The sequence below is a fragment of the Saccopteryx leptura genome, chromosome X, assembly GCF_036850995.1.
Source record: "Saccopteryx leptura isolate mSacLep1 chromosome X, mSacLep1_pri_phased_curated, whole genome shotgun sequence".
Lineage (NCBI taxonomy): Eukaryota > Metazoa > Chordata > Mammalia > Chiroptera > Emballonuridae > Saccopteryx > Saccopteryx leptura.
Genome location: NC_089516.1, coordinates 719,342 through 777,265, shown reverse-complemented (window position 1 = coordinate 777,265; position 57,924 = coordinate 719,342). Strand labels below are relative to the sequence as shown.

At 50.7% G+C, this 57,924-nt stretch overlaps 2 protein-coding genes across 18 annotated transcripts in view; both read right to left on the bottom strand.

Moving 5' to 3' along the window:
* Window positions 1-4,174: 4,174 nt before the first annotated feature.
* Window positions 4,175-45,775, bottom strand: GYG2 (glycogenin 2). Of its 2 annotated transcripts, XM_066357124.1 has the most exons (11): window positions 45,591-45,775; window positions 44,991-45,128; window positions 40,290-40,431; window positions 32,537-32,711; window positions 29,701-29,863; window positions 27,319-27,445; window positions 26,319-26,541; window positions 23,520-23,732; window positions 10,471-10,575; window positions 9,186-9,293; window positions 4,175-7,420 (listed from the first exon to the last, which is right to left on the bottom strand). In XM_066357124.1, exons 2-11 carry the CDS (start codon window positions 44,995-44,997, stop codon window positions 7,259-7,261), a joined length of 1,425 nt encoding a protein of 474 aa, XP_066213221.1. In that variant the 5' UTR covers window positions 44,998-45,128; window positions 45,591-45,775; the 3' UTR covers window positions 4,175-7,258. The 2 variants fall into 2 exon arrangements, with proteins under 2 accessions (XP_066213221.1, XP_066213222.1); XM_066357125.1 differs by lacking the exons at window positions 40,290-40,431; window positions 44,991-45,128; window positions 45,591-45,775 and adding an exon at window positions 35,442-35,543.
* Window positions 45,776-55,307: 9,532 nt separating this feature from the next.
* XG (Xg glycoprotein (Xg blood group)) overlaps window positions 55,308-57,924 on the bottom strand; it is a 56,629-nt gene continuing 54,012 nt past the window's right edge. For 9 of the 16 annotated variants that reach the window (XM_066357700.1, XM_066357697.1, XM_066357698.1 and 6 more), the window contains one exon: window positions 56,476-56,635. In XM_066357700.1, coding sequence (XP_066213797.1) covers window positions 56,619-56,635 — 17 coding nt within the window. In that variant the 3' untranslated portion in view covers window positions 56,476-56,618. Of the gene's footprint in view, window positions 56,636-57,924 lie in introns of all 16 variants that reach the window. The other 7 variants (XM_066357689.1, XM_066357690.1, XM_066357684.1 and 4 more) reach the window with 2 other exon arrangements.

The following is a 57,924-nucleotide window of genomic DNA, read 5'->3' as shown; positions in this document are numbered from 1 at the left end:
TAATATTTCTTTGTGCGTGTATATGTGTGCCAAGGACAGGACTCCCTCTTTTTTCACAGCTTATTAATATTCCTTTGTATATATATATGCACTAATGGCAGAATTCTCTTTTTCATGGTCGAGTAATATCCCTTTGTAGACATGTACTAATGGTAGGGACTGAGTAATATTCCTTTGTATATATGCACTAATGGCAGAGTTCTCTTTTTCATGGCTTAGTAATATTCCTTTGTATATGTGCACTAATGGCAGAGTTCTCTTTTTCATGGCTTAGTAATATTCCTTTGTATATGTGCACTAATGGCAGAGTTCTATTTTTCATGGCTTAGTAATATTCCTTTGTATATATGCAAATGGCAGAGTTCTCTTTTTCATGGCTTAGTAATATTCCTTTGTATATGTGCACTAATGGCAGAGTTCTCTTTTCATGGCTTAGTAATATTCCTTTGTATATGTGCACTAATGGCAGAGTTCTCTTTTTCATGGCTTAGTAATATTCCTTTGTATATATGCACTGGTGGCAGAGTTCTCTTTTTCATGGCTTAGTAATATTCCTTTGTATATATGCACTGGTGGCAGAATTCTCTTTTTCATGGCTGAGTAATATTCCTTTGTAGACATGTACTAATGGTAGGGACTGAGTAATATTCCTTTGTATATGTGCACTAATGGTAGGGTTTCCTTTTTCATGATTGAGTAATATTCCTTTGTATATGTGCACGAATGGCAGAGATCTCTTTTTCATGGCTTAGTAATATTCCTTTGTATATGTGCACTAATGGCAGAGTTCTCTTTTTCATGGCTTAGTAATATTCCTTTGTATATGTGCACTAATGGCAGAATTCTCTTTTTCATGGCTGAGTAATATTCCTATGTGCATGTGTATGTGTGCGCCAAGGGCAGGATTCCCACTCTTTTTTCATGGCCGAGTAATTTTCCTTTGTAGATATGTACTGATAGGTTTCCTTTTTCATGGTCGAGTAATATTCCTTTGTAGACATGTACTAATGGTATGGGCTGAGTAATATTCCTTTGTATATATGTACTAATGGTAGGGTTTCCTTTTTCGTGACCGAGTAATATTCCTTTGTATATATGTTCTAATGGCAGAATTCTCTTTTTCATGGCTGAGTAATATTCCTTTGTATATATATACCACCTCTTCTTTATTTGTCCATCCGTGGACAGAAAGAGCTACTTCCCAGGAGCTCCGCTATCAATTCCGGTTGGCTCTTGTTTCTTCAGTCTACCCACCCACCCCCACCGCCACCCACAACTAACCCACTCAAACGGAAGGAACCCGCTCGAATGAAACCATACCTAAGCCGTCAGCTCAACGACAGATTCCAATGTCTCAGTTCTTAGAGACCAGGTAACCAAGTCACATTGCGCTGAATCAGGCCAGGAGACCGCTGTGAAGAAGGGGTTCCTGGATAGAGACGGATTGGGGGGCAAAAACCCCAGCCAGGACAATAGCTCCCCACCACTTAGACAATTCTTAACATCTCTAAACGATAGTTTACACAGAGAAGTAAACTTGTGCAACCTTCAAATGCGAAGGAGGACTCTAAATACTTTAAAGTTCTACTTTGGGTGAATTTAAATCTATTTTTAAATTATTTTTAAATATATTGTAAATAGAATTCTTTCAATGACAGCTGACATTCAATATCATTTTGTATTAGTTTCAGGTAGACTGCTTAGTGGTTACACAATCCTACACTTTTATAAAGTGATCTCTGGATATCCCCTGTAATAATTCATATTATTACAATATTGTTGACTATGTTCTCTATGCTCTACTTTGGCGATTCAACTTTTGGGGAATATATTCAAAGAAACCCAAAACATGAATTTTCTAAAGACTGTAGGCATCCCCCATGTTCATTGCAGCATAATTTACGATAGCCAAGCTCTGGACACAGTCCAATTAATTGCCTATCGATAGACAAGTGGATAAAAAAAAAAAATCCGTGGTCCCTTTAACCCAATGGAATATTAATCAGCCACAACAACAAATTCCATCTGACCATTTGCAGGAGCACGGATGGACCCACCCTGCAGGGTGTCCTGCCCTGTGAAACAAGTCGGTCAGAGAAAGACAAATATTATGGGATCTCACTTATACGTGGAATCTAAAGAGTGCTATAAACAAACAACAAAAAAATAAAGTTAGGCCCTGGCCGGTTGGCTCAGCGGTAGAGCGTCGGCCTGGCGTGCAGGGGACCCGGGTTCGATTCCCAGCCAGGGCACATAGGAGAAGCGCCCATTTGCTTCTCCACCCCCACCCCCTCCTTCCTCTCTGTCTCTCTCTTCCCCTCCCACAGCCAAGGCTCCATTGGAGCAAAGATGGCCTGGGCGCTGGGGATAGCTCCTTGGCCTCTGCCCCAGGCGCTAGAGTGGCTCTGGTCACAGCAGAGCGACGCCCCGGAGGGGCAGAGCATCGCCCCCTGGTGGGCAGAGCGTCGCCCCTGGTGGGCGTGCCGGGTGGATCCTGGTCGGGCGCATGCGGGAGTCTGTCTGACTGTCTCTCCCCGTTTCCAGCTTCAGAAAAGAAAAAAAAAATGAAGTTAAATGTTATTAAATGCATTATTTTCTAGCTCACTAAGGGGCTTGTAACCAACCTGACTCCTGGGACTGTCTTTATAATTTATTTTTTTTCCCCTTGAGGATTTGACCACGTGGTTCACTTGCTCATTCTCTGCTCATAATCTTGGTTAGCCATTGCTCAATCTTGGAGCTATTTTGATCATTCCACTCATCCCTTTTTTTTTTATTTTGCTACTAAACTTAAAAGAAAATGTGTTTCATCTGCCAAGTTCACACACCGGGGGTGCTTGGACTGGCACCAACATGTTTCGACGGGTGTTCTCTCTGCCAAGAAATAGTCCAATTTTGTTTCTCAGGACGGTGGAGGGAGCTGGGACGGAAGCCATCCGGTGTTTAACGTGAGGCGCTGTCCTGATCTGTCCACACAGAGATCCGTCAGATCGGAATAGATAATCGCTTTGCCAGCAGCAACTCCTTCTGCCTCAGCTTGTCTCAAATTCCACACAGGCCCTGGCCGGTTGGCTCAGTGGTAGAGCGTCGGCCTGGCGTGCAGGGGTCCCGGGTTCGATTCCCAGCCAGGGCACACAGGAGAAGCGCCCATCTGCTTCTCCACCCTTCCCCGTCTCCTTCCTCTCTGTCTCTCTCTTCCCCTCCCACAGCCAAGGCTCCATTGGAGCAAAGATGGCCCGGGCGCTGAGGATGGCTCCATGGCCTCTGCCTCAGGTGCTAGAATGGCCCTGGTTGCAACAGAGCAACACCCCAGATGGGCGGAGCATCACCTCCTGGTGGGCATGTTGGGTGGATCCCGGTTGGGCGCATGCGGGAGTCTGTCTGACTGCCTCCCCGTTTCCAGCTTCAGAAAAATACAAAATAAATTCCACACAGATACGCAGCCACCCCGACACTGTCCGTGTGCCTTCCTTCACGAACCAGATGGTGGCGCCGGTGGGCTGTGACTCAGCAACTCGGAGAGGCAGAACTATTAAGCTGTGTCCACCTTAACCCACCTGGCCATGTCAATAAACCTCAATAAACCATGCTTCTGCTCCCCATGTTATTTCTGTCTGCCCCCAAAGAATCACATAGTCCTAGGACAATAAATTTTTTTCTTTTAATTCTCTTTCTGTCCCACAACGTAAATGATAGTATAGGTCCAATCCCAGCTCTCGAGGATTGAACTTGTATGATTCTGGAATCCCGACATTAGGCAGGGCAGGTGTGGACACTGGTGTTCTTCAGTACAGTGTCATACCTCTGACGGATGTTAGAAGTCATCAAGATGTTCTTGAACTTCGCATGGACTGTTTTTAGAACATGTCACAGTGCTTATCAGATAGAGAGAAGTCAGTAAACATGGCATGGATGGATAGATGGATGGATGGATGGATGGATGGATGGATGGATGGATGGACGGACGGATGAATGGATTGATGGATGGTTGGATGGACGGACAGATGGATGGATGAAGGGATGGATGAATGGATAGATGAGTGGATGGATAGGTGAATAGATGGATGGATGGATGAAGGGATGGATGAATGGATAGATGGGTGGATGGATGGTGGATGGATGGATGGTGGATTTATGGATGGATGGATGGATGGTGGATTTATGGATGGATGGATGGATGGATGGACGGATGAATGGATTGATGGATGGTTGGATGGACGGACAGATGGATGGATGAAGGGATGGATGAATGGATAGATGAGTGGATGGATAGGTGAATAGATGGATGGATGGATGAAGGGATGGATGAATGGATAGATGGGTGGATAGATAGGTGAATAGATGGATGGAAAAATGAAGAATAAATAGATGATGTGTGGATGGATGATGTGTGGATGGATGGGCGGGATGAATAGGTGAGTGGATGGAAGGATGGATGGATGGATGATGAATGGATGATGGCTGGCTGGGAGGATAGATGGGCAGATGGATGGATGGATGGATGGTGGGTAGATGGATGGAAGGATGGATGGATGATGGATGGATGGGTGGGTGGATGATGGATGGATGGGTGGATGGATGGATGGATGGATGGATGGAGAGATCGATGGGTGGATGGATGGATGGATGGATGGACGGAGGGATGGATGGATTATTGATGGATGATGGATGGATGGATGATAGACAGATGGTTGGATGGTGACATGAAGTGAATGCTAACCAAAGGGCAGCTTCCCTGGACCCACGCACTTTACCGTTACCAGCAATTTGGGAAAACCTGTTTGCTAAAACAGAAACTTCTTACAGAGCAGAGACAGGCAGCCCCATTCCTCCCGTCTGTGAAACACAGCTGTTCCTGATTGCTCAGAGCGCATGCAAGCGCACACCACACCGGGAGGCGGGGCACACTGTCCTCATCACATTTTAATTAGAAGGCGTCCACGTCCACCCACAGCCAGCAGAATCACTAGGACACAGAACTGACACCCTTGCTGAATGTATTCCACAAGCCAGTGAACCGGCGCCCGTGGACATGGGATCTGTCCTCGGGAGAAGCTACATGGGGCTCATCGGCACACCTTCCCTCTCTAGGATGCCTGACTCGGACTCCTGTTTTCCATACCCCAGCACCATAGAGCAGATACCAGCATCCTTTCCCTGGGAGAAACCTACGGCATTATTCTCCTGGTTGGTCAGCACCGTACCCAACCCACCAAAGGCTAGGACCCTCTCTGGCTCTTTGCCGTGAACCCTTGTAGCAACGTATAGACGGCACGAAGCCAGACTCCAGAGCGTTCAGCACCCGGACGTAAGGAGAAAGCATCGCTTCATCCCTAACTCACACCTCGCACAAGCTAACACTACAACGAACGCTGTATGGCCAGCGTTGGCAAAGACTGTTTTTAGAACATGTCACAGTGCTTATCAGATAGAGAAAAGTCAGTAAACATGGGATGGATGGATGGATGGATGGATGGATGAATGATTGGATGGATGGATAGATTGATGGGTGGATGGATAGATGGATGGATGGACGAATGAAGAATGAATGGATGATGGATGGATGGATGGATGGATGATTGGATGGATGATTGGATGGATGGATGGATAGATTGATGGGTGGATGGATAAATGAATGGATGGATGGATGGATGAATGAAGAATGAATGGATGCATGGATGAGGGGTGGATGGGTGGAAGGAGAGATGGATGGGTGCATGGGTGCATGGACAAGCAGATGAATAGGTGAATGGATGGAAGGATGGATGGATGGATAGATTGATGGGTGGATGGATAGATGAATAGATGATGGATGGACAAATGAAGAATGAATGGATGCATGGATGAGGGGTGGATGGATGGAAGGAGAGATGGATGGGTGCATGGGTGCATGGACGGGCAGATGAATAGGTGAATGGATGGAAGGGTGGATGGATGCATGATGAATAGATGATGGATGGATGGATGGATGAATGAATGGATGAGTGGGTGGGTGCATGGATGGATGGGCAGATGGATGAATGGATGAATGGTGGGTCGGTGGGTGGATGGATAGATGGGCAGATGGATGTAACACACCCTGTTAGCCAAGGTAAACAGCGTCGGGGAATGAGCAGGTAGCCAAACGCACCCACTGAATTTAAACATCACCCTCGGACCTTCTCCCAAACGCGCGTCTACTTTACAGCACGGGCACGATGAATAAACTGTTCAGATGTTTAAAAAAAAACAACAACAAAACCATTTCCTTCTGTTCCACGCAGCACGGTCTGTGTTTCATCGTCCCTGTGGTGTCCAGAGAATTGTAACGTCGTGAGACGTGCCAACATCCGGCGTGAATTCACAAAATGAAGACACTTCTGAAGACGGGGCTTCCCGGCTCCGGGATAAAGTGCCCAGTCTCATAAAACTGAGAACCCCCCCCCTCCCCAAGAAAGAGCTGAGTTGAAGGGGGTTCTGGAGCACGGGGCACTCGATACGTTATTGGGAACTGAGGTAGTGAGATTTGCCTCCAAGTAACGTCTCCTCTGTAACCGTGAGCGAGTTTTCAGCACACTACAGAGTCAACAAACCTACAAGTTCTCCTGAAACCAGTAACTTAACCCCATTCAGAAGAGGTCACACATCCCAACGCCGGCTAGAATCTCTGTTTCAAATATCCCTGGACTCGAGTGTGACGTCCGGGGCAGCCTGAGGTTCCTGCAGTCGGGTTACACGGAACGGAAACGGACGCGCTTTCGCGAAGTCCCAACGACGAGACTCCACGCTCAAGGCGTCCACGTGCTTCCCGAAGAGAAGGTGCGTTCATATTTGAGGATCTTCAAGGTACTTGAATATATCTTAAGGTTGTTATTTGCTTAAGGACAGAATAAGTTCGGCGGTGACGTTAAACCTCGCGTAGGGCAGGCACTGTAGCTCCCATCTAAGGCAGCGTGGCAAAACCCCATGGCCTGGCCATTGTTGATGCTCTCCCAGAAGTCTCTTCCTCACCCCTTTGCCGAGAAAGGTGAGGAGACCTGTCCTGCCAAGGCAGCCGGGAAGATGGGGAGGGAAGCTTGGATCGGCAGGGGGCTTCGACCTGGGCTTCTTGGGGGTCTGTGTTATTTGTGTGAGAGGCACTCAAGTCGGTCGACCATAAATAACCTTAAATAGAGGCACATGGTTGGGACAGATTTTCCCTCCGGAAAGGTTCAGAGGGGACGTCTCTACGGCGGAACACCATGGAGCCATGCTCCGTGCTCCACTCCCACCTGGTTCACTACTGCAGAAAGCGGTCCAGCTTCTCCTGGATGCGGGCGAAGGCATCCTTCCCCATGTAGTCGATGTGGCCCTCCTCCCACTTCCGCCTCTCCTCCTCCGGGCTGGGCTCCCTGACCTTCTCTGCGATGGAGATCCTGGACGCGGAGACAGCCAGGTCCACCTGGGAAAGACAAAGAAACGGGAGGTGATGTCCGCTGCTCAGTGCTGCCTGCGGATCTCGGTTCTCGGCCACCTTTCTTCCCAACACACGGTGAGCTTTCATTTATCAAGAACAGAGTCTGACCTGTGGTGGCGCAGTGGATAAAGCGTTGACCTGGAAATGCTGAGGTCGCTGGTTCAAAACCCTGGGCTTGCCTGGTCAAGGCACATATGGGAGTTGATGCTTCCAGCTCCTCCCCCCTTCTCCCTCTCTGTCTCTCTCTCTCTCTCTCTCCCTCTCTAAAAATGAATAAATAAATAAAAAAATTAAAATAAAAAAGAACAGACCGTGAAAGAGATAAATTTTACTTCAGTTCAGAACGACTGTTCTTGTAAGAAGATGTCTTTTGCCTAAATATCTTTGAAGCGTTATAAAATATAAGTGCATGCGTGTTCACGTTTTCTTTTTCTTTCGCGACAGAGAGGGAGAGAGAGAGAGAGAGAGAGACATAGGAAGGGAAAGAGATGAGAAGCATCAATTCTTCATTGTGGCTACTTAGTTGTTCATTGATTGATTTCTCATATGTGCCTTGACCGGGGGGCTACAGCAGATCGAATGATCCTTTGCTCAAGCCAGCGACCTTAGGCTCAAGCCATTGACCTTTGGGATTAAGCCAGTGACCACGAGGTCATGACTATGATTTCATGCTCAAGCCAGCAACCCCATGACCCAGCTGGTGACCTTGGGGTTTTGAAATTGGGTCCTCAGGTCTCCACATGCTGTGTCACGGGGAGGATGTTGAGAGCCCCATGCTAACATGATAGTTTCTGTGTCTCTCATGGTTCCACACCACAGCTCTCGGGAGTATTTATATAGAACAGGGGTCCCCAAACTACAGCCCGTGGGCTGCATGCGGCCCCCTGAAGCCATTTATCCAGCCCCCGCTGCACTTCCGGAAGGGGCACCTCTTTCATTGGTGGTCAGTGAGAGGAGCATAGTTCCCATTGAAATACTGGTCAGTTTGTTGATTTAAATTTACTTGTTCTTTATTTTAAATATTGTATTTGTTCCCGTTTTGGTTTTTTTTTGCTTTAAAATAAGATATGTGCAGTGTGCATAAGGATTTGTTCATAGTTTATTTTTTATAGTCCGGCCCTCCAATGGTCTGAGGGACAGTGAACTGGCCCCCTGTGTAAAAAGTTTGGGGACCCCTGATATAGAAGGCCTGCTCTCTGCTTTTACTGACACACGTTGGATTCAAACACACCCATCCTGTCACTCAAGGAAGTTTCAACACTGAAAATTCCTTTTCCAAGATGGTTCTGCACTCAACCTCTCCGGGGGCCCTTAGATGTGCGGTCAGGGAGTTCCTAGGCATTGAAATGTTACACTGAGCCCGTTGGCTCAGTGGATAGAGCATTGGCCTGGCACGCGGACGTCCTGGGTTTGATCCCCGGTCAGTACAAGATTCCTCTGCAAGAGACCCGTCCCCCGCCCCCCCAATTCTCTGACGAGTCGTTTTTCACAGCGGTTAGCCGGGAAACCGTTTCCGTGCTCGCTCTATGGGAAGCCGCAGAGCGTCTCAACGTCCACTAAACTTTGCAAGACGGGTCTGAAAGAAAGGAAGGGCATGGCAGTGAAGGACAGGAGCGAAGAGGGGACTGGCCACCCAGGGGAACGCCAGAGGGGGAGGCAGAAAGAGAGTTCAACAAAGCCTGGCAGAATTCGAGGTAACAGCAGGTGTCTGTGAGCAGCGAGCCCGACAAGGAAATGATGGGGTGACCACCTGCAGTGCATCCCGAGGGCTGGGGTCCCCGGGGACGTCCACAGGGGGGTCCTGGCTCCGTTCCACGGGTCCGCCCGGTGGGTCACCTCCTGTCTGGTCCACCGCCTCCTACAAACACAACCGTGAGTTGTTGTTAGTCTGGCGTGGGCTTCCGAGGGCTGTAGCCTTCACGGCCACCACACAAGAATCTTTCTTTCTTCCCGGCGACAATAAGATAAGACGGAGGGGTCGTGCTCTGCGACTTTTTCCTGCAAAGACCACCACGCCGGCTGCGATCCCAGCGTTTCCAGAACTGCCCAGCGTTCCCGACGGAAGATGAGATGCTTCCGGTTCGCACGCCTCGGGTCAACGGTGTCCCGTCAGAGACGGGGCTCACTCGGCTTGTAGGGGACGTTTTACCAAGATGGGCTGGCGGGGACGGTAAGAAAGCCCATCTGCGTTCATGCTTACATGGGCTCAGACTTATGGGGCATCTTACTAAGGAGAGTCCGTTCCGGTTCAACCCGCTGGTGACACATCGTGACCAAAGCCCGCGTTCGGGGAGGTAGATTTAGGAAAAAAACGAAAGGAGAATTTATCTCCCTTCAGTACTGATGTTAACAAGGGCTGGGTGGTCAGACTGACTTATTATTATTATTACTAATATTATTATTTTGTGTGACAGAGAGAGAGAGAGAGTCAGAGAGAGGGACAGACAGGGACAGACAGACAGGAACAGAGAGAGATGAGAAGCATCAATTCTTTGTTGCGACACCTTAGTTGTTCATTGATTGCTTTCTCATATGTGCCTTGACCGTGGGGCTACAGCAGACCGAGTAACCCCTTGGTCAAGCCAGCGACCTTGGGTCCAAGCTAGTGAGCCTTGCTCAAACCAGATGAGCCCGTGCTCAAGCTGGTGACCTCGGAGTCTCAAACCTGGGTTCTCCGCATCCCAGTCCAACGCTCTATCCACTGCGCCACCGCCTGGTCAGGCTGTTATTATTTTTTTAATTAAGGGAGTTGTATGTGCCGTAATGATGTGGTCTGTTGTCTTTTGTAATTTTGCCCAAAGCGAGGCCAAAGAGAGAGACCAAATGACCAAGAGGAAACCGTCACGGTGGAGGATGTCATCATCCAAACGGACAACCGGGTACAAACAGACCAATCCCACCCCCATCTTCCCCGGGACATCAGGAGAGGCCGTGGGACGCATCCGAAAGATGCCGCGGCACGTTCTTGGGCGGTCAGTGGGCACATGACCAGTGCGAGAGACGGCCGGGCACTAAGAGTGTACAAGGAGGTATACCGAGGCCGTCGGGGTCCCTGTGACGTCTGCGGACAGGGCGTAAGGTGGTGAAACCGGGTCCCACGGCATCCCAGCAGACGTCTCGGTTCTGGGCCGACCTATCAGCTGTTATAAAAATAATAACAACAACAACGTCAAAGGCAGGTTAGCGCCCACCTTCATGCGAATGAACCCAGCTTCACGGGAGACACCCCCACCTATGCCTTCCGCCCCCGCGGGGAGCATCGGGGTGGACGACGAAGACCTTTAACGCAGAGGCTGCATCTGGGGCCCATGCCGGACGCCATGGGCTGATCGCCTCGGCATCTACGTGGGAGCGTGATGAGTGGATTCTCACCACCCGCGGCCCCGAGGAGACACAGCGTGACTCAACCGCCGGGCGGCCACTTCCGACCGCAATTCCCCACGGGTCTGGTGAGAGGCCAGGTCTCCCCAACCGATCTGAACTGGGTTTCCACAAAGACGTGATACCGTACGTACGGGGAAGACCTCCCACAGCTACAGTGTGTCTGTAAAGTCATGGTGCACTTTTGACCGGTCACAGGAAAGCAACAAAAGACGATAGAAATGTGAAATCTGCACCCAATAAAAGAAAAACCCTCCCAGTTTCATACCTATTCAGTGCAGTTTGATGTGGGCTCACGCACAGATTTTTTAGGGCTCCTTACGTAGCTATCCCGTATAGCCTCTACAGACTCATCACTGACTGATGGATAACCTACCAGAACGGGGTCTCTCCACCAAACTGCCAGTTTCCCTCAACTGATTATCCCACCGAGTCATGTTATTCCTCTGTGGCGGTGCTTCATTGTAAATGTGCCGAAATTCACGTGCACTTTGGTCACAGATTCGAATTTAGCGAGCCACAGAACACACTAAACTGTCCTCTGTACCGTCCACATCTCGACTGGCATGGCCGTGGGCTGCTCCGCTGTATACACGGTGTTACGTCACCATCTGCGCATGCGCACATGCTGCCTCATCATCCTACAGAAACTGGGAGGGTTTTCCTTTGATTTGGCGCAGATTTCACATTTTATCATCTTCTGTTGCTTTCCTGTGTCCGGTCAAAAGTGCACCATGACTTTACGGACACTCTGTATTCTCAATGGTCCCCCAAGTGGGACATATCTGAGACCAAGCCAGACGCATAGGAAACAACAGGTTGGGGACCAGGGCTGGCTTCAGCAGGGAACCCTGATTCTCTCTCTCTCTCAAAGAGGCACCATTGGAAAGGGCTGCCTGAGAAGAAGGGGGACCCAGACCCCGAGAGGGTCCCGGGTCCTGGATGACGGCACCAACGTTGGCAGGAACACGAGTTAGGCTTTGAGCCGTGCGGCAGCTGTGTAGACGTGTAGACTATCTACCCTTGATGACAGGCTATCTACCCTTGGTAAAAGTCAGGGCTGGAGTCGATAAATGTCTACACCAGCGGTCGGCAAACTCATCGGTCAACAGAGCCAAACATCAACAGTACGACGATAGAAATTTCCTTTGAGAGCCAAATGTTTTCAACTTAAACTCTACAGCAGGGGTCCCCAAACTACGGCCCACGGGCCGCATGCAGCCCCCTGAGGCCATGTATCCGGCCCCCGCCGCACTTCCGGAAGGGACACCTCTTTCATTGGTGGTCAGTGAGAGGAGCATAGTTCCCATTGAAATACTGGTCAGTTTGTTGATTTAAATTTACTTGTTCTTTATTTTAAATATTGTATTTGTTCCCGTTTTGTTTTTTTACTTCAAAATAAGATATGTGCAGTGTGCATAGGGATTTGTTCATGGTTTGTTTTTTTTTTATAGTCTGGCCCTCCAACGGTCTGAGGGACAGTGAAGTGGCCCCTGTGTAAAAAGTTTGGGGACCCCTGTTCTGCAGGGAGGTACATTCCTTATCGAGGTAGCACCCGCACGTGGTGTTTTGTGGAAGAGCCGCCCTCAAGGGGCCATAGAGCCGCACGTGGCTCACGAGCCGCGGTTTGCTGACCACTGCTCTACACCATCCAATGAAGAGCTCAGTGGGCGTCCATCAGCAGGGTCTGGGGAGCATAGACTCGTTGTCCGTGATCACTGTCGAAATCGTGTGGGTGGCCTGGGGGCTCGCATCCACGCACACCTGAGTCTCTGTTCTGGCAATGCCGACCCCCGGGTCACGGGCTCAGAAACTTCGAGGGTGTTGGCCTGAGGTGGAGACTGGTACGCCGTCCCCAGCTCCCACACTCTCTGATCCCGGCAGCTGCACTGGGAGAAAGTGCAGCTGACCCCCGTGTTGACTGAGGCATGGCTGCAGGCAGTGGACAGCCCGTCCCAGAGAGCGAGGCGTGAAGACTAGAGGGTCACGTCTACACAGTACGGACTGCACCCTCGCGCAGCTTCCTGTCCGAGGACAGAGCCGCCAGTGCCCACAAGGACACGCCGTGAGAGGGAAGATTGCGGAGAGCCCAGTCCGGCTTTACGTGGGTCACGTTGAGCTTGTCGGGGAGCGGGAAGGCGTAACGTCCGAAATAAAGTTTGAGGAGTAGCAGACTGCCAACGTCTGGACACAGGGTGAGAAAATGAATACACTGAGAGAGGAAAAAAAATGGAGCAGCGTGTGCACAGATCCTGAGGCCGACAGACAGGAAGACATTACAAAACCAAGATAGGCCCTGGCCGGTTGGCTCAGCGGTAGAGCGTCGGCCTGGCGTGCAGGGGACCCGGGTTCGATTCCCAGCCAGGGCACATAGAAGAAGTGCCCATTTGCTTCTCCATGACCCCTCCTTCCTCTCTGTCTCTCTCTTCCCCTCCCGCAGCCGAGGCTCCATTGGAGCAAAGATGGCCCGGGCGCTGGGGATGGCTCCTTGGCCTCTGCCCCAGGTGCTAGAGTGGCTCTGGTCGTGGCAGAGCAACGCCCCGGAGGGGCAGAGCATCGCCCCCTGGTGGGCAGAGCGTCGCCCCTGGTGGGCGTGCCGGGTGGATCCCGGTCGGGTGCATGCGGGAGTCTGTCTGACTGCCTCTCCCCGTTTCCAGCTTCAGAAAAATACAAAAAAAAATAACAAGATAAATTCTTCTGGAAAAACTAGATAGCCCCCAAAGTCATGACTGGCGAGATCCAGCGGAAAGAAATCTTCAAAACGGACAGGAGGAGAGAGTGATCGTGAAATCGCTCTGTTTTCTTTTTAATACGGCATTTTTTCTTTCTAGGTCGTACCCTGGAGAGGGCGCACGGAACTACGAACTCTTTCTCTCGGGTCTCAACGACGTTAGCAAAACCCGAAAAGAACAGGAGTGTGTCAAGAAAGGCGATAATGTCGTTACCCCCAGACATGGAAGAGCAGGATACGACAGCCCCTTCGAATGAGGGCGTCGTCCCTGGTTCGTTAATGATACATGCAAGCTTGTTGTCATTCCTTATAATCCTCACGACCACCCTGTGAGAGGGGGAAGAGATTCATCGCTCCTGTACCTGCTCAGAGGTTTTATGTCCCGATGGAGATTTGAACTCACAGCTTTCCATCTGCCGCAGCCTGCATCCTCAGTGCATCTCAGGTGTTCACCATCTACCAAGCACTCAAACAACTTCGTAGGTGCTGATGGTGGGTAGGGAGCGGACACTGAGTACATTGGCCAATTTTCATAAAAATGCAACTTGCATAAAAACCATCGCGGGGGCTGGCACCGGGTCGTTCTAGACTTGTAGTCAGAAAACACACGAGGCAGAGAGGGGGAGGCTGGAGAAGGACCCCACGGGCTCTGAGACGCGACGTGTTTAATCCTCACGGGCGGAGCGCGGACGCGGCAGCCAGGGGCTTAGGAAACAGGAAGCGCTCCGTAAAGGTGCAGCTGATGAGGGTGACGGAAAATGTCCTGTCTGTCACCTTGACTGGCCTCAACAAACAACGCGCCCATCGAGTCCGTGCGGGAGGTCACGAGACTCTTATCACTCGCGGCAAAGGAAGGGTTTAACTCAGAATTGGTCACTGGATAAAAATATAAATAAATAAATAAATAAAATAAAGGGCCTTTGCTGGCTGGCTCAGCGGGAGACCATCGGCCGGCATATGGAAGTCCCGAGTTTGATTCCCGGCCAGGGCACAGAGGAGAAGCGCTCATCTGCTTCTCCACCGTTCCTCCTCTCCTTTCTCTCTATCTCTCTCTTCCCCTCCCGCAGCCAAGGCTCCAAGGGAGCAAAGTTGGCCCCAGGTGCTGAGGACGGCTCCATGGCCTCCGCCTCAGGTGCTAAGAAGAGCTTGGTTGCTGAGCAACGCCCCAGATGGGCAGAGCACCGAGCATCGCCCCCTGGTGGGCACACCGGGTGGATCCCGGTCAGGCGCATGCAGGAGTCTGTCTCTGCCTCCCTGCTTCTCACTTCAAAAAAAATAGAAACAATCAAACAAAAAAAAGCAACAATGAAATAACAATACGAGTTCTGAGCTTTGAACACAGGTTCTAATATTACAAACGTCATCTAAGGAGGACGAGAAGTTTAGTCCAAACATGAGCCTGCACGAGACCAGCTGGCTTACATTTCTGTTTCTGTTTTTTTGTTGTTTTTTTTTTTAAATAAACATTAAGCTGGGTAATACAAACAGAACAATGGATAGTAAATACACCGCTTGTCCTTACAAGCACAGAGAGTTCCGAGACAAGACCTTAAGAATCGCCCGGCACAATGTTCAGACGTTTGGGATCGTTCTTGGCAGCCCCACGGGTTTTTGCAACCTCAGTTTATTTTTATCTTCAGAGAATAAAGGTTCCATTGATTCCTCTCCTCCCCTCCCCTCCCCCGACTCAGCTGCTGCTCCAAGTTAGGGTCACCTTGGAAAATAATAAAAAAAAAGCTCAGGAATTGGACACAATTCAGAGGATTCTTGGCGCGAAAGAGAGAGAGAAAGAGAGACACTTTGGGGCCAAAAAAAAACCCCAAAACAAAACAAAACAAAACAAAAAAACCCCTCATGCTGGAAACAGCAACGCCAAGCTGGAAATATCACCAAAGCTGATTGCTCGGGGCCAGAAAATAAAATAAGGCACAGAGACTCGAACGCACAGCCCGAGGAGAGGGATACGTTTAACCAATTCCAAAGGGCACCACGGGCTAGAATCTGGGGCCAGTTATTACGGCCGGACGTGCAGGAAACAAAACCCCAAATGGAATCTTTCCATCGTCGGAGAGAGCGACGGAGGCTCCGTCCAAAAACGCCTAAGGAGGCTGGACCACGTTCATACCCAGAAAATATAAAAAAAAAATATGCCTTGGTCATCAATATACCTGGTGTCTGATTTCACCTGGAGGTCATGGGAACATGACCGGGCGTTTCCCCACCAGGACAGGAGCGAGGAGCCCGGGAATGGTGACGAGACTTTCCGGAAGGACCTTCCAGGCACCCAGCAACACGCTGTCATTTGGGGACTCCCCGCCCAGCCAGGGCCACAAATAGCCCGCCCCTCACAGACGCAGGAAGCCCCATTCCACCCCAACTCGACCTCTGACGGGCAAACCACCTCTCCGAGAACCTCCTTCCAGATACAAGCAAAGAAATAATAATGATAATGATGATGATGATAACAAAAATAATCATAATATAATAATAATAATAAACGCTGTCTGCACAATGCTCACGTGATTCAGACTTTCAAATGCTCTCTGCCCCATGCTGGGGTTTCCTCTCTGGCCGGAGAAAGTGCAAAGAGCACTTTTTAAAAGAATTTTCTGGGACTGTGTCAAGTGAAGAATGAAGATTGGAATCTCCAGCTAGGTATTGTAAAAAAGAAAAAATAAGAAGAATAATCAAAGTAAGGGAAATGACAGATCCATAGACACTGGACTAGAAAATATATACATATAAGGTCTACCAGAAAGTTCTGTCTGTTTTTGGAATAAAGCAAAATACAAATTTCTCTTACCATCAATAAACTTTATTAAATAATATAATTGCCATTATTATTCATGATTTCTTGCCAGCGTGAGGGCAATTTGTATATCCCATTTTTGAAAAATGTTTTATCTTTTGATGCGAAAAATTGAACCAGTGCTTGTTTGATATCGTCTTTATTTTTTAATTTTTTGCCCTTCAAAATTTTGTAAGGACAAAACAAGTGATAGTCGGAGGGTGCTAAGTCCGGGGAATATGGTGGATGCGACAGACATGCTTCTGTAGCATTTCTTCCTTGTTGAAATTTGTAAAAGTTACAGTGGCGTCAATGAACTTTATCAGTAGCCATGGGTACACTATGGCTTCATACATAAGACTAACATGAGTCAACTTTGTTTTAGTTAATTTGCTACATCAGTATGTATACATTAAGTGATACAAATAGAGAGGCACACATGCACCAAATAAACATGTGCTTATGTGTCAAAACTTGTGATAGAAACGGACAGAACTTTCTGGTAGACCTTATATGTATATAACTACATAATCAATCCAAAGGAAGATGAGAAAAGAGAGCAAGTTTCCTAAAACGGGTGACAAGGAAGAGTCAACCAAGAGAGAGATGTTAAGCGTGACCACACCAGTCATAATATAAAAGGTTCACAAATGAGCCACGTGAAAATGCAAAGAACCCCCCCCCCCCAGTTCTAAGCAAGCTTCCTATCCAGTAGCACCTTAACCCTAAGAACACAGAGAGGTCGGTAGAAAAAATAAAATAGAGAGAAGAAGATACACTGTATAAATATTCACCCAAGCAAAGCTTTTAAGGCAATCGCAGCCTCGAGTAGAAACGCTTTTGTGACAATGAGCTCAACCTGCAAAGACAGACAGAGCATCCCTCAACCTGTCCGGCCAACCCCTTTATTGAGGTATATAATTAAACGGAACGTCCCCAAACCGTGCCGTGTAGGCTCCCGTGACATGGGCGCACGGCCCTGTGAAGCCACCGCCCTTTAAGAGAAACTCTCTCTGTCACGGTGGATGATGTTACATTGCCTATAATTTCGTATAACCAGAATGCCCCCCCGGCGTGGGCGAGCTTTGGGGCGCTCTCACGTGCTCGACAGAACTGCCTCACGTTCCGGACCCATCTGGGTCTCCCCAAACGAACCCACAAAGAGATACGTCATGTCCTCTTTGGACCAATCCTGCCCTCCAGGGATACACCGTATGAATACTTTGGGAGATATTATTCATTTTACACTATGTTGCTAAGGGTGGCCGCAGGTACCCGTGGATCCAGCAACCCCCAAAATACGGATAATGCCTCCAACACACAGGGTGGATAAAGGCACATAAGGTTTTCCGGGGTGGCGTCCTCGGTCCCGCGCCATCCGTGAGAATAAACGGACTAACGGGTCCATTCACCAGGATGTGGGGATTGTACAAACGTGGCAAAAGCATTTCTACCCGAGGCTGTGATTGCCTGAAAGCTTTGCTTGGGTGAATATTTATACAGTGTATCTTCTTCTCTCTGTTTTTTTTTCTTCTACCAACCTCTCTTGTGTTCTTAGGGTTAAGGTGCTACTTGATAGGATGCTTGCTTAGAACTGGGGGGTTTTCTCTGCCTTTTCACGCCGCTTGTTTGTGAACCTTTTATACAATGACCGGTGTGGTCACGCTTAACATCTCTCTCTTGGGTGACTCTTTCTTGTCACCCCTTTTAAAGAACTTGCTCTCTTTTCTCATCTTCCTTTGGATTGATTGTGTAGATATATATATATATAGATAGATAGATAGATATCTATCTATCTATATATATATATACTAGAGGATTTTGTCTATAAGGAACTCAGAAACAGAGAACTGAGCAACACCCGTCAAATCCACCACCGTTTCCTGGTGACGGGCGCGGGCACTAAAATCGCTTCCGAGGTGGCTTTCTGCGTCTTCACTGTGGCTATTTAATTTTTTCACCCCACCCCCCTGCACTCTGAAGCTCCATGAAGATGTCCACACATTACCTGTGCCCTCTTTTTGACATCTGTGATTCTCAAAAAAAAAAAACCAAAACAGTGATTGGGGGAAAATACAGTGAAGAATAAATAAAATAAGACAGAGGTGAATCACAGTAAAAAAAAAAAAAAAAAAGAAAGAAAAAGAAACGAGAAACAACAAAACAAAAAAGCTATAACTTCCTAACAACAAAAGAACTGTGAACACTCCCCCCTCCCTCACGGGGTTAAAAAAAACAACAGCTGAGGGTAAAAAAACAACAACAAAAAAACACCAGAGACAATAATTCAACCAACGGCCAGTAGGTGGCACTGAGGTCCCACAATTAATTTCCACAACGTCCTCAGGTTGCGAGAATGAAAACTAGATCACAGACACTTGAATCCATGTGAACACAATACATTCAAATTCTAATTAAAAAGAAAGAAAGAAAAAATAAGCAGATCACAGACACTGTTTCAATGTCACGACTTCCTCCCTTCCAGAGAGCCACGCTCACCATAAACCAGGGATCGGGAACCTATGGCTCGCAAGCTAGATGTGGCTCTTTCGATGGCTGCATCTGGCTTGCAGACAAATCTTTAATAATAATAAAAAAAATAACGTTAAAAATATAAGACATTCTCATGTATTACAACCCATTCGTTTCCTACCGCTCACGTTCATGGTTGCGGGTGGCTGGAGCCAATCACAGCTGTCCTCTGGGACAACACCACGTTTTTATTGGATGATGCGTCAAGTACACGGGTCGTTGTATGGCTCTAACAGAATGACATTTTAAAATATGTGGCGTTTGTGGCTCTCAGGCAAAAAAGGTTCCCAACCCCTGCCATAAACCATCCAAACAACAGACATTTTTAATTTGGAAAGTCCGGCGCCCCAAACGCATTGGTCACAGGTTGGAGGTGTGCTCTTTCTCTCTCTCTCTCTCTCTCTCTCTCGAGTTGGGGGTGCAGAGGGCGTGGGGTGCGGGAACAGAATGGTGGGCGAACCGGGCAGGGCAAAACACTTTTTCTTCTCATCATCGTGGCTGCACGTGTCCTTGTCCAGGTTTTAAATATCTGTCATGCGGGCTGTGGATGCTTGGCGTCTGTTTTGACGCCGCTCCACGGCTTGGGGGGTCTCCTCCTGCCTTCCCCTGCGGCCGGGGTCTATTTCCTTCCCAATGAACTACTTTGTATTTTGCAAGTAAAGCCCTCCAAGTCCTCTGCCCCCCACTCCCCACCCTCCCCCTGACCCATGCATTCCGGTGAAGTCCCAGATATACACTTGGGCAGAAAGCCGGAAGCTCAGCTGGGTGTGGGAGGCCTCAGTGTCCCCTTCTCACTGTCGGACACACAGACACATTCCTCCTCCCCCCCCCCCCCGTTGTCCTGCTGTGATGCAACATTGTAGCAGACACATCGAAGCAGTCTGCTTCCTCTCCTGCAACGACACACAGACACATCCCCCCCAGTTCAGCTGTGATGCAACATTGTAGCAGACACCTCGAAGCAGTCTGCTTCCTCTCCTCCAAGGACACACAGACACATCCCCCCCAGTTCTGCTGTGATGTAACATTGTAGCAGACACATCAAAGCAGTCTGCTTCCTCTCCTGCAAGGACACACAGACACCCCCCCCCCCAGTTCTGCTGTGATGCAACATTGTAGCAGAAACATCGAAGCAGTCTGCTTCCTCTCCTGTAAGGACACACAGACACACCCCCCCCCCAGTTCTGCTGTGATGCAACATTGTAGCAGACACATCGAAGCAGTCTGCTTCCTCTCCTGCAAGGACACACAGACACATCCCCCCCGTTCTGCTGTGATGCAACATTGTAGCAGAAACATCGAAGCAGTCTGCTTCCTCTCCTGTAAGGACACACAGACACACCCCCCCCCAGTTCTGCTGTGATGCAACATTGTAGCAGACACATCAAAGCAGTCTGCTTCCTCTCCTGCAAGGACACACAGACACACCCCCCCCAGTTCTGCTGTGATGCAACATTGTAGCAGACACATCAAAGCAGTCTGCTTCCTCTCCTGCAAGGACACATAGACACATCCCCCCCCCCAGTTCTGCTGTGATGCAACATTGTAGCAGACACGACAAAGCAGTCTGCTTCCTCTCCTGCAAGGACACACAGACACATCCCCCCTGCTGTCCTGCTGTGATGCAACATTGTAGCAGACACGACTAAGCAGTCTGCTTCCTCTCCTGCAAGGACACACAGACACATCCCCCCCAGTTCTGCTGTGATGTAACACTGTAGCAGACATATCAAAGCAGTCTGCTTCCTCTCCTGCAAGGACACACAGACACACCCCCCCCCCAGTTCTGCTGTGATGCAACATTGTAGCAGACACATCGAAGCAGTCTGCTTCCTCTCCTGCAAGGACACACAGACACATCCCCCCCAGTTCTGCTGTGATGTAACACTGTAGCAGACACCTCGAAGCAGTCTGCTTCCTCTCCTGCAAGGACACACAGACACAGTTCTGCTGTGATGCAACATTGTAGCAGACACATCCAAGCAGTCTGCTTCCTCTCCTGCAAGGACACACAGACACACCCCCCCCCCAGTTCTGCTGTGATGTAACACTGTAGCAGACATATCAAAGCAGTCTGCTTCCTCTCCTGCAAGGACACACAGACACACCCCCCCCCAGTTCTGCTGTGATGCAACATTGTAGCAGACACGACAAAGCAGTCTGCTTCCTCTCCTGCAAGGACACACAGACACATCCCCCCCCCAGTTCTGCTGTGATGCAACATTGTAGCAGACACATCGAAGCAGTCTGCTTCCTCTCCTGCAAGGACACACAGACACAGTTCTGCTGTGATGCAACATTGTAGCAGACACATCCAAGCAGTCTGCTTCCTCTCCTGCAAGGACACACAGACACACCCCCCCCCCCCAGTTCTGCTGTGATGCAACATTGTAGCAGACACATCAAAGCAGTCTGCTTCCTCTCCTGCAAGGACACATAGACACATCCCCCCCCCCCCCCAGTTCTGCTGTGATGCAACATTGTAGCAGACACGACAAAGCAGTCTGCTTCCTCTCCTGCAAGGACACACAGACACATCCCCCCCCCCCCAGTTCTGCTGTGATGCAACAATGTAGCAGACACGACAAGCAGTCTGCTTCTTCTCCTGCAAGGACACACAGACACATCCTCCCCCCAGTTCTGCTGTGATGCAACATTGTAGCAGACACATCGAAGCAGTCTGCTTCTTCTCCTGCAAGGACACACAGACACACCCCCCCCCCCCAGTTCTGCTGTGATGCAACATTGTAGCAGACACATCGAAGCAGTCTGCTTCCTCTCCTGCAAGGACACACACACATCCAACATTGTAGCGGACACATCCAAGCAGTCGCGCTCTGGATGGCTCATGCCCGTAAGACGGGGTCCTCCCTGGGACACCCCGACACTCGTGGACGGGTCACCTGTGTCCCGAAAGAATTTTCTGAGTGACGTGCATGGAACTGAACAGCCCGCTCAGCATTCTCGGTGTTCTTGTCCGTCTGGACTCAACACCTCTCGGGTTTTGTTTTTTTTTCTTTAAGACAAGAGGCTCATACTGATTCTGCACGTGTGTTCACAAGTCGTGAACACGCACGAGACGATCCCGACAGAACGGATGTGAGGCGCGCCCGGGAAAAGCGAATGTCTTCACTGCGTGACCCTGCGGGGAGGCGGCCAGGAGGTGATCCGTTCCCTCTGACAGCTGCAGCGACCTTTCGCTCCAACGGAAACACCGGCCGGCCGTGATCCCACCTCTCTCCCCGAAAGCGGAGAGTCTGTGCACCGGGGTGCATCTCAGAAACGGGAGATTGCAGAAAAACAGTGCCTCACGGAGAAGTTCTGTCGGGGTTTTTTTTTTTCTTTTTATTTCTGCCAATGAAGCTGCATCTCCGCCTCCCGGAGGACACAATCCCGCAGCGTGAGCAGACGCGACTGACCGGCGAACCTTCACGTACGCCCAGTGCCGGCCTGGCGAGACCGCTCAGGAACCTGCAACTTCTGGGGCTCCTCCCCCCCGCCCCCCGACAATGAGATCAGACCAGACATCTGTCCAACGCCGTGGAGGGGTTTCCTGTCACGAGTAACCTCCACCTGGACGCCCTGACCCATCGCCGTAGAGCAGGGGACCCCAAACTACGGCCCGCGGGCCGCATGCGGCCCCCTGAGGCCATTTATCCGGCTCCCACCGCACTTCCGGAAGGGGCACCTCTTTCATTGGTGGTCAGTGAGAGGAGCACATTGACCATCTCATTAGCCAAAAGCAGCCCATAGTGCCCATTGAAATACTGGTCAGTTTGTTGATTTAAATTGTTCTTTATTTTAAATATTGTATTTGTTCCCGTTTTGTTTTTTTTTTTACTTTAAAATAAGATATGTGCAGTGTGCATAGGGATTTGTTCATAGTTGTTTTATTTTTTATAGTCCGGCCCTCCAACGGTCTGAGGGACAGTGAACTGGCCCCCTGTGTAAAAAGTTTGGGGACCCCTGCCGTAGAGGAACCGTGACCGTGGGCGCAAGTCAGGAGTCCCGCTGGGCTAGCCAACGTCCAGAGGTCAGCCAAGCGCGGTTCCTGCAAGTCACCTGTTCCCTGCCTTGTCCCGAGTTCCCCAGACCGACCGCCCCTCACCTTCAAAGTCAAGAACGCGGAGCCTGCTGTCTCCTTCTCCGAAAATCGCACGACCCTCCAATCTCCCTCTGCTCCCCAGGGACGGGGTTCCCTGTGAGGACGCTGACCCCACCCGGACACTGAACACACCGGTCTGGAAACCCTTTCACAACCTGTTTCTCCATGACAGCTGACCGGACGAGAGGATGCGGACTGCAGCCGGACGTACAACAGAGGGACCAGGGCCGGGTGTGCCCGATGGAGCGGTCACCCCATCCTCCCTCCTCCCCGGACTGAACCCTCCCCCCCGCCAAGCCGGTCACCCCGGAAGGTGGCGTTTCCCTGGGGTCGTGGCTGGCTGGCTCTGGGATGCCCGTAACAGGACCTACTGTGGACGCTTCATTGCACGATGATCTCCAGGAGTGCAGGACCCCGAGTAACAGAGCGGACTGGACACGAGCCCCTCCCCTGCCCACCGCCCCAGGAAGGAGCCTATCTGCTCTGCCCCACGGGGGGACCCAGCATCTAATTTCCCACCACCCCTGTGCGGCGTGCGGGTACTTACGTCCTCTGAACGGCTTCTGTCAGGGGACGGTGGGCTCTCATTCACGACCACGGTCGGCTCCGAAGGGTGCTCGGCAGACCCGGGCTGGCTGGAGCCCGCCGCCGCCGCCAAATTTGCACACGGCCCCAGGGTATGGGGCGCTGAATCTGCACACCGCCCTTCCGCAGGAGGTGCTGAATTTGCACACGGCCCCTCAACGCCACGGAGACAAGCCTGCCCCTCCAAAAAGCAGACACATTCAGTAAGTTCTCCTTCCTTCTTTTCCATCTTTCCGAGGACCTATCCCATCCCCCATGTGGTCAGCGCACCCCAACCCTGCCGCCCGCATTTATTTATTTATTTATTTATTTATTTATTTATTTATTTTTTCTTTCTTTCTGTAGTTGGAAAGAGGGAGGCAGTCAGACAGACTCCCGCATGCGCCCGACCGGGATCCACCCGGCATGCCCACCAGGGGGCAATGCTCTGCCCATCTGGGGTGTCGCTCTGTTGTAACCAGAGCCATTCTAGCGCCTGGGGCAGAGGCCATGGAGCCATCCCCAGTGCCTGGGCCATCTTTGCTCCAAAGGAGCCTTGGCTGCGGGAGGGGAAGAGAGAGACAGAGAGGAAGGAGAGGGGGAGGGGTGGAGAAGCAGATGGGCGCTTCTCCTGTGTGCCCTGGACGGGAATCGAACCCGGGACTTCCGCACGCTAGGCCGACGGTCTACCACTGAGCCAACCGGCCAGGGCCCTATCCGCATTTATTAAATGCCCAAGGAACGCCCCACGTCCTTGTGAGGCTGGCCCCTGAGACCCACATGGAGCAGAGAAACGTCCTGAGCGGCACCCCTGCACGCAGCCGGGTGCCCTGCAAATAGGAGCGTGAGGTCCTACACCCCATGGACGCCGGTGACAAGAAGCAACGTCACCTGGGATACAACCGGCGGTCCCTGAGAAGGAATGCCCAGACACCTGAGCCCAGGGAAGACACCGGAGTCCCCAACGGCTCTCCGACGGCCCTTTCTGCAAACCACTGGCTTCTAACTCTCACGTGTGCGCCCGCCCTGCGCCCCGCAGAAAACACAAATACGAAGAAACTCCTCTCTGCTCCTGTCAGAGGGTCAGAGAGACCTCGAGTCCCTCCTGAAAAACCCACCCTCTGGTCCACAAAACAAAACGCACAGTCGACAGGAAACCAGGAATTCTCCGCGATTTCCCAGGTCACGCATCTGCGTATACTGTGACTCACTTTTACTGGTACACATGCTGGTTTAAAAAGCGTCAAGAAATGGTTCGTCAACACCTCAGTTCAGCTAAGAAAAAAAGGTCTTTTCTGAAGGTAGATGCACCCATGTTAATTTGACAGCAGACACTTCATGATGTTTTCATTTTGTTTTTTAAAAAAAATCAAGGGCCGCCTGACCAGGCGGTGGTGCAGTGGACAGAGTGTCGGACTGGGATGCGGAGGACCCAGGTTGGAAACCCCAAGGTCGCCGGCTTGAGCGCGGGCTCATCTGGTTTGAGCAAAGCTCACCAGCTTGGACCCAAGGTCGCTGGCTTGAGCAAGGGGTCATTCGGTCTGCTGAAGGCCCTCGGTCAAGGCACATATGAGAAAGCAATCAATGAACAACTAAGGTGTCGCAACAGAAAACTAATGATTGATGCTTCTCATCTCTCTCCATTCCTGTCTGTCTGTCCCTGTCTATCCCTCTCTCTGACTCTCTCTGTCTCTGAAAAAAAAAAAAATCAAGGGTCCCAGCCATGTAGCTCAGTGGGTTACAGCATCGTCCTACTGCACCAAGGTTGTGAGTTTGATCCCCGGTCAGGGCACATACGAGAATCAACCAGTGAGCGCATAAATATTAAAAAAAAATAATAATTAAATCAAATGAGTGTCAATCAACCATTTTTAACAATCCTTTTCAGAAGGTTCCTGCTGATTGCAATTCTGGTCCAAGATGTCAAGGGGAAGATGTTCCTTCAACGACACGATCATCAGTTATCTTTAGCTCCTTATCAAAGAGGCTTTTTCTTTCCCTGATGAAGGAGGCTAATTTAAATAATTGATTTTTTTTGCATAATTGATGGGTCCGTCCTCGACATTAGAGAAGCATTTCTGCTCATTAGAGTCACTATTTTCAGCCAAAAAAAAAAAAAAAAAAGGTCATGTCTCTCTCTATTATCTTTCGCAAGGAATAATAGTATGGGAGACAGAAGGGGCGTATTTGAAAGAAATGTACTCCATGTTTTGCACAGAGAGAGTATCTCCATAGTCAACTCTTGCTTGATTTATTTAAACATTTTCTTTTTTGTATTTTTCTTAAGTTGGAAACGGGGAGGCAGTCAGACAGACTCCCGCATACGCCCGACCGGGATCCACCCGGCATGCCCAACAGGAGGCGATGCTCTGCCCATCTGGGGCGTTGCTCTGTTGCAACCAGAGCCATTCTAGCGCCTGAGGCAGAGGCCACAAAGCCATCCTCAGCGCCCGGGCCAACTTTGCTCCAATGAAGCCTCAGCTGCGGGAGGGGAAGAGAGAGACAGAGAGGAAGGAGAGGGGGAGGGGTGGAGAAGCAGATGGGCGCTTCTCCTGTGTGCCCTGGCCGGGAATCGAACCCGGGACTCCCGCACGCCAGGCCGAGGCTCTACCACTGAGCCAACCGGCCAGGCCAGGGCCTTTAAACATATTTTTTAAATTAAATTATAGTTGGCAGACGATATATATTAATTTTAGGTGTACAACAACCTAGCGGTGTGACGTGCAGTGTGGTCACCGCCAGATGTTCAGCCACCGTCCGACGGGGGAGAGCGCCCACTTACCGCATGCCTGGGAGATGGGGGTCCCTCCTCGTCCCGGATGGTCCCGTAGAGCGGCAGGACGCTGTGCCGGTACATGTCCCACCAGAGGTTGAGAAAGGACAGCTGGTGGTGGCGGCCCGGCCCCGGGCCGTCGTCCAAAACGGAGCCACTGTTGGTGTTGTACTGGTAATGCCAAGGCTTGGTGGAGCCCGCAAAGTGCACCACCTTTGCGCCGGCGCCGAATCTGAAGAGGAAAGAGAGGGTCTTCCGTGTGGGCGTGTCCCCGACCCACACGGGGAGCTGAGTGACAGCCGCGAGGCACGCCCCCCTCCTGCCCCCCACGTCTCATCGGTCATTGGCCACGGTGGAGCGAGCATGACCTCGGACTTGTAGTCCTTTTGCTCAAATGTCACTTTAGATGTTTTCTCGTGTCTGTGTCTCCCTTCCGCACGGGGCGTTATCACACCCGGTCGTGCGAGCAAAGTCGCCCCGGATGCTTATAAAAGACGTGAGAGGAAAAAGAAACAGACGTCACATTTTAGAACTTTTTTTTTTCTAACATTTTTTTCTTCGTAGACACTCGGGAGAGTTGCAGAGAATCCCCAAGGGGTTCCTTGGACAACCCTTCGAGAATCGCTATCATCGTGATAAGCCTATAACTTAATTTTCTTTTGTTAAAGGAGAGGAGGGGAGACAGAGAGAGACTCCCGCATGCGGCCCTGAACCGGGATCCACCTCTCAACCCTCGTCTGGGGCCGATGCTCAAATCAACCAAGCTATTCTCAGAGCCTGAGGCCCACGCTCAGACCAACCGAGCCACTGGCTGTGGGAGGGAGACAGAGAAAGGAGAAGAGGAAGGCTGGAAAAACAGATGGGCGCTTCTCCTGTGTGCCCTGACTGGGGATCGAACCCAGGACTTCCAACACGCCGGGCCAATGCTCTATCCACTGAGCCAACCGGCCAGGGCCATGCCTATCATTTTTGGCCGTAAGCCACAGCAAGAGGAACCGTGCACACTCACCGTTTGAAGGCCGGGCTGTACGTGTACATGGCGCTGCTGCTCAGGTTATAGGTGAACGGCAAGTGTTTGTGGATGTCCGCCGTGGGCCAGCCGCTGAAGAAGGTGTTCAGTAAGCCCTGATCGGCCCCTGCGGGGTGAGCGGATGCCCAGGGATGTCACCACAGGATGGCTCAGGACGCCAGCAGGACATGCGTGCTGTCCAAAGGCCACTCAAGGTCACGGACGACATCTCTGCTCCTCCTACAGCACTATCTTAAAAGTCTGACCCTTCCTCCATAGAATTAATTTTTATGAGCGACCACGGGCGAATACCGTGAGCGAGTGACCGTTTACGGCAGTGGTGGTCAACCTGGTCCCTCCTGCCCACTAGAGGGCGCTCCAGCTTTCATGGTGGGCGGTAGTGGAGCAACCAAAGTAGAAATAAAAGGATAGATTGAACGATAGTAAGTTGTTTTATAAAGATTGAGTCTGCCAAACTTAGCAAAAATCCAACATAAAGTACTTGGTGAGTAATTATGAGTCTTTGCTTTGACTTGCTGTCACTCTGCTTTATACATTGTATAAAGTAAAGTGACTTCCCTACTTTATAAATCACCATGACTGTGGAACCGGTGGGCAGTGAGAAAATGTTACTACTCACAGAGATACAAAAGTGGGCGGTAGGTATAAAAAGGTTGAATACCCCTGGTTTACCGGGATGCCATGAACTATTTTTCACCAAGACTGCTTAGGGTATTTCCACCAACGTATACATGAATACCATAAACACCATTCCATGCCTTTTAAAAGTTTGTATTCTCCCCCAAATTCTCTGCCGATAACCCAAACAATTAATCATAAGATGACGTCTCGTCTGCAAAATCCCCCGTGCTGACCCTAGTGAATTCTGTCTTGTAGGGTTACTGCTTTCCCCCCCCCTCAACATTCTTGCAAGTTTGTTACCTCCTTGTTCAAATCTAGAGACAATTCTTCCTCGAAAATCTAATAGATATATTTTTTTTAAGTTACAAAAACTCTAGGAGTTGTCTACCCGTTAACGACTGTTCATTCAAATACTGGGCTCCCAGTCAGCTCAATTTAATTTTTTTTTTTTTGTATTTTTCTGAAGTTGGAAACGGGGAGGCAGTCAGACAGACTCCCGCATGTGCCCGACCGGGATCCACCTGGCATGCCCACCAGGGGGCGATGCTCTGCCCATCTGGGGCGTCGCTCTGTTGCAACCAGAGCCATTCTAGCGCCTGAGGCAGAGGCCATGGAGCCATCCTCAGTGCCTGGGCCAACTTTGCTCCAATGGAGCCTTGGCTGTGGGAGGGGAAGAGAGAGACAAAGAGGAAGGAGAGGGAGAAGGATGAAGAAGCAGATGGGCATCTCTACTGTGTGCCCTGGCCGGGAATCAAACCCGGGACTCCTGCACACCAGGCCAATGCTCTACCACTAAACCAGCTGGCCAGGGTCAAATAAAGTTGTATTTATAAATGAGCTGCACATGCTTGGGGAGCTCTCGTCCACGGCTGTGTTCCCCGTGCAAAGGCCGAGTTAAATATTGGCAACCGAGCTCGCCACAAAAGACGCATGATCTGGGAGTTTCGTGGGAGGACTGCCCACCTGTTCTGCATGGTCACGACTGGGTGACGCCGTTTCCACAGAGGCAAGAGGCAAGATATTGTCCACGGAGGTGTCTCTTGCGTCCCCGCTTAGGACACCTTCTCCATTTCTTTCGGTCCCTGCACTGGCTGTCTCTTTTTGTTTTTAAAATTTTACTTATTGATTTTTTTTTTTTTTTTAGAGAGAGGAGAGAGAGTGGGGAAGGCAGAGGAGGAGAGGGAGGAACAGAGAGCATCAGCTCCTAGATGTTTCTCAGATGCACCAAGGACCGGACAAGTTTGGGGCTCTGAACCGGTGACCTCAGCATTGGGCTGTGTCTTTTTTTTTTCCCCTTTCCCCTTTACAGAGAAAGAGTCAGAGAGAGGGACAGATAGGGGACAGACAGACAGGAATGGAGAGAGATGAGAAGCATCAATCATCAGTTTTTTGTTGTGTCACCTTAGTTGTTCATTGATTGCTCTCTCATATGTGCCTTGACCGTGGGGCTACAGCAGACCGAGTGACCCCTTGCTCGAGCCAGTGACCTTGGGTCCAAGCTGGTGAGCTCTGCTCAAACCAGATGAGCCTGTGCTGAAGCTGACGACCTCAGGGTCTCGAACCTGGGTCCTTCCGCATCCCAGTCCGATGCTCTATATCCACTGTGCCACCGCCTGGTCAGGCGGGCTGTCTTTTGATCCCTGCCCTGAACTGATGTCTACTTGTCATTCACAGAGACAGGAGAGGGGGATTGACGGGGTCGAGGGAAGGGGTACAGTGTCCCAGTGTCCCCTCACCTACCGTCAAAGCTGCCGTGCTCGGTGGCGTGCTGTAGCAGACGGGCGTGCGTCTCCAGGGATGGTTGGAAGACAAAGACTCCGCTGTTGAAGCAGTCCGGCCAGCCGGGGTCCGGGGCTGCGGACAGCTCGCGCCGGTCAAACAGCTCGTCCACGTTGGACAGCACCTGGCGAGCGGGGGAGGGTACAGGAACCTGTTACAAGCCAGCCGTCTGGGACCTCCGGTCCGCAGGTGACCAACACCATCGGGGTTGGGTCTGGGTCGCACAGCGTCCGGCGGTCGAAAACCCAAGCCCAGGTTGGTGAGGGACGTTTTTCTCTTAAGCGCGGTGGTGGGGTTCAGCGGGCACACCCCGGTTCTCAGCCCGGATACCTCATTTCTTTGTTGAGTTCGGCCAAACGGTTGTTCGAATGGCACTTGAATAATCAGCATTCTCTCTCTAAGGCGGGCATTGAGACAGCCGCCCCATGTAAAAATCACAAGTTGACATTCCTTACTCTTTATTTTTTTTAACATTAATCTGCGCAACAGCCTGTTATAAGCGCCCGTAGAAATCTTCATTCCGTCCAGAGGTGAAAAAAATTGCAAGTGAGGACACCAATCAAGAAGCCATATGGGAATATCTTAAATAATGGTTTCATTGTTTGGGTTTTTTTTTTTGGTCAGGTGTTACTTAATATTTTGCATTCCTATTTTAAAACTTTTATATAATGTCATCTAGCTTTGTATGCCTCTTTTGTTGTTCTATTTAACTATTAAATGCATGAAATCATAAACTATCTTTCAGTATATCCTTTTGTGTATATATAAAATATTTTACATATCATATATATACAATAATATTGTAATATTACATATATATTATATATATAATATATATTATATTACATATACATAATAATAATTATATATTAATTATATATTATATATAATTATTACATATCTAGTTATTATTATGTATAACATATATAATATATATATTAATAATATGTTAATATGTAATATTACATATATTGTATATATATTGTGTATATATATCATTATATTGTATATACATTGTAACATATATTGTATACATAAATATATACTATTACATATATTGTATATATCATTATATATATACACTGTATCATATATATTGTGTATATATAAGTATATATTACATACCGTATATATTATATAGATCATTAACTATACATTGTATCATTATATATATTGTATACATATAAATATACATTACATATATTTATATATTGCATATATATTATATATGCATTGTATCATTATATATTGTATATATAAATATATATTATATATATTATATACAGTTTATATATATCATTATGTATATACATTGTAACATTATATATTGTATATATAAATATACACTATTACATATATTGCATATATTATATATACATTGTATCATATATTGTGTATACATTATATATAGTATATATTATATATCGTTATATATACATTGTAACATTATATTGTATATACAAATATATACTATTACATATATTGTATATAGCATTATATATACATTGTATCATATATATTGTGTATATATTGTATATATATTATATATACATTGTATCATTATATATAGTATACATATATTTATATATTGTGTATATATTATATATGCATTGTATCATTATATATTGTATATATAAATATATAATATTATATATTATATATATCATTTTGTTTGTATATATAGATACACATACATATACTTAAGATGGTCATTAGGGCAGAGAACGGGCTGTTCAATCATTTGAATCCCAGCGCTGCATAAGCATCTACCTGAGGACGTTGCTGGTTCATGCCCTTACGACCCCGCACTTTCTATTGCTTTTCGACAGTATGTTTATTCTTTCTAGTTATAAAAAGAGAGGTTTCCTGCACAATCATCTCCTGTCCCTTGATGGTCTCATCTCCTCTCGCGCCCGATTTCAGCCCGTCTTGTCTCGTCCAGGGACGGGCTGTCCAGGTTTGCAGCCCCGGGAGCAAGAGCCCAGACCGCACAGCCTAGGTCAGTGCCCCTGGCACGTCCGCACAACGTCCAAAGGCTCTCTATTCATTTCCAGCGGTCAAGTCACGCCGCTGCTAAAACCACATGCTTTTCCCGAAGTTCTTCATGGTCTCTGTGGACTTGTCTCAACCCGCCTTTCCGGTTTCAATCTACAAACGCCATCAATCACGCTATGGACGCCCAGGCACTGGGGATGGTTTAAGAGTCCGTACCGTGTCATCGTTACCTTCCAGGAGATTGACAGCGGATAGTAGGTGCTTCCAACACCTGTCACCTTCTCCATGCCGCTCCATTGGGGGTGGGGGGTGATTACTCTGATAACACAATCATTATTTTCGTTTGTGCGGTCCTGTCTTTGCAGGGAGACGCTTCTGCAGAATGGAGAGCACCCAGAATGGGTCTCGAACCCTCCGAGTTCAGGTGAGACTCCGACTCTCCCAGGGCTGTTTCTGAAAGCGCCGGCCGCGAGCTGTCACTCGTCCAGGTGACCCGCGTGCAGACCCGGCCGATCAGCACGGAGACCCGCCATACACGGTTGGGCACGATTTTATTTTTATTTTTATCTTGGGGGGTTATTCTGTCTCGTGTCCGTTGAAAATAACACGGCAGCACAGTGGTCCTAGGAGAGGGACGCGATATCCCGTCGCTAACGGCAGTGCTAGTGCGGATGGGACACCCTGACCGTGACAGGGTGACCGTTTTTGTCACCGACGGACGCGTGGGACCCGGTGGGATAGCCAACAAAAGCTGGCAGCGTGCCTCACGCTCACGCACCCCCCCCCCCCGCCGTGTACTCACCAGGGTGTCCGCGTCCATGAACACGCACTTGCTGTACCGGGTCAGCGTCCAGCAGTGCAGCTTGGTCAGCGTGACCCCCAGCTCCGGCCGCCTCAGGACGGCCAGGTGGACGTAGTCGGCGCTGTCCATCAGGTTCACCTCCACCACCTCGTCGAACACCCTGGACAGGAGGACCCTGCCGGGAGAGAGGGATTTGCTGAGTAGCCGGGAGACCGGGCGGACTTCTCCGGCTGTCTGTGTCCTCTTCTCTCCAAAGGGGACACCTGTTTGTTGCTCAGCAACAGGGAATGTGAATCCAAATCCACCATCCCCATCCACGCACGCTCTCTGAAGCCTGCCTGTTCTGGTTCTGTTTTCCCTCCCAGCCAGTGGTTCTCAACCTTTTTTTGGGCCACGGACCGGTTTCATGTCAGAAAATATGTTCACAGACCGGCCTTTAGGGTGGGACGGATCACTGTATCACGTGACCAAGACACGCGTCAAGAGTGAGTCTTAGACGGATGGAACAGAGGGAATCTGGTCATTTAAAAAAAAAAAAAATAGGGCCCTGGCCGGTTGTCTCAGTGGTAGAGCTTCGGCCTGGCGTGCAGAAGTCCCGGGTTCGATTCCTGGCCAGGGCACATAGGAGAAGCGCTCATCTGCTTCTCCACCCCTCCCCCTCTCCTTCCTCTCTGTCTCTCTCTTCCCCTCCCGCAGCCAAGGCTCCATTGGAGCAAAGATGGCCTGGGTGCTGGGGATGGCTCCTTGGCCTCTGCCCCAGGCGCTAGAGTGGCTCTGGTCGTGGCAGAGCGACGCCCCGGAGGGGCAGAGCATCGCCCCTGGTGGACGTGCCGGGTGGATCCCGGTCGGGCGCATGCGGGAGTCTGTCTGACTGTCTCTCCCCGTTTCTAGCTTCAGAAAATAAATAAAATAAAACATTGTTCAGACTTAAATATAAATAAAACGGAAATAATGTAAATTATTTATTCTTTCTCTGCGGACCGGTACCAAATGGCCCATGGACCAGTACCGGTCCGCGGCCCGAGGGTTGGGGACCACTGCCCTAATCAAGTCAATTTACACACACACACACACACACACACACACACACACACAGGAAAAAAAAACCGATTTTGTGCCAAAACTTTGAGACACTGAGTCTCTCTCAACCAGACTTGGGAGTGAAATGCATGTGGTGTGGGGGGTGGTGGAATGTTTCCTTTATTTTGGGGGAGCCCTAAAATGCGCCCCTCACCTTTAGTGTCAACCTAAGGGCTTGCTTCCCTCACTCTGCCCAACGGTAAAGCAAACAAACGCTCCCTCGAACCTCCTTTCTCACAGTGGATGGGAGTTCTTTCTTGGTGTCCATCCTGTCTCTTCCTGTTTATTTATTGTCTGTTGTTGTTTATGAAGCTCCGATGATGAGACATATGTTGGAGCTTCTGGGAGGTCTATTTACAGCCTTTATAGTAGCTTCTTTTTTTTTTTTTTAAATACTCTCCATGTATTGGTGATTTCTCATCACAGGCTATTATTCAAAGAAGCGTTCTCTCTAGGAAAGAACTCTCTATCTCCTCGCCAATTCCCCTCCACCCGCCCCCTCCCACCTCCGTGCAGGGCGAGCCTCCTCCCCAATTATTTCTGGAATTTACGGCATCCTCGTGGTTATATAAAGACCCCCGGGGGGGTGGAGACGGGGGGAGGTATCACTCTTCACTGCCACAAATAGCCCTGTAGCGGAGCTCCCGAAATAATTTCGGTTCCCCGTACCTACCGCCTGCTTCTCGAAAATGAATTCCTCGCAGTGGAGTTAAATTTCACCGCACACAGCCGTTAGGGAAGAAAGGATGGTGGTTCCTCAGAAAATTAAGACTAGAACTACCGTATGACCCAGCAACCCTTCTACTGAGAATATACCCCCAAAACTCAAAAACGCTGGTATGTAATGACACATGCAGCCCCATGTTCATTGCAGCATTGTTCACAGTGGCCAAGACATGGAAACAACCAAAAAGCCCTTCAATAGATGACTGGATAAAGAAGATGTGGCACATATACACTATGGCAGGGGTCCCCAAACTATGGCCCGCGGGCCACATGCAGCCCCCTGAGGCCATTTATCCGGCCCCCGCCGCACTTCCAGAAGGGGCACCTCTTTCATTGGTGGTCAGTGGGAGGAGCATAGTTCCCATTGAAATACTGGTCAGTGTGTTGATTTAAATTTACTTGTTCTTTATTTTAAATGTCATACTTGTTCCCGTTTTGTTTTTTACTTTAAAATAAGATATGTGCAGTGTGCATGAGGATTTGTTCATAGTTTTTTTTACAGTCTGGCCCTCCAACGGTCTGAGGGACAGTGAACTGGCCCCCTGTGTAAAAAGTTTGGGGACCCCTGCACTATGGAATACTACTCAGCCATAAGAAATGATGACATCGGATCATTTACAACCACATGGATGGACCTTGCTAACATGATACGGAGTGAAATAAGTAAATCAGAAAAAGCCAAGAGCTGTAGTATGATTCCATACATAGGCGGGACACAAAATTGAGACTCAGGGACACGGACAAGAGTGTGGTGGTTATGGGGGGAGGGGCAGGGAGGTGGGGGGAGGGGAGGGGCTTAAGGAGAAACAAAATAAAAGGTGATGAAGGATGATTTGACTTTGGGTGATGGGTACACAGCGTCATCAGCTGTCCAGATGATGTGGAGATGTTTTCTCTAAATCTATGTGCTCTGGTTGACCAATGTCACCCTGTTCAATGTAACTGTCTAAATTAAAAAAATTAAAAAAGAAATGTCACCGCACACAGGATGCGAGCCCAAAGCCCTGAGCACCGGGTCCCTGTAGGGGGGGGGGGGTTGCTCCCGTGCAGACAGACAGCCCCCCCCCCCCCCCGCCGCCCCTGCCAGGACAGCACACACCGCTCAGCCTGGGTTTGTTCAGAAACGAGAAGAGCGAGACGTCTTCCTCGAACGCATCTTCGTCTACGGAGCCCACTCCACTGGCTTTGGGGTTTCCACGGGGTGCGTCTGTTTCAGACACCGTTTCTCTTTCCGTAAAACCTCTTCTTTCATCCTGATGAGACCTCGTGTCTTTCATAACGAATGCTCTATAAACCGGTGTTTCTGGCTGGGTGCCATAATTTCTCCAAAAAGGGTTTCTTTCTTTCTTTTTTTTTTTTTTTTTTTTCCTGAAGTTGGAAACCAGGAGGCAGTTGGACAGACTCCCGCGTGCGCCGGACCGGGATCCACCCGGCATGCCCACCAGGGGGCGATGCTCTGCCCATCTGAGGTGTCGCTCTGTTGCAACCAGAGCCATTCTAGCGCCTGGGGCAGAGGCCACAGAGCCATCCCCAGCGCCCGGGCCAACTTTGCTCCAATGGAGCCTCAGCTGCAGTAGGGGAAGAGAGAGACAGAGAGGAAGGAGAGGGGGAGGGGTGGAAAAGCAGATGGGCGCTTCTCCTGTGTGCCCTGGCTGGGAATTGAACCCGGGACTCCTGCACGCCAGGCCGATGCTCTACCACTGAGCCAACTGGCCAGGGCCCAAAGGTTTCATTTTTATTTTATTTTATTTTATTTATTTATTTATTTATTTACAGAGACAGAGAGTGAGTCAGAGAGAGGGATAGACAGAGACAGACAGACAGGAACGAAGAGAGATGAGAAGCATCAGTCATTACTTTTTCATTGCATCTTGCAACACCTTAGTTGTTCATTGATTGCTTTCTCATATGTGCCCTGACCGCGGGCTACAGCAGACTGAGTAACCCCTTGTTGGACCCAGTGACCTTGGGTTCAAGCTGCTGAGCTTTTTCATCAAACCAGATGAGCCCGCGCTCAAGCTGGCGACCTCAGGGTCTTGAACCTGGGTCCTCTGCATCCCAGTCCGACGCTCTATCCACTGCGCCACCACCTGGTCAGGCAAAGGTTTCATTTTTAAAATAATAATAATAATAATAATTTTAACGGATTCCTCCTATTTCCCCACACCCCGGTCCCTCCCTCAGTGACGCGGCCAGATACATTTCCGCTCAGCCTGTGGCTTTATCTCACTGTCTCTGGACGAGCGGGTCGTGTTTGAAATCTTGTTCCAAGCGCACGTGGGGCGTCTTCTGTTCCCTGCAGTCACTCTTCCTCACCAGCACGCTCTTCCTCTGGGCCTCAGTCGGACGGTCCCACCGTAACGTGCAGAATCTTGTCTCCACACTCCACGCTGATTTAAAAATTCTTTTTTTGCATATGTACCCCCAAAACAAGAAGTGGGGTATCCCAGGAATGACTGGGTCCCCCTGGTCACCCCCCCACTAAGTCCATACTTAAGAGCAGAGCTCCCCTTTCTTCACCTGAACTGTGACAACCGTCCAACGTGCCTGAGCTGAGGATGAGCTTGTAACCATGTCTCACGTCCTCTTTGATCTCTGGCTCTCCCCACGCCCTCAAAGGTGTCTGCTCCTTCTCTACACCGGACACAACATGGAAGCAAATCCCCCAAAACCCAGAGCCTGAGTCCTGTCTGCGGACAGACAGGGTCTTTTTTTTTGTTGTTTGTTTGTTTGTTTGTTTTTGTATTTTTCTGAAGTTGGAAACGGGGAGGCAGTCAGACAGACTCCCGCATGCGCCCGACCAGGATCCACCCGGCATGCCCACCAGGGGGCGATGTTCTGTCCATCTGGGGTGTTGCTCTGTTGCTCGGCAACCAAGCTCTTTTTAGCACCTGAGGCAGAGGCGTTGGAGCCAACTTTGCTCCAGTGGAGCCTGGGCTGCGGGAGGGAAAGAGAGAGACAGAGAGGAAGGAGAGGGGGAGGGGTGGAGCAGATGGGTGCTTCTCCTGTGTGCCCTCGCCAGGAATCAAACCTGGGACTCCTGCCCGCCAGTCCGACGCTCTACCACTGAGCCAACCAGCCAGGGCCAACAGACAGAGTCTTGCCTCCAGCTCTCATCCCCTCCAACGTCCCAGGAGGAGGGGCGGCCACGAGGCCCCCAGGTTCCCCTTGATCCCAAGACCCCAAACACCACGCCTCCCTCAACCCCACCCGCCCGCAGTGACCCAATACGAGGAGGTCTCAACAGCCAGAGACCATATCAAAGCTCCCACCAAATCGTTCGGACCATTCCTCCAGGGACGCCAATTCATGAAGGCCAGGGGGCTCCTACGGAGGACGCTGGTCATAGGAGGTGAAGACCTCCTGCATGGGGGGGGGGGGGCGCCAGCTCCATGCCCCCCTCCCATCTCCACTCAGCAGCAAACCCACCAAAAACGGGCCGTACCGGTGGGGCCCAACACACCCGGGGTTACCACGTGGGACACAGGTCACACACCAAAGGCCCTTCACACAACAGCTTGTGGGCTCCAACGCCTTTCCTGGGTGTTCCCCCTGGCAGCCCCCAACCTTACGCGTCCACCCACTCGCTCTGACTGGTGTCCGTGGTCCCACGGCCATGAAGTTCGAGAGAATTCTCTTCGTGAGGATAAATGGGGGAAAAAAAAAAACAAAAAAAGGTGTTCTGTCCTCTCTCTGTGTCCACGATGGGCACTCCTTCCAATGGGAGGGTAAACTGAGGCATCTCTGGCCACCTGGGAGCATCCGGGAAGAATTGGCAGCTTGCTGAGTGACCAGACACGGTTTCTGAAATTCCAGCCACACCAACCCCGGTCCCTTCATCAACGCGGATGTTCCTTTACGCGCGGGGCGTAGCGCGCAGTCGCCATGGAAACGGGGCAGCGACGCACTCGGCTGCGCCCCTGCACGTTGGTGCGCGGACATCGTCAGGGGCCTCGGCGTGGCGTCCTCCGTGACCTCCCCAGGATTTGAAGCCCAACCACCGCAAGCCGGACCCCAACGCTGAATCAGGTCACCCCGGCCAGCTCCATCCGTGACCTCCCCAGGAAACAAGTCACTGACCCACGATGATGGGAAATGGCCTCTCTCTCTCTCTCTCTCTCTCTCTCTCTCTCTTCCGCCTCCAGCACCGCCCTCTACGGACGCTGCACCCCACTGCATTGGGAAGAGGGGAGTCCCTTCTGGCCCGGGCTTGCGCCCTACGCCTACTACGTCTTGGCCACCTTCAAACCTTCCCTGTCCTCCCTCGGACCCTGAAGCCCACCCTCTGGGACCGGAGACCTTCAGCACCACTCACGGCCGGTCATCGCGAGTGACCAGGGCCCCAGAGGAAGGGAAGGGGAAGCTCCCTTCTGTCCCCGCTGCCCGAGGCATCTTGGGGGAGAGGCGGACGACAAAGAGTCATGAGGAGCTTGGATGAGCGAGGTCATGTCCTTGGGGAGCTCACGAGGCCACCACGCCAACCCCAGGAGTGCCAGCTCTCGGGAACCAGGGAGTCTGGTTGGCGTGACAACTCCATGCCAACGTGCTGCTCACGTGTCCCTGAGCCCACGCCGCTCTACCTGGCTGTCACACCGCCCACCCCTGGCTGAACGCCCGACACCCACCTGTGTCTCCGTACCAACCCCGAGACGCACAGAGCTGTGCTTCGTCCCCAGACACCACATCAGCGCAGCAGGGCCCCGCGCACAGGCACCAGACATGCTTGTCGGCGTAGCGAGCACACCGGCACCAGGACGCCCAGTCCAGACGCAGCACAGATCTGTTCTACACGTCAGGACGCGCTGCGGGAGCCCCAGGGGCCGCTGTGACATCCAGGCTCAGCTCTCCAATTTAACTGAGGACGGTTGAGGTTCAAAGGCTGGAGTTCTTTCACTTAGCTCAGGGCTGTTGCTTTTGAAGCTCCCCTCACCCTAACATTGACTTAAATTTTGGTAGTTGGGACAATAAGCTTGAGCCACAAGCATGATCCTGTATAAGTACGCTGATGTTGATCACACTCACACACACACACACTGTAACATAGTTCCCTACATGAATAACAGTTTGAGGTAGCTTTAAGACAGTCATGATATCTGCTTGTTTATCCATCATCCATCTACCCACCCACCCATCCACCCACCCATCCATCATCCATCCACCATCCATACATCCACGCACCCACCCATCCATCCATTATCCATCCACCATCCATCCATCCATCATCCATCCACCATCCATCCATCCATCATCCACCCACCCATCCATCATCCATCCATCCATCATCCACCCATCCATCATCCATCCACCATCCATACATCCACGCACCCATCCATCCATCCATTATCCATCCAACATCCATCCATCCATCATCCATCCATTCATCCATCCATCCATCCATCCATCATCCATCATCCATCCATCATCCATTCATCCATCCAATCATCATCCATCCTTCCATCCATCCATCCATCATCCATCTACCCACCATTCATTTATCCATCCATCCATCCATCCATCATCCATACATCCACCCATCCATCCATCCACCCACCCATCCATCATCCATCCATTCATCATCCATCCATCCATTATCCATCCATCCATCATCCATTCATCCATCCACCATCAACCCATCCATTCATCATTCATCCACACATCATCCATCCATCCACCCACCCATCCATCCATCCATCCATCTATCCATCCTTCCACCCATCCATCCATCCATCTATCCATCCATCCACCCACCCATCCCTCCATCCATCCATCATCCATCCATCCATCCATCTATCCATCCTTCCACCCACCCATCCCTCCACCCATCCATCCATCCATACATCCACACATTATCCATACATCTAGTCCACGATGCCCCGTGATCCAGGACCAGAAAAAACTTCTACGGGAGAAGAAGCCAATAAGACCCAGGCGTGTCCCCAAGACGTACCTGAGCAGGCTGGACACTTGAGGGGTGATCAGCACCACCAGCCTCCTGGTCGCCCTCTGGTTCCTCAGCGACTGGCCCAGGACCAGGGCCCCCTGGCAGTAGACGTCATTGGTGGCCAGCGTGACAAATGCCTGGTCGGACACTGCAGACAGGGACGGACAGGGCGGTTACCCTCCTGGCGGATCTCACGGGTTGGTGGGGTCGACGGTCACTCCTCTTCCTCCCCTGAGCTCCACAACTCATGTAGGATAGCTAGTCAGTGGTCCAAAATGTTCCCTGGTAACAGCTTCTATATTTCAACTTTCATTTAAACTCACACACACACACACACACACACACAGAGCAGGGAACCCCATGTCAACCAGAAAACACTTAACCCTTCCTGACACCAACCCACTCAGAGACCTCACACCTGTGGCCCCTTCTTCTCCTCGACACGCACGTCACAAAAGTTCACCCGTCCCGCCCCCATATCGGAATCTTTGAAGAAAACACAAAGAAAAGGTGAGACGTCTCAACAAAGACGCCGTCCCCTCTCGAAAGAATGAAAGCCGCAATTATGCTCTGCGCAAACCACCTGCTGGAAAGGCTTCCACCCCGGGGGTGTGCCTTATATAAGAAGCCCTGTCAAGAGGGGACAGAGAACAGAGATCCTTTCCTGTCTCAAGGGCAGAGGAACGGACGCTAACAGCAGGTCCAATTTAGGGCAATTTGAAGTCCGAGCGCACAGTAGGGATGTTAACCCACGCCGGGGGGGGGGGGGGCGGGGGGGGGAGTGGTGGTGTTTCAACAGTTGAATTCTGGGCTCTCCCTCCGGCCCCCAGAGCTTGTTGGCACGGTGACGGCGGCACCGCGGAGAAAGCTGTGTCTTGCGCAAGGGACGGTGAGGTCTAGAGAAATTAAAATTCACAGCAAGCCGTCCGGGTGGGAACACTCAGGGCTCAGTTCTCAGGGATCACAGTGTCCCCGCCCCCCCCCCCCCCGTGCCCGGTGCCCCAACCTCCACATTCCACCGGGGCACGTTCCCCAGTGAGCCTGTCCCAACAGGGTCCTGTCTGCACGGTGTGGGTGGGGCTCTGCTTTCTTTCCTGAACTGAGAAGTTATGAGAATTCCTGGCGTCTGCTTTGTGAGTGGAGCGTCACAGCCCAAGGGCAGGGCTCAAGTCTGCAACTCAACAATTAGCCATCATCTGTCTATCTATCTATCATCTATCTATCATCTATCTATCTATCTATCTATCTAATCTATCTATCTATCATCTATCTATCATCTATCTATCTATCTATCTATCATCTATCTGTCTATCTATGTATCCACCTGCTTGTCCACCTTAATGATGCTGTATGTCTCCACCTGGCTATCTCTCTATCAATTTATCTCTCTATTATTCTATCATCTCTCTATCTATCATCTATCTATATATCATCTATCTATATATATCTATCTATCTATTATCTATCATCTATCTATCATCTATCTATCATCTATCATCTATCTATCTATCTATATATCTATCTATATCTATCTATCTATGTATCATCTATCTATCTATTATCTATCATCTATCTATATATCATCTATGTATCTATCCAACATCTATCTATCATCTACGTATCTATCACCTATTTATCATCTATCTATCATCTATCTATCTACCTATCTATCACCTATTTATTATCTATCATCTATCTAACTATCATCTATCTATATATATATCATCTATCTATGTATCTATCATCTATCTATCTATCTATCTATCATCTATCTACCTACCTATCTATGCATTGATCCATCTATCTGTCCATCCATCCATCCATCATTTACCAATCAATCTACATCTGCCTATCACTGATCTATCCAATCTATCTATCACTCATCCACTTATTTATACCTACCTATGTATCTATCCAGCTACCTACCTACCACCTATAGATGCACCTCTGATGGTGATGACTGGTTAGACAATTCCTGAAAAGAGCATCAAATCTTTCCCTACCGGGACAGGCAGACAAAGGACACGAAAAGTAACCCCACGAGGATCATTTCCGACTCCTCCCGCCCAAGGTCAGACGCACCCCTGCGCTGCAGCTGAGAAATGGACACCTCCTTGGCCGGAGGTGTTTGGACTCAACGTGGTGGACGAGCGGGCTTCTCTCGCCAGAGAAGGTATCCAACCAGAAGCGTGAAACCATGTCGTGTTTTCCCACCCACCTGGGGCGGCCATGCCCCAGCTAACACAGCGGGTGAGAAACACGTCCATCTGGGAGCCATCTGGCCAGTTGGCTCAGTGGATACAGTGTTGGCCCAGCATGCAGATGTCCTGGGTTCAATTCCCTGGTCAGGGTACACAGGAGAAGCAAACATCTGCTTCTCTACCCCACCTTCTCCCTCTTCTTCCCCTCTTTCCCTCCTGCAGCCAGTGGCTCGGTTAATCTGAGCATTGGCCTCAGGCACTAAAAATAGCTCAGTTAGTCCAAGCATCAGCCCCGGGTGCTGATGTATGTATGGATAATGCGTGGATGTATGGATGGGTGGATGGGATGCGGAGTCTGTCTGTGTGGGGAGGCGGGTGGCCCGACAGGTCTCTGGGGACCCCAGGTGTTGGAGGCGTGGAGGAGGGGGGGTGCTGACAGGCAGAGGTCCCTGACTCATCGGGCGGAGGCAGGGGTGCTGGGATTAGGAAACTACTCAACATCCTTCCTCTCCGCTGACGATGGACAGAGACTAGTCGTCCTATGCCCAGAACGACCAGAAGGTACCAATGATAAAAAAAAAAAAGTGGCCGTCTCTCCACGGTCCCCCTAAGACTCCTAGACACACTCGTCCGCTGTCCGCTGGGGGTCCACGCACGATGTTGCAAAGCCATTGACAGGTAAGGGCTCCATTCCAACAGCAGCGACAGACCAGTGGGTTGTAACGCAGCGAAGGACGGAATCTCGCTGCCAGAGCTTTCACCAATGTCGGTGTTTGGGAAAGGCACCCAAGAGAAAAAACGCCGACAATTATCCAAGGTCACCGCACTCCAAGGGCGCCTTTCCACCAGCGCAGCACCGAGCCACACAGGGGATAATCAGACAGAGGCTCTGGCCAGTTGGCTCAGTGGATAGAGTGTCGGCCCAGCATGCAGATGTCCCGGGTTCAATTCCCGGGTCAGGGCACACAGGAGAAGCAACCATTTGCTTCTCTTCCTCTCCCTCTCCCTCTTCTTTCCCTCTTTCCCTCCTGCAGCCAGTGGCTCGGTTAATCTGAGCATTGGCCTCAGGCACTAAAAATAGCTCAGTTAGTCCAAGCATCAGCCCCGGGTGCTAAGGACAGCTCGGTTAGTCTGAGCATTCTCCATAGACGGGAGTTGCCAGGTGGATCCCAATCAGGGTGCATGCAAGAGTCTGTCTGTCTATCTCCCCTCCTCTCACTTAAAAATAAAACCAAACAAATAAGAAATTAAAGCTTTTTTTAAAAAAAAAAAAAAATCAGAAACAAAGTTTGTCACCAGACTCCAAACAAACACAGGATTAAAAAACAATAACAATAATAAATAAATGCTGTCGCCACGTCGGGGTCAGCCCGAAGGTCGTGGCGGCTGCCAGTTCCGTAAGAAACCCGTGGGGAGATGTGTTTACTTCCACGCCTGCCCTGCCGTGCACGGAGCCCGTCTCCGAAAACCAGCCCCGGAAATGAACACGGGCGGCTCCCGCCGCTCTCGCCTCCCCTGTCCTCAAAGATGGTTCTGTCTCCTGCCAACCGCTGAAAACCCACATGGAGACCGAACGCCCAGGGTTGAATGCTGCCGTTATATATGTGTCCCACCGGCTTTGGGGAGATGGAGGGGGGGAAGGGGGGGAGGGAAGAGTAATTTTCCTCTTTGCAGAGCTCCCAGCCCCCCCGCGGGACACAGAGACCCCTTTCTGTGTGCGTCCTGAGCACGATCTGACCACACAGCCCAGGGACACGGGGCCAGTGTCCTTAGAATTTCTCTTTCTAAGTCTGGAGAGGAAAAACACCACAGGGAAAGCCACCTGGCTGTGTATCAAACTGCTCCCCTGAATAAACAGCAGCCTGCATTTAAAAACACACACACACACACACACACACACACACACACACACACACACACACACACACACAGGCTGGTGAATGCTCAAGAGTGGGCGTGTCTTAAGGAAACGACATCATTCTCATGTCAGACCTCTAAAGTCAACTGCCCAGATCTTTGGGTCCCCAAAAACCCAACGGGGCAGACACAGGGCTGACCTGGAACCCACAGGGGACCAGGATTTGCCAAACACCCAGCCATGCGCCATCCGTAGTCCCAAGCACGTGGGGAATATCTAACTATGCTTTCGGGGAGGGGGGGAACCCCAAAAGCTTACTGTCTGGCCGGGGCTTTGGGGGCATAAACCTCTCCCCTTCTGCTTCTAGTCTGAGAACCTCCAAGCCTTTGGCCGAGAAACTAGCCCGTTGAGACCCCTCCCACCCCGACCTCTTTTTACGGAGAGAAAATGATGGGATGGGAACGCCCCCTCCCAACTGTTGAAACATGGACTTCTCCAAGCTTGGGAGGCGTTCGGGAAGCAAATAATAGGAGACCGGCTGTTTGGGGGTGATCCTGGCGGGGTAAGGGGGCGTGGGGGGGGGAGTCTCCCCGGCGCAGACTGATCCCACGCGCGCCAAGGGGAAGAGCGTTTCGCTCTCCGACTCACCCGGCATGGTCTGAGGTTCCGCGCGCCGCGGGCACCCAAGGGCCGAAGTGCGCCTAGGCGCGCTGGGCGGACTCTCCGGCCTTTAGCAAGGCCTCGCTCAGGCGTCGTCTCCAGGGGACCCCGCGCGGAGTTCCAGGCCTGCGGGACACACGCGTGGCTGCAGCACCCGCGCGGTGCCCACGACTCGACTCGCTCCGCGTCTCCCAGGCCGCCTCCATAACCCCCGCGTGCCACACCTCTTCCTCAGCGCTCCGGGGGGCAGCCTCTGTCTTCCGTCCGTCCACGCGCTCCCCTCACCCCCAGTCCGCCCCGGAGGTATAAGCGACCCCGCCGCGCCTGGGACTTCCTTGGCAATCCCTTGTCTTCTGCTGCCCGCTGCGCCCCGCCCCTCCGGTTCGCTCTGGGCGGCCTCGGCCGCCACCGCCGCCCAACGCCTCCCGGCCACCTCTCTCCGCTCAGATCCACCTCTGTGCTCCCCGCCGCCGCGCCTCGCCTCGGCCCCCTTCTGCACTCGAGCAGCCCCTGCGCCCCGCCCCACGGGTCCCCACCCGCGCCCAAGAGGCTCCCACGCCCCCGCGCCCCGGCGTGTCCAGCACTTACTGCGCGCTCAGGCAGCCTGTGAGTCTCAAACCCTAGTGACCCCTCCCCCCCAGCACCTCCGGTCCGCTCCGGTAGCCTCCGCCGCCCCGGGCGCTGGGAGGCCCTGCAGTGCCAGGGTCCCGCGATTGGCTGCTCGCCGGAAGCCCGGGCCTGCCTCTGCCCAGCCCGGAGGGCGGGCAGGCGGGCGCGGGTCTCGCCGCCTCCGCGGCCCCGCCCAGTGTCCCGCAGTCCGAGCGCCGCCCCTGCGCTCTCGCCGCCCCCTCTTCGCTGAATCCGGCAGTGGGCGGTTTCTAGGTTTGGACATTTCACCTTTAACCAGCTAGCCCTAAAGCAAATGTTTGCAATGGCCCCAGGAGACTGGGCCCCAGGCCAGCGCGCTGCCGGCCGCGTGGAGGCCGCGGTGGACACCTCTGAGCCAGCCGTGGCCCTGCAGTCGGGTCTTGTTGCACGCGGGGCGAGCACCGGAGAAAGTATAGCCAGTGAATTCATGAATCAGGATTGCGTGATGGACGGAAGGCGGGGACGCAAAGAAGCAAAGAAGAATTCAACACAGGCACACGTGGTTCACCAGTTAAATGCGTAAACGAGGGACTGCGTGGATGGATGGGTGAGTCTGTGCGTGGATGAAGGAGTGATTAAGAGAATGAATGCGTGAACGGAGACGAGCTGGTCCACGAGCGCGCTGAAGACAGAAGGCCTTGAATGAGCCAGGGATTCACGCACGGCCGCACCAGTCAGGGAGTGGACGCGGGAATGAGTTTATACAGGGCAGGGGTGCGTACAGGAATGAAGGAATGAATAAAGTGCCCGAAGCAGTGAGGACGTGGATGGAGGAATGACGACCTGCGTGCGCGAATGGGTGACCCGCGTGGGATAAATATATTGATATGAGCGAGCAGATAGCTGTGCCCCGGAAGGGACAAGGTGCGCACAAGCGGGTGGATGCGTTGATTAGCTGATGGGCGGATACCGGCGCGGTGAAGGGGTTGGATGAACGAATGCGTGTGTGAACGCACGCGTGTGTGAGTCCAATGAATGAATGAACGTATGAACGCATGCGTGTGTGAGTGAGCCAATGAATGATTGAACGTGTGAACGCACCCGTGTGTGAGTGAGCCAATGAATGATTGAACGTGTGAACGCACGCGTGTGTGAGTCCAATGAATGAACGAACGTGTGAACGCACGCGTGTGTGAGTCCAATGAATGAACGTGTGAACGCATGTGTGTGTGAGTCCAATGAATGAATGAACGAACGTATGAACACATGCGTGTGTGAGTCCAATGAATGAATGAACGTGTGAACGCATGCGTGTGTGAGTCCAATGAATGAATGAACGTGTGAACGCATGCGTGTGAGTCCAATGAATGAATGAACAAACGTATGAACGCATGCGTGTGTGACTGAGCCAATGAATGAATGAACGTGTGAACGCATGCGTGTGTGAGTGAGCCAATGAATGAATGAACGTGTGAACGCATGCATGTGTGAGTCCAATGAATGAATGACGAACGTATGAACGCATGCGTGTGTGAGTCCAATGAATGAATGAATGAACGTGTGAACGCATGCGTGTATGAGTCCAATGAATGAATGAACGTGTGAACGCACGCGTGTGTGAGTCCAATGAATGAACGTGTGAACGCATGTGTGTGTGAGTCCAATGAATGAATGAACGAACGTATGAACACATGCGTGTGTGAGTCCAATGAATGAATGAACGTGTGAACGCATGCGTGTGTGAGTCCAATGAATGAATGAACGTGTGAACGCATGCGTGTGAGTCCAATGAATGAATGAACAAACGTATGAACGCATGCGTGTGTGACTGAGCCAATGAATGAATGAACGTGTGAACGCATGCGTGTGTGAGTGAGCCAATGAATGAATGAACGTGTGAACGCATGCATGTGTGAGTCCAATGAATGAATGACGAACGTATGAACGCATGCGTGTGTGAGTCCAATGAATGAATGAACGTATAACGCATGCGTGTGTGAGTCCAATGAATGAATGAACGTGTGAACGCATGCGTGTGTGAGTGAGCCAATGAATGAATGAACGTATGAACGCATGCATGTGTGAGTCCAATGAATGAATGAACGTGTGAACGCATGCGTGTGTGAGTGAGCCAATGAATGAATGAACGTGTGAACGCATGCGTGTGTGAGTCCAATGAATGAATGAACTGTGAACGCATGCGTGTGTGAGTGAGCCAATGAATGAATGAACGTGTGAACGCATGCGTGTGTGAGTCCAATGAATGAATGAACTGTGAACGCATGCGTGTGTGAGTGAGCCAATGAATGAATGAACGTGTGAACGCATGCATGTGTGAGTCCAATGAATGAATGACGAACGTATGAACGCATGCGTGTGTGAGTCCAATGAATGAATGAACGTATAACGCATGCGTGTGTGAGTCCAATGAATGAATGAACGTGTGAACGCATGCGTGTGTGAGTGAGCCAATGAATGAATGAACGTATGAACGCATGCATGTGTGAGTCCAATGAATGAATGAACTGTGAACGCATGCGTGTGTGAGTGAGCCAATGAATGAATGAACGTGTGAACGCATGCGTGTGTGAGTCCAATGAATGAATGAATGAACGTGTGAACGCATGCGTGTATGAGTCCAATGAATGAATGAACGTGTGAACGCACGCGTGTGTGAGTCCAATGAATGAACGTGTGAACGCATGTGTGTGTGAGTCCAATGAATGAATGAACGAACGTATGAACACATGCGTGTGTGAGTCCAATGAATGAATGAACGTGTGAACGCATGCGTGTGTGAGTCCAATGAATGAATGAACGTGTGAACGCATGCGTGTGAGTCCAATGAATGAATGAATGAACGTATGAACGCATGCGTGTGTGAGTGAGCCAATGAATGAATGAACGTGTGAACGCATGCGTGTGTGAGTGAGCCAATGAATGAATGAACGTGTGAACGCATGCATGTGTGAGTCCAATGAATGAATGACGAACGTATGAACGCATGCGTGTGTGAGTCCAATGAATGAATGAACGTATAACGCATGCGTGTGTGAGTCCAATGAATGAATGAACGTGTGAACGCATGCGTGTGTGAGTGAGCCAATGAATGAATGAACGTATGAACGCATGCATGTGTGAGTCCAATGAATGAATGAACGTGTGAACGCATGCGTGTGTGAGTGAGCCAATGAATGAATGAACGTGTGAACGCATGCGTGTGTGAGTCCAATGAATGAATGAACTGTGAACGCATGCGTGTGTGAGTGAGCCAATGAATGAATGAACGTGTGAACGCATGCGTGTGTGAGTCCAATGAATGAATGAACTGTGAACGCATGCGTGTGTGAGTGAGCCAATGAATGAATGAACGTGTGAACGCATGCGTGTGAGTGAGCCAATGAATGGATGAACGTGTGAACGCATGCGTGTGTGAGTGAGCCAATGAATGAATGAACGTGTGAACGCATGCGTGTGAGTCCAATGAATGAACGTGTGAACGCATGCGTGTGTGAGTGAGCCAATGAATGAATGAACGTGTGAACGCATGCGTGTGTGAGTGAGCCAATGAATGAATGAACGTGTGAACGCATGCGTGTGTGAGTGAGCCAATGAATGAATGAACGTGTGAACGCATGCGTGTGTGAGTCCAATGAATGAATGAACGTGTGAACACATGCGTGTGTGAGTCCAATGAGAATGAACGTATGAACGCATGCGTGTGTGAGTCCAATGAATGAATGAACGTATGAACGCATGCGTGTGTGAGTCCAATGATGAATGAATGTGTGAACGCATGCGTGTGTGAGTCCAATGAATGAATGAACGTGTGAACACATGCGTGTGTGAGTCCAATGAGAATGAACGTATGAACGCATGCGTGTGTGAGTCCAATGAATGAATGAACGTGTGAACGCATGCGTGTGTGAGTGAGCCAATGAATGAATGAACGTGTGAACGCATGCGTGTGAGTGAGCCAATGAATGGATGAACGTGTGAACGCATGCGTGTGTGAGTCCAATGATGAATGAACGTGTGAACGCATGCGTGTGTGAGTGAGCCAATGAATGAATGAACGTGTGAACGCATGCGTGTGAGTGAGCCAATGAATGGATGAACGTGTGAACGCATGCGTGTGTGAGTCCAATGATGAATGAACGTGTGAACGCATGCGTGTGTGAGTGAGCCAATGAATGAATGAACGTGTGAACGCATGCGTGTGAGTGAGCCAATGAATGGATGAACGTGTGAACGCATGCGTGTGTGAGTCCAATGATGAATGAACGTGTGAACGCATGCGTGTGTGAGTCCAATGATGAATGAATGTGTGAACGCATGTGTGTGTGAGTCCAATGAATGAATGAACGTGTGAACGCATGCGTGTGTGAGTCCAATGAATGAATGAACGTGTGAACGCATGCATGTATGAGTCCAATGAATGAATGAACAAACGTATGAACGCATGCGTGTGTGAGTCCAATGATGAATGAATGTGTGAACGCATGCGTGTGTGAGTCCAATGATGAATGAATGTGTGAACGCATGCATGTATGAGTCCAATGATGAATGTGTGAACGCATGCGTGTGTGAGTCCAATGAATGGATGAACTTGTGAACGCACACGTGCAAGGGTCAGAAAATGGATTCATATGAAAACCAGTGTCCCTGAGCCTTGGGCATCCGTGTTCCTTCTGGTTTTGCAAAGCCCCAGACCTTATTGGGGGGGAGGGGTCTCCTCTCCTGTTGATGGACGTAGAACAGGACCACCCAGACCCAAACCAGCAGGGACCTGTCGGCAAGGCCCACGCGCGCAGCCATTCTTGGGGTCACATGTGCATCTGGATTGAAGTCCTCAGGGCACCCAGTTGCAGGACAGAGGGGAGGACTTTGGCCAGGCTGCCAGCCCCTAGGCGTGGTCCTGAGACGGGCCCAGGGTTGTGAGGACGGCCCTCGTTGTCAAACCGACCGGAAGTGGACGGACCAGGGAGGCGCGCGGCTCCCGTGTGGATCCCCCGGAGACCACGGGTTTGGAACCTCTGGCTGCAGCACCCAGGGGTGCTGCCCTGGAGCGCCGGGCCTCCGGACACCCACCTTAGAGGGACAGGAGAACGCAGTGTGAGGGCTCATGATGCCGCGCGGGGGGGGGGGGGGGGGCGTGAGGGTGGGGATTCCGAGGGGGGGGAGGGGGAGACAGCCCAGCCGCGGGGTGGGTCAGAGAAGCCGCGGGGAAGGAGGCGGGGAAAAGGCAGCAATCATTCCAGGAACTCCACCGGCTCTTGCAGACGGTCAGACTTGTTCTAACTGGCTGGAGGCTCCGGGAGACAAACATCGCCAGACAGAATCAACAGTCCTGCTGTGCAGGTTTCACAGCCTGGGCTTCCTGCTCTGCTAATGTCACCCGGGAGGAGGGGGAGGGGAGCACCGACATCCCCCCCTCACCCCTCCCCGACCCCACACTGAACTGGCACTTGGAGGCCCTCCGGGAAAACACCAACATAGGACCTGGGGACACCTCCCCCCAGGGTTCCACGTCTCATGATTTGAAAACCAACACAATGTAGGCTCCTGCAGGGAGAGATTCTATACGTTATGTTATGCTTATCCGGGATTTGAAGATCAATGTTAGAATTTAGGCCTTTAACTGTGGGGGGGGGGGGGGGGGGGGGGGGGCGGGGAGGGGCAGCAAAAATTAAGTCAATAAATAATTTTTTAAATGTAGAATGTTCCAAAAACTCCAGAACGACAACCACCAATAGGCGCCCTGGCTGGTGGCTCGGTGGATAGAGTGTCTGCCCGGTGTGTGGGCGTCCCGGGTTCAATTCCCAGTCAGGGCCACACAGGAGAAGCGCCCATCTGCTTCTCTTCCCCTCTCCCTTCTCCTTCTCTTTGTCTTCCTCTCCCATAGTTAGTGGTTTGATTGGGTCAAGCATGGCCCTGGGCACTGAGGATAGCTCCATGGGTCCAAGTGTGTCAGCCTCAGACACTAAAAATAGCTCGGTACTTGAGCATCGGCCCCAGACGGGGTTGCTGGGTGGATCCAGGTTGGGGCATGGGCAGGAGTTTGTCTCACTATCTACCCCTTCCTCTCCCCTAAAAAATACATTTGTGCAGCATTGGTAGAGAATTCAGAAGGTCTGAGAACATCGGAGATGCAAAACCTCCTTAGTAATGGATACATAGGAAGGTAGATAGATGGATGGTGGATGGGTGGATGGATGGACGGTGGATGGATGGATGGATGGATAGATGGGTGGGTGGATGGATGAATGGATGTTGAATGGATGGATGGGTAGATGGATGGATGGATGAATAGATGGGTGGATGGATGGATGAATAGATGGTGGATGGATGGATGGATGGATGGGTGAATGGGTGGATGGGTGGATGGGTGGATGGATGGATGGTGGATGGATGGATGGATGGATGGTGGATGGATGGATGGATGGATGGTGGATGGATGTATGGATGGATGGTGGATGGATGGATGGATGGATGGTGGATGGATGGATGGATGGATGGTGGATGGGTGGATGGTGGATGGATGGATGGATGGTGGATTTATGGATGGATGGATGAATGGATGGGTGGATGGATGGATGGATGGATGGTGGGTGGGTGGATGGATGGGTGGATGGATGGTGGATGGATGGATGGATGGTGGATTTATGGATGGATGGATGGATGGTGGATTTATGGATGGATGGATGGATGGATGGGTGGATGGATGTATGGATGGATGGATGATGGATGGATGATGGATGGATGGATGGATGGTGGATGGATGTATGGATGGATGGTGGATGGATGGATAGATGGATGGTGGATGGGTGGATGGTGGATGGATGGATGGATGGATGGATGGTGGATTTATGGATGGATGGATGGATGGATGGGTGGATGGGTGGATGGATGGATGGATGGATGGTGGGTGGATGGATGGATGGATGGTGGATAGATGGATGGATGGATGGATGGATGGGTGAATGGATGGATGGATAGATAGGTAGATAATGGATAGATAGATAGATAGATAGATACATGGATACATGGATACATGGATAGATGATGGATGGATAGATGGGTGGATGGATGGATGGTCGATAGATGGATGAATGGATAATGGATGATGGATGGTGGATGGATGGATGGATGGATGATGGATGGATGGATGGATGGGTGGATGGGTGGATGGTGGATGGATGGATGGATGGATGGTGGGTGGGTGGATGGATGGGTGGATGGATGGTGGATGGATGGATGGATGGTGGATTTATGGATGGATGGATGGATGGTGGATTTATGGATGGATGGATGGATGGATGGATGGATGGATGGGTGGATGGATGTATGGATGGATGGATGATGGATGGATGATGGATGGATGGATGGATGGTGGATGGATGTATGGATGGATGGTGGATGGATGGATAGATGGATGGTGGATGGGTGGATGGTGGATGGATGGATGGATGGATGGTGGATTTATGGATGGATGGATGGATGGATGATGGATGGATGGATGGATGGGTGGATGGGTGGATGGTGGATGGATGGATAGATGGATGAATGGATAGTGGATGGATGGATGCATTGATGATGGATGGATGGATGGATGGATGGATGGTAGATGGATGGATGGATGATGGATGGATGGATGGATGGATGAATGAATAGATGGGTGGATGGATGGATAGATAGATGGTGGATGGATGGATGGATGGGTGGATGGATGGATGGATGGATGGTGGATGGATGGATGGATGGTGGATGGATGGATGGATGAATGAATAGATGGGTGATGGATGGATGGATAGATGGTGGATGGATAGATGGTGGATGGATGGATGGATGGGTGGATGGATGGATGGATGGATGGTGGATGGATGGATGGATGGTGAGTGGATGGATGGATGGATGGTGGATAGATGGATGGATGGATGGATGGATGGGTGAATGGATGGATGGATACATAGGTAGATAATGGATAGATAGATAGATAGATAGATAGATACATGGATACATGGATAGATAGATGGATAGATGATGGATGGATAGATGGGTGGATGGATGGATGGATGGTCGATAGATGGATGAATGGATAATGGATGATGGATGGTGGATGGATGGATGGATGGATGGATGGGTGGATGGGTGGATGGTGGATGGATGGATGGATGGATGGTGGGTGGGTGGATGGATGGGTGGATGGTGGATTTATGGATGGATGGATGGATGGATGGTGGATTTATGGATGGATGGATGGATGGTGGATTTATGGATGGATGGATGGATGGATGGATGGGTGTATGGATGGATGGATGGATGATGGATGGATGATGGATGGATGGATGGATGGTGGATGGATGTATGGATGGATGGTGGATGGATGGATAGATGGATGGTGGATGGGTGGATGGTGGATGGATGGATGGATGGATGGATGGTGGATTTATGGATGGATGGATGGATGGATGATGGATGGATGCATTGATGATGGATGGATGGATGGATGGATGGTAGATGGATGGATGGATGATGGATGGATGGATGGATGGATGAATGAATAGATGGGTGGATGGATGGATGGATAGATGGTGGATGGATGGATGGATGAGTGGATGGATGGATGGATGGATGCATTGATGATGGATGGATGGATGGATGGATGGATGGTAGATGGATGGATGGATGATGGATGGATGGATGGATGGATGAATGAATAGATGGGTGGATGGATGGATGGATAGATGGTGGATGGATGGATGGATGAGTGGATGGATGGATGGTGGATGGATGGATGGATGGTGGATGGATGGATGGATGAATGAATAGATGGGTGATGGATGGATGGATAGATGGTGGATGGATGGATGGATGGGTGGATGGATGGATGGATGGATGGTGGATGGATGGATGGATGGTGGATGGATGGATGGGTAGATGGGTGGGTAGATGGATGGATGAATGGATGCATATAGTCATAGACAGGGACACAAATACATACTATAAATAGATACACAAGTAGATGAAAGAAGGAAAGAGACAGGAAAAGAAAGCTAACAAGCTCTCACGCTTAAGTCAGAGTTTCCCACCCTCAGCCCTCCCGACGTCTGGGGCTGATGACTCTCTGACATGGTGGGGAGGGTCCTGTGCCCTATAAGGTGCTGAGCAGCCTCCCTGGTCTCCCCCCACCAGACGCCGGGAGCAAGACCTCTCTCCCATTTTTAACAACCCAAAACATCTCCAGACACTGCCCGGTGGCCTCCTCTGGGAACAACAGCACTCTTGGTTAAGAAACTGTCCCTTAGTGAGAAAGAGAGGCCTGGGTGGCCGCCAGCTCAGGGCTGAACCAGGCGCGGCCATCTGCCAGACTCTAAGAAAGAAGGGTCAGGAGCGTTTCACCTTCCACGGCCGCCCCTGACATCGTTAAGGTCCGTGTTTCAGGCACGTCTGCCTGGGAGCCACCAACGATGAAACCTGGAGAACAGCACCTGGTCTGTGTCCTCACGATGGCGCCCTGTCCCCCAGCTGGTCAGACAGGCAGAGTTCAGCCTCCCTCCTCCCTCAAGAAAGTTCCCTCTCCACCACTTGGCTGACACGTCTCTCTGTCCCCTCCGAGCTGAGCGGAGAACTTTCTGGGGCCCTTGACACACATCCCCGTCGTCTGAGCAATGGCAAAAAGTCAGGTCACGCCGGGCACAGACGGACCTTTATAGCTGTTTCTTAAACATCTCTTTATTGACTTTATGGGGGTGACGTTGGTTAATACAATTATACCAGTTTCCGGGCAACAATTCCACAAGACGTCACCTGTACCCTGTATGGTCTATTCACCGCCCCCAAGTCCTTCCATCACCCCTTCGACCATTAGTATTTAAGTTTCCTTTTCAAACACTTCCGTGCTTTCAAACCTCTCCCGGGAGACCTGGCCCTCCCCCCACCCGCCATGGAAGCCGGCACGTGGGTGTGGGATATTTCAGGGGACCCCTTTACGAATTCCCCGTTTGCCGTGAACGAGCTCCCTGTCTGATCTCAGACTCAACGGCCAAGTCTGAAACTCTGACCCATATTCATCTTCACCGAATCCCACTCCCCCGGATCTGCCCAAATCCCTCCCTTTTTTCCCTCTTCCCTGAAACTCTTAGGAGACCGAATAGAATTTTTTTTTTTGACGTCTGAGGACGTCAAAACGTTTTTTCTGTTTCTCCAGGGACAAAAGAAAAATGTTTTAAGCCCCAGCAAAAGCGCCTGGCATCCACAGAGCATCAAAGAATTTAAAAAAGAAAAGAAAACAAAAAAATATAACAGAAACCAACGGTCACGCCACCCAAAATAATACCGCCGTTTCGGTCCCAGGGTCTGCCAGAAAGATACCAACGCGTCAAGAGGTCACAGGGAGACGCATCCCTGGACCGGTTCTCTGTGGCGGTTTTCCCGTGGAGCGATGGTGCCCTGGAAATGCCGCCCCCATCTGGCCTGTCTCTCTCTGCAGGTGACACAAATTGTGTGTGTGTGTGTGTGTGTGTGTGTGTGTGTGTGTGTGTGTGTGTGTGTGTGTCGGGGGTCGGGAGGTGAATAGTCTATCAGCTTCTGCCCGCCCTTAGTCCATCACTCTGCCTCCCAGACCCTGCGCCATTCTGCTGGCCTTGCGTTAAGTGGCTTAGCCCTCAGGGGGGACCCTGGACTCGTCATGATCCCACGAGGAAGGTAGTCTCTGATGAGATCAGAACGGAGTCAGACGTCCCTGTGTGAGGAACGGGTCGAGCCACTTCTGGATGCCCCCCTCTCTCCTGCCGCCGGGTGTCCGTTGGGTTGGTGGCCACGTCCAGCCGCACGAGGGGTGGGTGGCGTGTTGAGGGGCAGCCCCATCTGTGTCCAGGGGGGTGGGGGAGACAGAGAACACTCCCACGGGGAGGGAGGGGAATTAAGGCCAAAGCATGAAGGAGAGTGTTCTTGGGGGCAGTCCACGGGGGCTGTCGTCCGGACGGAGTGTTGGCAGAGTGACCGGTGGACAACACAACGGGGTCCTCAGACGTTCTCCGGAGCTGCGGGGGGGAGACACCAGAAATGTCACAGCCGGTCTGAGAGCATTATTATCACCTTTGCAACATTGTTTCTCTATTTGTTGAGGGTCCACCTCATCCCCACCCTCCAGAAACATCAATGTGTTGTTCCATTTCCTTAGGAACTAATGCATCAGTTGATTCCCGGATGTGCCCCCACCGGGGATGGAACCCAGAGGCGGATTTCACGGGGGGCACCCCAGACCTCGACATCAGAAGGGCCCCTCCAAACCCCAACTGGATGCTTTTTTTCTAATGATAACCTCTTGGGCTTCTTCTGCGCTGTGTTAACATGAATAGTCCATCGTATTTTTTCTTTCTTTAAAAATATGGTGAACATGTATTTTTATTTTCCTTGTCTCTCTCTCTCTCTCTCTCTCTCTCTCTGTTTTTCTTTTTTAAGGGGACCATTATTTTCTTCTGCGCCCGGGGCCTCAGCGGACCTTCAACTGCCTCGGAACGAAACCCATAGCCTTGGCTCAGCAGGATGACGCTCCAACCGATTGAGCCGCCCGGCCAGGGTCTGTTAAGGCCGTTTGAACAGCATAAATAAATGGAATAACTCTCTCTCTCTCTCTCTCTCTCTCTCTCTCTTTCATTAAGAGAAATGTTTCCTTCTGCATATTTGCACCCAGTTCTGGCCATAACCTCACCACAGGCTCACGGGTGCTGACGGATCAGCACCGAGGGCGTGGGCGGAATTAAATCCTGCTTCTGTCGTGATCCTACGTGTTGTCAAAAAAGCAAGGTTTTGTTTTTTGTTTTTTTTCTGCCTGTTGCCTTTTCCTGCGTACTTTGAGGGTGTGGTGTTAACCTAGGCTCGCCCCGCGGGGATGGGTCAGTACCGCCCGTCCACCAGCAGAGGGCGGCAATGGGCAGCTTGTCAGCCTTTCAGAATTTGCACCAATTCTTTTAAAAAAAAGAATAGGATCATTTACAACAACATGGATGGACCTTGATAACATTATACGGAGTGAAATAAGTAAATCAGGAAAAAATGAAGAACTATATGAATCCATACATAGGTGGGACATAAAAATGATCTTAGGGACATGGACAAGTTACTGGGGGGTGGGGAGGAAGGAGAGAGGGGGAGGGAGGGGGAGGGGAGGGGCACAAAGAAAACCAGATAGAAGGTGACAGAAGACAATTTGACTTTGGGTGAGGGGTATGCAGCATGATCAAATGTCAAAATAACCTGGAGATGTTTTCTCTGAACCTATGTACCCTGATTGATCAATGTCACCTCATTAGAATTAATAATAAAAAAA

Excerpts from the sequence above, each read along its gene's own strand:
- GYG2 (XM_066357124.1), bottom strand. Across the intron at positions 27,446-29,700 it reads CGAGCACGGCAGCTTTGACG|GGGCCGATCAGGGCTTACTG; the intron begins GTAGGTGAGGGG and ends CTCACCCCGCAG. Across the intron at positions 26,542-27,318 it reads TACAGCCCGGCCTTCAAACG|ATTCGGCGCCGGCGCAAAGG; the intron begins GTGAGTGTGCAC and ends TTTCCTCTTCAG.